Raw genomic sequence first — 71,331 nt, 5'->3', positions numbered from 1 at the left:
TTATAGAGGTAATTAAACTAAAATGAAGTCATTAGAATGGGCCTTACACCACCCCCTCCCCAGTTGGACTGGAACTCCTATAAAAGAGGAAATGTTCATATAGGCCACATCGATGTGGTCATCTGCCAGCCAAGGAATGTCAAGAGTGGCCATTACTGCCAGGCAGAGGGAAGGGCAGCTCTCCACCTCACACAGAAAGAACTGACCAGTGGATGATCGTATGTCAGATTCTGCCTTTGGTGGAGGCAGGAGGATAAATTCTTCTCACTGAAACCACTCAGCCACATCTGCCTCATTCCATACAGCCCTGAAGGACAGATAGAGGCTGGGGAGGGCACTCGGTATAGGTGATCACCAGCAGAGATGAGAGTTTGGGGTGGTGGTTCATTCCAAATCGACTCTACCTAGCACAGGGAAGGGCTGAGGGAGTCAAGTCTGCTCCCTTTTGGAAGAGCAGCCCATGCTCTTAACCAGGAAGCCATTGACTGTTTTTGATGGTTATGATACCCTTAGCGATTCAAGATAAGGCCTGAAGTTTTGCAATGGGAAGTTCAGACTCCTTTCCCAACTTGGGATAATGAGGGCTGGATTCAGCTCAAGACTTTCTATCAGCTATGTTTGATATAGTAGTGCCTCGTAACAAATGGCCACCGTCCGAGGCTTAGTGTTGCTTGTGAGACTGTCTGTGGGTCTGATTGGATGGGCCTGATCACTGGCACTCACCCAGGTGTGTAGGGTGAGCTGCGGGGGAGGGGCAACCGACCAGGTGGCTTTGCTGATGTTAGCTGGGTTTTAACATGATGTGGAGGATGGGGAGGGTCATCCTGTCCACTCATAGGCCACGTGGTTTCCTTTATGTCTCCCGATGGGAAGTAATCAGGAAGTGAGAGGCAAAAAAGGAATAGAAGAAGCTGGCCCTCTGCAGGGCAGACACGGATACCTCAGTAACGCTGGATCCTAGGACTGAAGGCCTGAGGGCCATCTTGCTTGTTTGCTTGTGTTTTGTCTATTGGTTTTTGAGATAGGTCTCAGACCTTAGCCCAGGCTGGCTAAGAATTCACTATGTTGCCTGAGCTAGACTCAAACTCATGATAATCCTCCTGCCTCAGCCTTGTCACTGGCTCTCATGCTATCTTCTACCTTCTTTTCTTCTCCATCCCTCCATCCTTCGCCTCCAGCATGCTAGGCAAGCACTCTACATTGAGCATGCACACACTCGAGAGTCTGCCATGAGCATTTGATAGTCTGGGATTTGGGAGACAAACCCATAGTTCCTGCTTCCCAAGGGCTGTTCCCATAGGATGAGGGCCTGAGAGCCAGTGGTTAGTTTAGGCTGCTAAGTGCTGATTGGAGATATGGGCAAAGGCTGCAGCGGCCTAGGGCAGCTGGGCCCCAGATAATGAAGTAGCAAAGGACCAGCCACCTCCCTGCCCCCACTTTGGAACTGGGGCCAGGGTGTCTGGGCCTGTGAGCATCTCTGGCCTCCTCCTTCTACCCTCCTTCATTAGAAGCCTGTGTCGAAGAACCCTCAACCTCTCCTTGCAGATTTCAGTAAGTGTAACTCACTTCTTCCCCAGGGGACCAGCGACACACTGGCCTGCAGAGTCCCCCCTCTGCCTCTACTTGTCTCTGAGGTTCTGAGGTCTCTGACAACACATTTCTCAAGCCCTGCTGATGCACAGGTCACGTGTCTTACGCACATATGGCCACTCCACCTTTTTTTTTCTTGTTTCACAACCACCTGTTGGGGAGTGAGACCCATTGCACAGAGTGAGAAACCGAGGCCAAAGAGAAATGAAAAAACATTTGCTGGGCATGCACAATGAAAGAAGTGGGGCAGGGTGGAAATTTGAACCCACAGCCGAGTCCAAGAGCTTCGCTCAGCGGCCTGGGTCCCTCTTTACGAATTTCCCACATGCCAGTCATTTCTCTCCAGTTCCTGGGTCCAGTGTTGTTTAAGGAGAAATAGGCTGAAGTTAGAGCGGCGCACAGCAAAGCCCCCTTGGCTCTCTGGCTTTTAAAGCTCCGTGCTCAGCAGGGGCTGCGGCTTGCCTTCCTTACTCCTTCAAGCCCCCACCCAATGAGACTGAAAGGTCAGAGCATGGGTGAGCAGCCGGCAAAAGAAACAAGAGAAGTAATCTTTTCTGCCCGCCACGGGCAACACCCTGGATGTATAAATGCTTGATTTTATTTTATTGTTATTATGGCTCAGGGTCCAGTATGGGCTGTAAATGGATTTAAGAGACTTGGGAGTACAGAATTTAATATAGCTGTGTCATTAAAGAAAAAATGGTCCAGAGAACTCGTGGGGACATGCAGACCCTCCCTCGCCCCTGTCTCTCTTCCCATCTCCTGTCACCTGCCACCTCTCTGAAGCAAAGGCTTGGGGGCGGCGTAGTCCTCCATGGGAGTGGGGGGGGGTGCAGCAAGAGGGGACTGACTGAGCCCAAGTGAGCTGAGGACTCCCGGGGGAAGGGGTGGCCAGGGTCACCCTTCCTGGGATGCCGGCAGGTCTGGTGAATAAACAGTTGAGTAGGGACACTTAGGGGATGGGCATGAGACAGAACATTCTAGATAAGGAGGGGTTTATCAGCCTATAAAAATACCACTTTCTCCTATCAGCTGCCCTGGGAAGAGACAGAGCGTAGAAGAAAGGGGCCAGGGATGAAGGATGGAAAGGGGACCGATGAGGGGGATGGAGAGACACAGGGCTAGAGAGAGGGGTCTTCGGACATCTTCCCCTTCTCTCGATATGTGTAGCAAGGACCTTTGTTTTCCCTCCAAACCTCTCACCATTCCGACTGCTGTTCTTTTGATTGCAAGGAACAGGGAGAGTGCTACAACCCTGCACATTTTTACTGATTACATGTGATCTGCGCCTGTCTCACATCCCCAGGTCCTAGCACCTCCGCCATAGACAACATGGTATATTTGATTGCACACATATTTACCTAGTGCCCATTCTGTGAAAAGTGTGATAAATAAACACAAATGGAGGAAACAGCAACAAACCATAGGACAATCATCAGGGGTGCAGGGGGGAGAGAGAGAGAGAGAGAGAGAGAGAGAGAGAGAGAGAACAGAGGAGCCACGTGTGCAAAGGTCCTGGGGTAGGAACAAAAGGTGGCTCAGCTGAGGGCAGGCTCAGGGGTGTGGAGGCAGAAAGGGAGCTGGAGGGCAAGTGGGACCCACAGACAAGAGCCAGAACAGCTTTCTGGATGTGTGGAGGCGGGGTTTTTGTCGAAGACCTTCAGATGCCCTTGGAAGGCTAGGCTTGGGGGCAGGGGTATCACATGGCGTCTCTTGTTGTTCCAACACAGTCAGCTCAGGTGTCCCTGGGGGTGGGGGCGGATGGGTGACTGATTCAAAGGTGGTGATGGGTAGTGGAGAAGGGTCAGGTTGTCTGTCCGTCAGGAGTCACTTTGGTGTGGTTTGTGCAGTGGGGAGAAGATGCTGGTCCCAGCCTCAGCTGTGCTCTGAAACCCTGACCCTCTAGACACCTACTCCTCCTTGAGCAGAATTAAGGAGTCTGATCAGTGGGTGCTGAGCCCTCATGCTTCCCAGATTCCAGGATGGGTTGATTTGCCTCAAGGCCCTGGGGCCTCTGTGAGGATGTTGGGGGGTGGGGTGGGGAAAGGTGGGCTGAGGGTCAAGGCGCAGATAGAGATGGGCTAGTTCTGTCTGCTGCCAGTATGTGTCCCTTCTTCCTCCCCGTGGGTGGCTCCTAGGCTGGATAGGACCTACAGAGTCAAGAGATTCTCTTAAGATAAGACCTACCAGGCCTGGCTGTGCCCGTAAAGGAAGGGTGTGTGAGAATGAGAGAGGGAAGCGGTTAGGCCCATGCATGGCAGACCATAGATGTGGTATAAATCATGAATGGATGGGTATGAATGGGACTCTGGGTGTGTGCATGGACTTCCGTGTGGGGTGAGCTAATTAATGTGCATTATGGTGTTTGTGGACATTCAGTGTGGCTGATGGCTGATTTGTGACTCTCTCAGTGTGTGTGTGTGTGTGTGAGAGAGAGAGAGAGAGAGGGGGGGGGAGAGGGAGAGAGAGGGAGAAGGGCGGACCATACACATAGGGCTTGTGTACTGTGAACTTCGGGTTGTAGAGTGTGGTGGCAAATACCAGTTAGGTGAGGGAAACAACATCTCAAGTGTAAAAGCCAGTTTCATCATCTGCAGAGTAGTCTGAGGCTAGCCTGAACTACCCAAGACTCTCTTTCAAAAAAAAAAAAAAAAAATCAACCATACAAGCAAAATGCCACTGGGGCTGTGAGTGGCAGAGAGTGAGCATGTGTCCTGTTTGTGCTGTGTGCTGACCTGGTGTGAGAAGACCTGCTGTGTGTGCCTGTGTCTGAATCATTTCTGACCACAAACCTGCAGGTCTGAGTCTGTGAGTGGCTGGGAGCGGATCATGGCTGTGTCTACATTGGCATGCGTTCCGTGTTACGTTCTCACGACAACTGCCACACCACACGCCTGTGCCGTGGCTGCTCTAAGTGACCAGGACATGACCAGGTCCTGGGCATTCTATTGTTTGACTCTTTCCCTAAAGAAATGCCAACTGGTGGCAGAGGGGGTCCTGGGAGCAGGTAACTCAGCTTCCTTTTAACGCTGTGGGAGCAGAGGAGGGCCTGGCCAAGGACACCTTGAGGCAGTCAGTAGTTTGCCCCAAGCAACTACTGGCTCCTGGCAGCCTGCTCTTTGGGGACAAGGCAAAAGGCTGCGGGCAGCCGAGCACTGGGGATAGCCAGGAGGAAATGGTCAGGGTAGGGGTTAGAGGAAACAAAAACACACTGGTCCTGGGAGGACTGTGAAGGATTGGGGTGCTGGGTGTCCATCTGGAGAGGCAACCATGGCACCTCCCATGGCAGCCACCGTGTGCTCTGGAGTGTGCACACCACACTCCCCTGTGCACCTTACACTTGGTCCTGCCAGCTGTTAGGAGTTGTGTATGGGGGGCTTCCCCCACATGTTGGGTAACAGTAAGAGGCATGCTCAGCTGCACTTGCCCCTTCCTTCTCAGGCACCTTTTGCCCAGTTCCCAGGAAGTGGCTGTGGAATTTGTTTCCAAATATAGACGGGGTGGCCCCTGGCTGTCTGTAGACAGACAGCCCTTCTGGCCTCTAGAATGCTGTACCTTAAGAGATCCGGCTGCTAAGAGGCCAGTTTCGGGCTCACACCTGAAAACAATAATCATAAAAGCAGATGATAAAAATGGAGAGATGGGGGTGAGACTCAGGGGCTAAAGGCGCTTGCTGCCAAGTCAGACGACCCGAGTTCAATCCCCGGGACCCACACGGTGGAAGAAAAGAACTGACTCCCATGAGTGGTCCTCTGATGCCCACATGTATATGCAGGCATGCACAGTCACACACCCACACCCACATCCCATCCTACTTACACACACACACACACACACACACACACACACACATACATGGCCCTTCCACAATAACAGACACATGCATGATCATCTCACACAGCCTCTGTCCCATCCCCCCGCCGCACACTATAGCGCATGGGTGTTTTCACGCAAGGAGGTACATAGAAAATCAGTATATATGTTTGAACGTATATATGCCTATTGTAGATGGATGCATGTTTTAATACTCCAAGGAAACTCACAAAATGATATGCCCACACAACTCCAAATTGATGCACATTGAAATGTGTATATTTAAATAGCTCGAGAAAGTCTGCACAATGACACAAAATCTCTTGCCAAATGACACACGATCATACAAAATATTCAATGATAGGCTGGGTGGTGGCGGTGGCGCACACCTTTAATCCCAGCACTTGTGAGGCAGAGGCAAGCGGAACTCTGTGCGTTCGAGGCCAGCCTAGCCTACATAGTGAGGCCCTGTCTCAAAAACAAGCAAACACACAAACAAACAAAAAGTCAACCACAGCAGCAGAGGCTGGGGATATGACTCCGCAGTAGAAAGCTTACCTAGCAAGCGTGAGGCCCTGGGGTTTCATCCCCAGCACAGCACAAATGGGACATGCCGCAATGTCTATAATTCTAGCACTCGGGAGTAGAGGTGGGAAGATTTGAAAGCCCCAGTCCTGGAGATCTAGAAGCATTCCCAGTGGGGTGGGAAGACAGCCAGGTGCAGGGAGCCTAGAGAAAGGACTTGAGAGTGGAGACTCCACAGTCTCCACTTCTGTTGCACTAAGCTCTCAGTCCCCCTTCTAAGGAAGTTCTCTCCTCAACTCAGGGAACAAACTTGAGCACAGGTCTAAGACCCTTCCATGATCCCCACTTGAGCCCCACAAAGCCACCACAGCAGGGAGACCCATAGTGACCTGCCTCTCTCCACCCTGGAAATAATTGAGTGTCTGGAAGAGGAAGATAAGAACAGCAGGGCCTAGCCGGGCAGTGGTGGCACACGCCTTTAATTCCAGCACTCAGGACGCAGAGGCAGGCGGATCTCCAAGGCCAGCTTGGTCTACAGAGTTCCAGGACAGCCAGGGCTACACAGAGAAACCCTGTCTCAAAAAATCAAAATAAGAAGAAGGGAAGGAGAAAAGAGGAAGAGGAGGAGGAGGAGGAGGAGGAGGAGGAGGAGGAGAAGGAGGAGGTGAAGGAGGAGAAGGAGAAGGAGGAGGTGAAGGAGGAGAAGGAGAAGGAGGAGGAGGAGGTGAAGGGCCTTGTGGTCTTCACAGCTCTGTCCCAGAGGCTCCCTCAGTAAGCTAGGCCACAACTAGCTAGCATTCTGCTGGGAGCTTCCCCTGCACTGGGGGCTCCCTTTCAGGTCCTACCTGGGGTGCCAGAGACTGGGGTAAGGATGTGTAGCTTTACTGCTGCGGACGTCTTCACATTCCCTCTACCTAAATATGGCCTCCACCCTGCTTCTAGGGCAGTGTGCACTGGCCTTAAGGCTTTGATGAGTAGAGGCCAGGATATGAGAACACAATCCTGAGGTGTGGAGGTTTCCAGCATCTACCATCCTGGATCCCAGTTGCCAAAGGCCAGCAAACCAGGGTCCTCTACTGGTTTTCTGGGTGTCAATGGGACTGGTAGAGAGAAATCAGGTACCTGAAGAGGGCTGAACTTCTCTCACTGCATAAAGGAGCATGGAAGGCCAACAAGGTGACCTTTGAACTTACTCAGCCCAATAGATCTCTTTGGGTACCGTCCCCAGATTCCTTAGAGAAGCCCCAGAAGCTAATGATGAAGATCTGGGGGAACTCTGTAGTCAAAGTGGAATCAAATTTTGCCAGACTGTGACCCAGGTCAGTGCCCCCAAAAACTGTGACCCAGGTCAGTGCCCCCAGAAACCTCTTCCGCAATGTTGGGGACACATGTGAATGTCTCTTCCTGGCAGGACTGTATGGAGCCGAATGAGCCAGGGGGGGGCTCATGACAAGGCAGCTCTTGACTGCTGAAAAAATTCATTAGTCTTGAACCTCAAGTGCTGGCAGATTCATGAGCCTAAAATATCTGCATTTGTGTGTGTGTGTGTGTGTGTGTGTGTGTGTGTGTGTGTGTGTGTGTGTGTGTAGACACCAGCGGGACTCTTGAGAAAACAAGAATACAAAAATACTGGGAATGGGAGTTGAGGGATGCAGAGTGCTTACTTAGGGTTCAGTCCTCAGCCTCCCTCATCCCCCCAAAAATATGTCTGTCATCCCAGCACTGGAGAAGTAGAGACAGGAGGAACAGAGGCTCAAGGTCATCCTGGACAAACAGGGAATTGGAGCCAGCCTGGGCTACATGTACCCCATCTCCAAAAAAGAACTAAAAGAAAATAGGTAAGACCTGAATAAGTGGAGGACGATATAGTTGCCCCTACCTGCCTCACCAGGCTGAGGCCAGAAAGGTTGGGTAAGACACCACCAAGTGGCTAGGTGTTTTCCTGACATTAGTTGCGCCCTCAGGAAACTGGATAAAAGACAATAACAATTATTCATCTTTCCTGGCCAGTTCTGAGAGCCATGGGGTTGAGCCAGCAGTGTAAACAAACTACCATCCCTCTGTTCCAAGGAAGGCCTTAATGGGCACCTCGGCTCCTAGACCTCTCTCTCTCTATGATCCCAGATCTTTTGTTTCTCTGAGATGGTTGTTGCTGATCCAGGCAGTCAGTCGTGGCAGGGGCAGCTCCACACACACACACACACATTCTTTTTCAAAGCCTCTCATATAGACACAAAGCATCGCCCACTCCCATTCCCAGAGAAGATCATTTTCCCTCCTCGAACCAAAGATTTAAGGAACAATTCAACCAGAATATTCCTTTATTTCCTCTGTCACAACCATAATCAAACTTTCTTTTTGTTGTTGTTGTTCCTAAAAGAAAGTGGGGGCATCATTTACCATTAATGTCAGAAATTTCTAGTTTCTGACTTCTTCCTTCCAGGGTTGCCCCAGGAATGGCTGGGGTGCCTGCCCATGGTGTTCCCAACACTGAAGGGACCAAGGGGTGTAGAATGTGGGACACTAAAACCACAGACCTGTGGTACCACCAAGGATCATCACTCAAAAAGAGTCCCCGGTCAGGCTGTTATTATCAATTTTCTCGGGAGCAGTGGAAACATCTTCGGGCCTCAGGACACCGAGGGGCACAGGGCTGGACTGTTCCTCGATTCCCGATTCCCGTTATTGAGAGTGCTGTGGGTGACTCCTGGTTGCCATAGTGATCAGAAACCCAGAGTCGCCGCTGCCGCTGTGATGAAACCCAGCTCTCCACTCCTGACCAGTTCTGCCTCCTTCTGCTTCCAGAGCCTTCTGTCAGGGCTGTGTGAGACTGGAAGGGATTGCCTGGGGAGGAGGGGAGTGGAAGCCCAGGGTGATGGAGAAGAAAAATTAGAGGTCTCGACCAAGCAATGGTCTTGGTGACGGATCCTTCCACTTTGGGGTTTGGCTGCCCTCCTCTCACCCTTGCCCGCACCCCCACCTCCCTTCACTTCTCTGAAAGTCATTACCAAAGTTTTCACTCACAGCCCCAGGCAGGAGTGTCCCTTCTCTTCACCTTCTTCCTCCTCAGGGGGCCCCAGCTGAAGGCCGCGGACTCCCAGACTGGGGTCTTGCAAATGTCCCTCAACAGAGGGGAAAAAAGCATTTGAGGACCATAAGAATTATCCTTGGACATTGAGGTGGCCGCATCAATGTAGCTAAGATGATTTTTTTTTTCTTTTAGGTCTTCTTGACCATGTAGTTCAAATCTGATCTGGCAAGTGAGGAAGGAGACAGACAGGTTTCCCAAACCACAGGCCTGGCCCACTTAGGCCTCTGGGTGGATGTGAACTGAGTTTGGAGGTGTCACACTGAGCTGGTATATGGAAGTAACCATTTCCAATCACTCCTTTGTTTCCCTGGCCCAGGGTGAGGCATTGCTTCCCCTCCCCCTTATGAAACCCTTTATGAAACTGGGGTCGGATTCTCTCCGGTGAGACTCCTCGCTTCTTGGGACAGGCTGGCTGGAAAGGGCCCCTCGGAGGCCGCCAGCTTCGGAGGTATAGCTTCATCTCTGCCTTTGAGTCTGGCCCTTTGAGCAAGCTCAACACGTGTGGATTTAATTTTCCATTCTTTCTAGCTTTGTGTGTCCCCCCCCCCCAAAGGGAACAAGAAAAATAGTCTTTCGTGTCGACAGCGCGACACCATTCCTTCTGCCAAAGAAAATTTGTCTTTTCCAGAGCCCCAGAGAACAGGACACTCTTAAGTTTCCATAGCACCCTTCAGTTAGGGGTGGGTGGGGGATCCAGACAGGTTTCTCTCCCCTCACAGGGGACCCCAGACCTAGAATTATTAGCTTAAGTCTCTGGCAACAAGGTCACCACACACACACACACACACACACACACACACACACACACACACACACACACTATGGAGCTGCTGATGGTGTAGACGCGGGTATCTACACCCGCAGGCGTTTCATGGACTTCTGGGTTACAGAGGATTCGAATTCCCCAGGCTCAGCAATGTCTTCAGGTCACCTCAGCTCGGACCCCTCACCCTTAGGGACTGGTGACCACCCAGATCGGAGGGGACTAGGACAGCAGCTCCTTGGCCAACCAGCTCTACTGTCCTCTTCCTGTGGCTTTGAGAGAATGACCCCCCCTAACAGCTGGTTGTCTAGAAACACAATTCCATTTCTTATCTCCTAATCCTTAATTTGAAAAGCAAAACAATCCATCCCCGCACAGGAATCAAGAGCCATAATCATGGCTGGGGGAATATTAGAAGGGCCTATCGAATACTGAATAATAATAACCGCGGCCAAGGCTCTTTCCCGAAGGCCCAAAGCTGGGAAGCTGGGAAGCTGGGAAGCTGGGAGCTGAATAAAACACTGGAAAGACCACACCACCGCTCCCGAAGTCCTGGAAAAAATTATAATAAAGTCAGATTTCACTAGGCAAGAGGGGAAGTGACCCCCTGAGGGGTAAAAAAAAAAATACCCTTCCCACCCTCCCTAGAAGTCTTCCTTTGGCGATCTAAGTTGGCCAAAGTTGAGTGTCCTCATCACATCTAGCGTCGGTAGAATTCAGATTAACTTTCCCAGGCCTGGGTGCACTCCTCTCCACTTCTGACCCCAGCGGGGACCCAGATGAGGCAGGGACCCGGGCCGGTGGGAAAGGGACAGAACCGAGTGTATCCCTGCGTGGTCTCTTCTGAGGTTTGGGTGTGACTGACTTTAAAACGGCAGGGGAAATGTGAGTGGTCGTAATAACAAGGACCACCACGGCTCCCTTTGTTTTTATTTTGTTTTGGTTTGTTTTTTTTTTCATAGGATCCTGGGTCTTCCTATCTTCCAAGGTATTAAAAATCAAGGCGGAAATTTTGCAAAGAGAAGGAAGTCCAGGCGGGGAGAGAAGCCCCCCGGGGGAGCAGGGTTAGAGAGGCTCAGCTCCGGTAAAGAAGGGAGGGAGAGAGGCGCGCTGCGGCCCGGCCCTCTCGAGGCTCTCTCCGGCCGAGGGCGAGGGGAACCCGTGCACTTTCAGGCTGCAGCGTTTTTCTGTGGCGGTTGCTTTCTCCGGAGCACCGGGCGAGTCTCTGAGGCTGGGCTGGTGGTACCCTTGGAGGTTGGTCCAGGGAGTTGTAGCCGCAATTGTCCAGCCAAGGGAAAAGTGAAGGGAACGCGGCCCCCTCGCTGGGCGCCCTCGGTCGGGGTTTCTCACCCGCCTGGGTCTTACAGGTCACTCTACTCGGATGGGGGTGGGTGGGGGGCGCGGGAGGGACAACGATTCCAGATTGCATTCTTGGCGTCTGGGAGAAAAACTCAGATTGGGGGTCAGAATCATTCGCTTGGGAAATGAAAGCGAAGCTGGAGTAGCAGGCCGGGCGGCCTGGACTCCTGGGAAGGAGGGTAGGGATGAGCTGGTGTCCTGCGTCTTACAGCCGCTGTCCCCTGGGGCCTGACCTTGGCTCAGCAGCTGCTGGGCCGCCCGTGTCACTGCGGCTTCTGTCCCCAGTGGACCACGACTGGAACCCGGTCATGCTTCTGGGAATCCTAAGGTTTCGGGGAGCTCAAAACCCCAGGATAGACCGGCGAAGCGTCGGGGCGGGATGGGGGGAGCAGGGCAGTACAGATTAAAAGTCTGGCTCCCCTGGGGCCGCTAGCTGGCGGGGTGGGGTGGGGAACTTACCCTCGGGAAGGCCTAGGGCTCGCGGGCTCCTCGTAGGGCTGGCCTAACTTATTGCTGGGCGCCGCCGCCGGGTTGAGGGAAAGTCTACGCGGTTCGTTTCGCAACTCACAATGGAATGGGTTTCCAAACGCACGCAGACGCTTACGCAGAGGCACCCAACCACTTAGAAATTATACCCATTGATCCAACTAGAAATAATTGCCGATTTCCACAAAACAAAGTAGAGCGCTTCGCCCCTCTGCAGGACCCGGCGCAGATTTTTTTTTCTCCTCACAATGCACCCCTCTCCACCCCTGCTCCCACCCCGCCCCACCACACACTCGCACCCCGCCCCCGTCTGGCCACTCTGGGACCGATTGCATCCCAGGACCTCACTGAAGGAGCGGCATACCGAATGGCCTTTCTCTCCACAAGGAACTTTAGCAGATACCTGATATCCGTTAAGATAGCTCTTACTGATTATTTCAGTGCAGGAATGGACCTGGGCATGAGCTATGGCGCCCCAAATGTAACCAGCTAAAACGGCCTCCACATCAGAAAAATAAAATTGTGTAAGTAGGAAATCTTTGCCTTTTGCAATGAATCCTGGGAAATTCTGATTTTCCCCACAAATGGGGGCTGAAGTGGGCCCCCACCTCACTTCTCTTACCCTCTCTAAGAGAATCGACCTTGATTCTGTTTGTGTCTCCCGTTGATCACCCCACACACACTTCCCCAGAGGGTTCTGGGTCTGTTTATTTATTTCTTTATTTCCCCCAGGGTTCAGGCGTCCTGGACTTGTGTCTTACAGCCAGATCTCGATAGACGAAGATGGAAAGAACTCAGCCTCCTGCCACTGCCCCCCAGTCAAGCGTGACAAGGCGCGGGCTGGTTGCGTGACGTGTGACGTCTCCAAGCCCTATAGGAGCAGCGGCTGGTGAGACGGTCGCTATCGCCCGGTTGCCTCTTTATTTTATTGGGGTATGCCTGGCAATAAACAGTAATATTTAATTTGTCGGAGACCACAAACCAACGACAAGCTGGGAGGTACTTGCTTCTCTTGACCCTGGAAGAAGTCTTCGCTTTAAAAGGGGGTCTTTTTTGGGGGGAAATGTCCTCTCAAAACTCCCTGTGAACTGCTTTACCTCAGTGAGCATTTCTTGGCTTCTGGGCTGAAAGAAGAAGTGAGATTACAGGAGGTGAGTTTTGTTGGGGAGAGTTGTGGGTGCGGTTGTAGATATTTACAGACCAGACTTTATTTTCCCTGGAACCCCTAGCTTCCCACCCTACCTAGCCTTGGCTGAACCCCCACTTAACTGCTATTGAAAGCCATCTACATCCTTGCATTTTATCTTCGATCACTTGCAAGAATGGGTCTCTTCCGCCAGGTTTTAAGAAAAACACTCAAAACAACACTGTGTGGCGGCTGGCGCTGTGCACCATCTAAGCTCAGTGAAGGAAGTGTATCTGGCTGGATTGTTGCTTGGGGAAGCCCAGATTTTCCCTCTCGGGAAGGGCCTGCTGATTATTTATGGGGATTAATTTTATCCTCAAATCTCTGTGAATGTAAAGGGATTGGAGAGGTCTGTCTGGATTTCCCCTTCCTTCAACCAGAGACACAGACTCCCATCCCGAGGTCAGATTGGCTTTCTGTCCTCTGCCTGAGGTTGAGGTTACCTCCGCTCTAACCCAAAGGTCTCCTAGCAGACTTTTTGAACAGCGAAGGTGCTTGCACAAATAAATAGCTGGCCTGGGCCAAGGTCTGCTTGAAAACAGATCTGGAAGGCAGAGGGTGGGGTTTCTCCCTAGTCACCCCACATTTGAAACTGAAAAGTCCACTGGAGAAATTTTGCAAGGGTAGCCTGCAGTTTTGCAGCCACAGAGGCTATGTTGTTGCTGGAGTCCAGTCCAGGGCATCCCCCGCACCCCCCTTCCAGCCCTTGGCTCTAAGGATGTAGTCTCTAATTAGAGTCCCAGAAAAGAAGCGCACTGAGAGGGTAGAAGGAGGCTGGAGCGGGAATCCGAATGGGCTCATGGGCATTTGTTTCAAGCACCACTCTATGCTGTCCTAAGCCTGATTCTGTTTCCACTACTGTCAGTGTCTCTGCTGTGGACTGCTTTGATTCACCCTGTGAACTGCTTGCTGTTCAGAGAGACGAAGGGCAGGCCAAGGAGCACTCAGAGCTGAAACCCCCAGCCAGCCCTCAGTGACTGATTATTTTAATAAAACTGGGCACTGCCCTGTGTACACCCCAGTGTGTGTGTGGGGGGGGGGGCGGGTACACACACAATGATTTCTTGGCATCTTTGATCATCTTGGTCCTCCCTAATTTCAAGGCACCTTCTCTCCCAAGTCCTAGAGAGTTTGGGGTGGCGTGTGTGTGTGTGTGTGTGTGTGTGTGTGTGTGTGTGTGTGTGTTGGGGGGGGATGATGAGTCTGGGGTGGAGGAGAACTGTCAAGGCAGCTAGTCCTGGCTCTGCATGGGGCCAGGCAGGGTCACACCACTCTCTGTCTGAGGTCAGCCCTGGAGACAGAAATCGGAGGAGGCTACAGAGGCTCCTGGGTGTGTGCACACGCCTAATGCATCCAGACTTGGTTCTCTGCATGGCCAGGCCATTGAAATTGTAGGCTTCCCCCAGAGAAGCTGGTTAGCCCTGGCCAGACTCCTGTAGCTTTCCTTCCTTCCTTCCTTCCTTCCTTCCTTCCTTCCTTCCTTCCTCCCTCCCTCCCTCCCTCCCTTTCTTCCTTCCTTTCTCTTTTTCTTTCTTTCCTCCTTGCAGCTACTGGCTCAACACAGCCAACGGAGATGGTGGAAGGAGCATGGGAAGGGAGTGGGGGCGGGGAATCACCAAGTCTAGAGCTGACAGTCCTGTAGTGATTCAAGTGTTTGGATGGATGGGGGGGGGGGTAATCCAGTGGAAAAGTGGAAAAGGTGGTAGAGTGGAGAGAGGAAGGGAGAGAAGGAGGGAGAAAGGGAGGGAGGAAGGAAGGAAGAAGGGAGAGAGAGAGAGAGAGTTGGAGAAGCAATTTCTATACTTTGTAAGCATCTCGGCATCCCAGCTGAGTTAGATTGTCTAGGGGAGGGAGGAAGGGAGGGAGGGAAGGAGGGAGGGAGGGAGGGAGAGAGAGAGAGAGAGAGAGAGAGAGAGAGAGACACTCATACCTCAAATTCTGGAACTTTAACCCCGAAAGCGTCTCTCTGAGAGCAGCTGGCCGATTCCCAAGACTCTCTCAGGTCCCCCAACTCCCCAACTTTTATTCTCTGGGGGTGAAGGGCAGAGCAGGGCACTGCGATTGTATGGTATGGGTTTTGGGGTACTCCGGGACCTGCGGCTTAGTTTCGTGTTCTGAGCCCTTCTGGAGCCTGACAACGTAAAAGTATTTAGGGCTAGAGAACAGCCAGCGAGCTGTGGAGGAGGTGTGCGCTGGAGGTGGGCAGTCGCTGGGAGGCTCCAGCTGTGGGTACTTCTTCGTAGCAACAGTAGCAGCTAGCTTGGGCAAGCAAGCAAGCAGTCCTTAGCACAAACTCCAGAGTCACCATGCCTGCACCCCCACCTGGTCTCCGGCTTTCCTGCTAAGAGGAAGAGGGGTGGTGGTGAATGCATCCCGCGCACAGAGCGAGGTAACGGTACAAACAGATGGCCGGGCGGGAGCAGGCTGCAACAGTCGGCTGGGGAAGCGGAGAATGGCGGACTCCAGCCCTGTCTCACATTCTGCAGAGTCTGGCTTGCAGAGATTTTCTCCGGGCCTGGACCTTTCAAGGCGAGAGGGTGCCGGGAGGCTGCCGAGGCTTGGGGGAGCCTCTGAGCTTGCAACACACACGGCCTGGTTCTGTCAAACCACATCTTGCTCGCCTCCGCCAGCCTCCCAGCTTCCCGGGATCCTGGCAATGGTTAGGGTGGGTTTCTCCCGATGGCTGGCGGTGAATGGGAGAGCGTGCTGGGCGCCAGCCCTGTTTTCCTTTGTTATGAGAAGACTATGGGGCTCCCATGGCAGTCTCCCCCAACTCCTGAGGCCAGAGGAAGAAAGATGTCAGAGAATTGGGCCTCGGAAGCTGTCTGTGGCCTCATTTATGTCTCAGGCCGCTACAACCCAGGTTGGGATCCAGTCTTTTTGCCTAAGAAGCTACTAAAATTGTGTGTGTGTGTGTGTGTGTGTGTGTGTGTGTGTGTGTGTGTGTGTGTGTTGGGCATCCCTTTTATGAAGTCTTCTGGTGTTTTGAGGTGGAGGCGTTGGTAGAAATCCTTCCTTGAGAAAGGAGGCTGATAGAAGAACTTGGACCGGCTTCTTCTTCCTCCATTGAACTCCCGGGCTGCCCTAATAACGGCCTCGGTGCCTGGCAGCCCATTCAATGCTCGCAGTCCAGGATTTATCTGGGACCGATTTTAGACTATCCAACGGGGAGCCAGGCCTTCAGTTTGAGTGAGCCAGCCCTGATTGAAACCCAAAGAAGTTCCCTTTAGCCTGGCTACTCTGGGAAACGCCTGCCCGCCTCAGCTAGCTAGCTAGCTAGCGATCTGAAAGAGCCCGGGAGGATACAGCCCACCGGCTTGCGGGCGGAGAGCGTGCAGCAGAGTCGCTGCCCCTCTCCGATCTACCTCCTGTCTTCAGTGTGGCTACTTTCAGATTTTTAAAACTGGTCTTGTGCTTAAAGTCGGGAGAGGGGAAGACTTAGTTTTAAAGGTTGTTTCATCTTAAGGCCTGTATGAGAAGGTGAGAGGTCCACTATTCTCTTTCCTCCGAGTGTATTTCTTCAAATCTTTTCTCCCCTGTGTTTTTTATTTTTGCAAGACGCGGGTCATTTTGGGCCTTTTGTCTATTGTGGGAAAGTAATGTCTCTTAGGAGGTTTCATTAAAAAAAAAAAAAAAAAAAGCTGCCATGGCTTCCCAAATTTGACAAAGACCATTTCTCAAAGGGGCGCTGGGTTTTTGTTTTCTGTTTTGTTTTGGGTTCCTACCCGATGGCTTCCAAAAATACCGTCGCCTTATCTTTATTGGCTCTTCCAGGAGTTCAGACAAATTTGACGGACAGCTCTCTTATCGCCCAGAGCTTGAGCAGGGGAGATGCGGGGGGCCTTGCTGCCTCCTCCCTGTCTGAAGCGGGTATTTCGCAAGCAAGTGAAATAATAAAAAGACTTTCCACAGCCTCCTTCAGCCCGGAGTGGAGGGTCAAACTGATGTCCGCGATGTCTCTAGACACTCTACAACTCTGTCTCTTGTCCTCAGAATAGAACCTCGCGCGGGCACAGGACCCCGGGCACACCATGGCCGATGCAGATGAAGGCTTTGGCCTTGCGCACACGCCTCTGGAGCCTGACTCCAAAGACAGGTCCTGCGATTCAAAACCCGAGAGCGCTCTGGGGGCTCCCAGCAAATCACCCTCATCCCCACAGGCCGCTTTCACCCAGCAGGTAAGAAAAGCCGGCCCAGGGCTCAGACCAAGGCCTGAGAGCCTAGCTCCCAGCTAGCGGTTGTTCCCCCACCCTCCTTTCCTGGGTAGTCTCATCCGATCTCCCCCAGCACCCCTCTATTCCAATCCACTTTATCGAGGCGTTTATCTTTATGGCCTGCGTATTTTAGAAACCTATTTACATTATTGGAGAGCTCTCAATTACCCGACTATTTGGGGTCAGCTAACAATGGCCCAGATAATTCTCTCCCAGCTGCCCCGGGTATGCCTTATTAAGGGTCGGGTCAGCGGCCGCTTCAGGCCGGCTTGAGCGATGGCTTGACCCCCCTTAGATCTTTCTTAGCCTTCGCCTCTGCCCGCCTGCTCTGCGCTGCTCGCCTTGCCCCTCACGCAACACCATTTATCTTGCTCCGGGGCCTGGAGGAGCGCCCTGACCCGCCGAGGAGAGCACCACCGGCACCTCGAGCCCTGAGCTCCGCCCGGTTGGAAGCTGGTTCCGAGTGGAGGGCGGGTGTCTTGTGAGCTGCACCCTGAAACGCCCAGCGCGCTGTAGGTGCTCCGGATAGATTTAAAATCTAGGTGTCACCAGGCACTGAGCAGGGAGACTTGACCGGGGAGATAGGTTTGATGCAGAAATCCGTCCTGGGGAGTTCTAGTCCCAGGTTCTCTCCTTAGCTTCACGTTTCCAAGAGGTGTGTGTGTGTGTGTGTGTGTGTGTGTGTGAAATAAAAGCAGAGAGGCATAAGAATGGTTGGGGGGGTTACAGATTTCTTTTAAAAAGGAAAAACAAATCTACTTTTTAGTCAATTGATATTTGTCTCAAAATGAAGATTTGTGTCTGTCTGCTTTGGTATCTGTTTTTAAAAACAACTCCCAGTTGAAAGGGGAAATGTTAAAAGGCTCTGGGCTGCCCTAAGTCAAAGGTTGGGCAGTGGTATGGGGAGGGCCTGGAAGAATTGGTAATATAGACACTGAGAATTAATTTTTGGTTTTGGTCCTTGGTGCGGGACGGGGTGGGGGTATTTTAAAATTGAAAATTTCCACAGAGTGGTTCACATGTACTGGAATCTCAGCACTTGGGAGGGTGAGGCAGGAGGATTGCCAAGAGTTTGATACCAGTACATGTGCTGCATCGTGAATTCCAGGCCTTCCTGGGCTGCAGAGTAAGACTTTGTCTCAAGTAATAATAATACTGAATAAGATCGAAAAATTCTTGTATGTTTACAGTCACACCCAGTGATGATTGACAGTAATGTATTTGCATAGCTGTGTGTTCTGCATCTGGGTGACTATACAAGAATATCCTAATGGGGTTTTCTAGATTGACAACCCCCCCAAACCATATCTCAGATAAAAACGGATCAAAATTAGCTGGCCTGGTCCTCTATGGAGGAGCACAGTGGTGGGAGATGATTCCCAGGCCTCAAGCTGGTGGAGGAGACAACAGGTACCTTGAGTGAGAGGTTGCTGGAAGCAGGTTCAAGCCTGCCTAGGGAATCCCAGGCAGATGCTTTGGGTTGTCCCAGAGTTCCTACCACTCCTCAGAAGTCAGAACCCCCTTTCTTTGAACTCATAGACTTCTGGGGGTAATAGAGAAGCGGCCTCTGCATACAGGGGGAGTTTGGGAAAAGATTGCCCTGTAAGGTTTCTCACCCAAAAAAATTTCTCTCTGTCTCTCAGGGCATGGAAGGAATCAAGGTGTTTCTTCATGAAAGAGAATTGTGGCTGAAGTTCCATGAAGTGGGCACAGAGATGATCATCACAAAGGCGGGGAGGTAAGCTGGCTCCTGGCATAGGAGGGCAGCCATTGAAGGCGAGAAAAGAGGAAGAGTAGGCAAGGAGAAAATAAAAATAGAACAGAGACAATATTCGATCAGAGTCCATTCTGGCTAAAGAGTCCTCGGCAAGACGGGGACCTACTCCAAAGGCTTACCTCTGGGTGGGATATTTCTTCCCTGTCTTATAGTAAGATTAAAGTGCACAGGGGCCTGAGTGAGCTATCTGAACAGGTAGGTTGAGAGAGAGAGAGAGAGAGAGAGAGAGAGAGAGAGAGAGAGAGAGAGAAGAAAGGCATAGAGAATGGAGAGCGTGGAGAGAAGGATTGTGAGTGGTTAGATTTGGACTTGATCCCTTGCCCCAACCCCTATTCCTACCTTCTCTGACCTTGGAATAATTCCAGGGTCCCACCCGCTGCCAATAGTCAAACCCTGAAACCGTTGAATGCATTTGCTACCTCTTCCATTGTTTATAGAGCCGGGGCGAAGCCTTTGAAACCAAGCGGAGGGCTCCCCGGAGCTCTGTACACAGACACGGATAAACACAGCCGATCAGCCATTGCGCAGGGCCCAGAATTGCTCTACAAGGCCGGCAGGAGTTTCAGCTAGAAAGGCTTGGCTTGGGCTGGGAGAAGGGTGGGGGGCGGCAGAGAAGTGCAAGGGCTGGGTCTCCGTTTGTGTGTCCCAGCCTGAGGAACCTACTCTTTGCTCCCCTGCCGGCTGATGCTACGTAGGTCCCTGAGCATCTAAGGGGTCCGGAGTCTGGCTAGAGCCAGCGTGTGAAGAGACAGAGGCCAGTCCAGTAGGCCCAAGCTGCCGGGTGTGTAAAGGCAAAGGGTGGAGTTGATTTTTCCAGATTCCGCGAGTTCTCCAGCCCAAGCCGCCCTCAATAAACTGACAACGGTGACGTTTATTATTTCTTGAAATTAAACAATGTCGACTCCCCCGCTCAGCCCAAGGCCCTGGTGAACTAGAAGGCGGTGGGTCTGTTTATATCAGACATCTGAGGTCCCCTTTCCCATCCTGCCCAGGAAGGAAAGTCCCAGCCGGCTGCCTTTTTCCCCCTCGCTGGAGCCGAGAGGATTTAACTATAAAAGGCTTGCAAAGTCAGTCTAGTGCCTCTCTCTGCCTGCCGGGCTAGGGCAGATAAACACGGGGAGGTCCAGGCTCTGGGCCTGCGACCGACCCACCGAGAGGCCCTCCTCACCGCTCTTCTCACGCTGCCACAACCTAGGTCCAACGACTTGGTCCGCACGAGCAAATCCAGTCGGATCCCCTGCTTTCTGAGGCGCTGTCCTCACCAAACCTTAAGGAAAAATTTCTAGTGGGGCCGTGGAATGGGGGAGCCCTAGCCATCCGAGTTCTGCACCAGTTGTGTGCCGTCAGTTTTCTAGTACAGCCTTCGGCTCTCTCTCAAACCGAATCTGGAAGGGTTTGGAATTTCTTTCCTGCGTGCCTGGGAGTTTGAGCTCCCCAGGGAAACCTGCCAAGCTCCGTGGAGAAATTGCAGATCATTTATGAGTAACCGCACGCTGGCGTTGCGGGGGTTGGTCACTAATCCAGCGAACTTGGGAACTACTTTGGCAGTCACAGTTAACCTGCACCTCTAAGGCCAGAGGACTAAAGTTAGTCTCCCAGGCGGTGTGTCCCCAGGGTGCTACCTTGGTTGGCGGGGCCGAGGGACCAGAGTGAGAAGATCTCTAGCTTCGTACTGAATGAGCGTCCTCCTCCTCACTCTGTTACCAGGCTCCCCAGAAAGCGACTCTCTAAACATAGCCGCCTATAAGCAGCGGTCTCCGGGTCCTATTTTTTTCCCCGAGGTGCCTGCTGCCGCTGCAGCTGCCTCCTTTTCCTTCTGGTTCTATTCTCCTCCCAGTAATTTCAGGAGAAACCCGGGGTGGATCTCACCGGGGATGGAGTGGGGCCAGTGCTCTTCAAGTCTCCAGGAATGGCTAAAAGATCAGGATCGGCTCTTCTGAGTATTGGCTTTAACCGCCGCCCTTCTTTCTCTGTGTGTGTTCCTCCTCTGTCTCCTTCTCCCTCTCTTTCGCAGGCGGATGTTTCCTAGTTACAAAGTGAAGGTGACTGGCCTTAATCCCAAAACGAAGTACATTCTTCTCATGGATATTGTTCCCGCGGACGACCACAGATATAAATTTGCAGATAATAAATGGTAGGTTCCAGAGTTCCAGAGGGCAGGAGAGGTGGGAGGGAAGAGCAATGTATATTCCACTCCCCAGCAACTGAAACAGTAAATGCATTATTATTATTATTATTATTGTTGTTGTTGTTGTTGTTGTCATTTTAGCTCCTACTAAGGCTTGACTTATGTGCCTACTCTATTACAGAGAAAAGGTCTGCAGCAACTAGCTCCCATTTCACAGCGATGAAAACTGAGGCTGCCAGGAAGTGAGGGGACCCTGTGTAGTACTTCTACACCCACATGGGCTCCACATTTTTATTTTACTTTATTTTTTGTAAAAAGCATATTGTTACCAAGTACTGGATATATTTCTGGGGGGCACAAAACCATTTACAGTTATTTTTTATGAGATACCTGCTTTGAACATGACTTTTTTTATGAAACTGCAAAACTGGCCCATGGCTTTACTGGTGAAGCGGTCGGGGAGAGGAGAGGCCATTCCTGGGCTCCCCTGCACTGCTCGGAGGCTGGAAGAGGATGGCTCCTTTGAAAACACTTAAGGAGTTCTCGAGAAGTTTGCACGTGCAGACTTTCAGCTTTCACCAATAACTTGTGGGCGGCAGAGGCCTCGAGGCCCCACACACTCCTAGAGCTGGGCTGGGGAGGAGATTGAAGGTAGGGGAAGAAGAACAGAGTTAGACCAGGGCTTTGGCTGGATACAGTGCGGGGTGCTTTGGAGCAACGGAGACTGTAAACATCTGGAGGAGACTAGCCTGTACCCTGAACAGCCCAGCTCCTTCATGGCAGCCCTCTTGGGGCCAGCTACCTCTGGGCCACGGAGGGCCCTTCAGCTCTGGTCTCCTTCACCCAGGTCTGTAACAGGCAAAGCTGAACCTGCCATGCCTGGCCGCCTGTATGTGCACCCGGACTCCCCGGCGACTGGAGCACACTGGATGCGACAACTTGTCTCCTTCCAGAAACTGAAGCTCACTAACAACCACCTGGACCCATTTGGGCATGTAAGTACCCTGCCTCCCATCAATGTGTGGACACCCCCAGCCCCATATCCTTACTTCTTCTCTCTGGGACTCTATCTTTTGGCTTCCAAACGTCTGTCTCCCTTTCCTTTTCTTCCTTCTCTTCTCTTCTCTTCTCTTCTCTTCTCTTCTCTTCTTCCTTCCTTCTTTTCTTTTTCCTTCCTTCCTTCCTTCCTTCCTTTCTTTCTTTCTTTCTTTCTTTCTTTCTTTCTTTCTTTCTTTCTTTCTTTCGGGTTCTGCTTCCCGAATTCCTTACTTCTCTCTCCAGGATTCCAGTTACAAAGCCCCAAGCTGTCCCCCAACTAGTTGGGACCCTCCCCCTCCCGAAGGCTGGAAGAGCCCCCAGCCCTTCCTCCATTTCTCTGTTCTGAAAACTCCCGTCTGACTTCCCGCCTTCATTCTCAGGTCCCCTCTTTGTCACGTTCTCAGTTCCACTTGTACCCAGCTCCTTCTTTTTCCTGTGTCTCCAGCACTCTCCAACTGAGGGGGACACTCTTTCCTCTGCCCTCCCCGTGGTCTATCCTAGGATCTGTCTTTCCTCTTCCCTGGGTGGCTGGAGAGCGGGTTTCAGGCCACCCTATTTCCAAGCCCTGATTTATAATTGAACTTTCCCAAGGGAAGGAGAGTGCGGGTCTCCTGCAATGCCCCTCTCTTACAGGTGGCAAGTGAACCCTGGTACTAGCCCCTCCTTTAAGCTTGGCGCTTTGGGGCATATAGATTTTATTTTCTCCTACTTTCCAGTCCCCTTTCCCCTGTCCATGCTTAGAGGAGACAAACAGAGACCAGAATCCTAAACCCGAAGTCTCTTTAGTTCTCAGAGAGAGGCCTGGTGAATCCCCCAAACTACATGGGGGTCTAGTGAATGAGTATAGTGTATGTATATCAAGTGTGTATAGTGAGTGAGTGTGTGTGTGTGTATAGTGAGTGCATACATCTCTCCCTGGTGATTAACTTCTTTCAGTGGGTTCACAGCCCAGCCTCACCCTTCTTTACCCAAAGAACAACAAACCACCAGCTTTTGGGAGAAATAGTCCAAAATCTCTTGATTGCTTTGGCTTTGAGTTCTGCATTTAGAGTCTTTTGATAGATGGTTCGACCTTTGGAAAGAAGATACTCAAGGTTGCTTTTGCAAAGGGAAGTCGGGAGGGGCAGAGTGTGCCCAAATTCATAGTTTGTTTGGGGACAGGGGAGTCATGGGGGTGGGGGGGATATAGTCTCCAGTTTAGAGAAATGAGGACCTGGGTAGAATGGACTTGGGGATAAGTTCCAATGTTGAATCTCCTCTTTCTAGGTGACAGTGGCTGAGGCCAACTGGGTCCTGGGGAGGGTACAGGCTCAGTGGCAGGCTGGTCCACTGAAGGGTTCTACATATGGGAGGAGAGAAGGCTGGATTGTGACTCCAGTGCATAAATGGCCCAGGGGCTCTCCTGGAGCATGGTTAGGAGGTTTGGGGGTATGTGCCCGTGGTTACTAACCAGGTACATTAAGTTAAGGTCCTGGGAGATCTGTCCATTTCCTTCCTCTGGCTGCCTCCTCATGAGTGCTGGGACTCTTCAGTGGTGGCTTCCATGGAGCCTTCAGCTGGCAACCGAGTCTGTCCCCCAATATTATTTCAGCTCTAAATTGCGCCTCTGTTTTTCTGACAGTGCTTTTTGGGGTCACTTTGGAGTAGACATCCAGGAAAGGTCCTTGGCCCTATCAACAAATACAGGCCACTTCGCAGGTTTTTTGTTTGTTTTTGTTTTTGTTTTGTTTTTAGTTCCTTCTCCACAGCCTAAGGAAAAAGAAAGAAGTACTCTACCCCAACTTTGAATCTAGAGTCACTCTGATGGAATTAGGGGCCATTAGATCACCCTCTTTCTGAAGTCTCTACAATGTCCCCAGCTGTCAAAGCAATTTGGTTAAGCCGGGTAGACGACAGCGCTGGCCCAGGGGCTGTGGCAGTCAATCTGGGGGCCCCAGTGCGTCTCTCTGTCGCCACACCACCAGGCTCACTATAAGCCATGGGAGGTGGCGTGTGTGTGTGTGTGTGTGTGTGTGTGTGTGTGTGTGTGTGTGTGTGTGTGATTAGAGATAGACGTACCCAGGCAGGAACAGAGGGCTTGTATCTCAAGGGCCTTGCTCAAGGGTTGGGCCAGGGGTTCTGCAAGCCAGGGTCAGCAATGAAAATAATCAGAGACACCAAGTGGAATCCCACCACTGGGAATTCTACCCCCCCACCCCCCGCTGTGGGAAAAGCAGGCCAGGTTGGGGGGGGGGAATGGGTAAATGCGGCATTAGAAAAGTTTTGGTGACTATTAAATGCAGTCACTCTCCCCACCCCACCCCCAGCATCAAAATATGCGCGTCATCTGGATGGCAAACCTGGTTTTATTACTACGAATGCTTATGCAGTTGTCCTGACTGCAGCCAGAATGTGCAACCAGAGATCCTCCTCCATCTCCTTCTCCTAATCATAGTAATGCGGTTGTAGCAATAACCACATCAGGAGGAGAAAGCCCCACTCGGAGCACCCTAGGAATGGAGAACACAACCCCCTTCCTAGCAGAGGTAGAGATCTGTCTTTGCGTCCCAAATGTAAAAGCCTCCAGGTCAACCAGTCGCTGCCTCAGTGGGGTTGACTGCAGGGGCACTTACTGTTTAGCAAGCCAGACTCCAGACTCAGCTCTCACCTATAAACAGCCCTCTCTCTCTCTCTCTCTCTCTCTCTCTCTCTCTCTTGTTGACTCCTCCTTTTCATGTTTCAAAACAAAGGACCTAGGTTTGAGGTTGATCTGGCTGGAGTTTCATCAGCACTTGGCCTTCCTCAGGAGTTCGAGGAGCCGGTGTGTGTGCCATGACTTTGTATGTATGCACATACGTTGTTCTTCCTGTCCTTCGAGGCCCCATTGATGTCCGGCTTTCCCAACCCCCACTGGTTCCCGCCTCCAGACTTGCCAGGCTCCCGTTGGGGGCGGGAAGTGCCCTTATACACAGAGTTAATTTATTAAGCAAACTTTATTAAGAATTCTGATTTACTGCCTTGTGTGCTTTGGGTAGGTTCCTGGAATATTACCTTGACTTTCTTATGTGGAAATTGTCATTTTTGAAATGTTTCTTTTAAATGAAGTCACTGGCCCCTTTTCAAAACAGAAGAGAAAAAAAAAGACTATTTTTTTTCTTTCTGAGAGCCTATATAATAAAGCTAATTGGCAGCGAAGATGGGGGAGGAGTAACGATCTAGCTGGAAACAAAGGGAGTTTTGATTTTTTTTTCTTCTTCTGACAATCTCATTTTCTCTGTTATTTTTTAGATTATCCTGAACTCCATGCACAAATACCAGCCCCGATTACACATCGTGAAAGCAGACGAAAATAATGGATTTGGTTCAAAGAATACTGCGTTCTGCACCCACGTCTTTCCGGAGACCGCGTTTATCGCTGTGACTTCGTACCAGAATCACAAGGTAAGCCCCAGTCTCTGGGAGCTGGGAGCCGGCAGCCTGGGGCCGCTGGACGCATGCGCTAGGTCTTCACCGGAATGCAGTCTTTAAAGACTGAGGGTGGGTCCACAGACCTGTAGCCTCAGCTTCTATTCTCCTCCAGGGACCTGGGCAGGGGTCAAGTTGAAGCAGTTCGAATTATATTCATGGTGGGGGAGGATCTCTCTCACGCACCCTTTCCTAGTTAGAACCAAACTTGTTATGCACTTAATTGGTGCGGGCCAACGCGAGCCTACAGAAAGGGTGGGCATAAAGGTGCCTGGCTTAATGCTACCCTTGGAGAGGATTGTCTTTTCTGTTCAGAGACCAGTGCCCTGGTTTTTAGAGGCCCTTCAAGTGGCAATGGGGCAGGTGGCATAGCCAAGGCTAACATGTGTGTGTGTGTGTGTGTGTGTCTCCCTTCATGTGAGCTCAGTGAGGGCCGACTCCCCTTTATGGACTCTGCCCCCTACCCCCCCTCAATCTGGGTAAAGTTCGCTATAGATTGTGAGGCTGGTAGCACAGGCCATAGAAGGGTCATAAGCAGGCTTAATTCCGGGTCATCCAATGGAGGTCATTCTGGTGCTGGCTGGCGTGGTAGATAATGCCTCAACCAATCCTGAGGGCAGTCTCTGAATCCAGACTGTAAGGCCCGGGACTGTGATGGATGGTCCCTTCCAGATCGAGGGAGAGCTTCCTTCCCTTGCCCCTGAGGAAACCCCTGCCCCCTCCCCAACACAATTACCTCTTAAAAGGAAAAGAACAGAGCTGACCTCACCAAGGGCAAAATGGTGAGGTCAGCTGCCCCATGACTTAGGGAAACTAAGTCTACCCTGAGTCGCACTTCCAGAGATTGGCTCCCTCCTTTGGTGACTCTGGCAAACCCAACCCCTCTGTGGCCAAGTCACTGCTTGAAGGTTCCCAGACCATCCACAATGGACACAAATACCTCACCCACCTCCCACTCAGGGGAGCCTAGGTTCCTAGAGCAAGGGTAGGATGTCTGTGTGTGTGTACACATAAAATGACCTTTAAAAAAGTGGGTCTCTGGATCCGTGGCATGGTCTGAGTCCCGTCATGATGATGTTATGACATCTGCACTGTGTGCGAGCTGTGAATATTCACTGTCCCTTCCCTTCCCTCCCATGGCTGTTGTTAACTTCATACAGTATACACTTTTTGTTTTTGAGCATGCTGATGTTTGAACTCACAGCTTCAAGCATTGCTAAGTGTACATCCTGCCACTGAGCTGCATTTCTGGCCTCTTGAAGTTTGCTATGTCACCACGTGTGACGACATGTGGATATACCCCCAACACTGTCATATTTCTCTCGCTGTGTGTATGTGTGTGTGTCGGGGTGGGGGGCGGTGGTTACCCATGTGCTATGGTTAGTTTGTCCAGGTCACAGGACAACGTGTGGGAGTTTGTTCTTTTTTTTTTTTCCTGTCTTTTTCTGAGTCCCGGGATTTGAACTCAGGTCTTCATGCTTGGAGGCAGGCACCCTTACTTACTGAGCCATTTTGCTGCCCATGTATGAGTTTTGAGCACAGTCTAAAGATCTGCCAGTGTGGGTCTGCAGCCACGCTTTTGGGTGTGTGTTTGATGACTGCACAGGGACTCCCCCACCTACAGGAATTGTTTCCTGTATTAGTTGGGTGTGGGACTCCAGTTGAACCGCACATGGAGGCCTTTTTAGCCAGGTGAAGAGGTTTTGGACACACCAAAGAGGGGGGTTCACAGGAGGCAGGTTTTTGCCCCCCATCTTCCTCAGGATTTTTCCTACTTCTTACCTGTGGAGTCCCAAAGTCGTTCATTTATTTTGTGAAGAGCCCAAAAGTGATACACTTCCCAGTCAAGTTCAAGACCCTAGAAAACATTCCTCGGGTGGATATACGATGTGTGACTGAAATAACTGGGCCATGGTTTCTTATGATTTGTGGACAGCGTCTCCTGCTTTATTGTCCCAGCTGGAAGGGGTGTTGAGAAGGCTGAGGGCATGGGTAAACCAGCTGAGATGTTAACACCATGTGGATTAAGGGGTGGACCCGGAGAGGGGGGAGGGGCAGAGTGCTCAGGCCCAAAGGCAGAATCTAACTCAGTGTCCCATCTATAAAATGGGAATCTCAACAGCATCCACTTCATGAGGTCCTTGGGAGTATTATGTAAGATAATCACAAAAAAATCCCTGAGGATGGCCTAAGCGTCATGATGAGGTAATTGTGTGGCTCTAGCCACTGGTCAGTTTGTTTGCCGGTCAGCTCTGTTCAAAATTTTCAATTTTTTTTGGGGGGGGGAGGAGAACTCTTTGCCTGCTCACCATCACTCCTTGGTTATATTAAAATCTGAATGACTGTCATTTTAAAATTAGGTCTGTTATTGTGGTTGAAAAAAATAACTGGTCCTTGTGATCATTGTCAGTCAAGAACTTACTTGTTTTGTTTTGGATGACAGAATTTGGGAGGGGATATCCTGGGTGAGTGTCCAGCCAGGAATACCTGAGGAATGCAAGCTGCTGTTTGGGAAGGGGTTCAAAGATCTCAGTGTCCCTGGGACACTTTTTCCAGGCCAGCCAGGTGCCAGATAGGGACTAGTATGTGGCAGGGCTCCTTTCTTAGGCAGTAAGGCACCTACACACCCTTTCAGCACAGGACTCGAGCTGTTTCCTCAGCCCAGCTGTGATCCTAGGCTGGATTTGGGAGTTATTTCCCCAGATGTTTGAAAGCCTGAAAAAGAGGGGGAAAAAAAAGATATTTAAAAAAGACTCTTCTCCAGCCACGACATTCACTCCGGGAAACACATTTTTGTTTGGGTTCTTTTGGAGGTTGTCAGCAGCCCCCAGCACACTGCCTAGAAATATGTAGGTGTTAAACACAAGTCACTCGGGCATTTCATTTCCCGGCTCTTACTACAATGGCTGTGTATGCGAGCATGCGTACCCCCCAACATTAACTGACTTTTCCATTCCAAGGCACTTTCTTCCAGCTTAAGTCCTTGTGTATGGAGTCCATATTTATGAGGTACGAGCTTTCTGGTCTGGACCAGGAAATGAAGCCCCTAATAGAGAGACATAATTAAGATTTTTTTTGGCTCTTGTGAGCTGGTTCCTCCCCCCCCCCCGAAAGCAAGAATTTGCAACAATTATTTTCATTAATTTTTACAACTGCTGTCTCACCAGTTGGAACCCACATTTATATTTGTTCCCCCACCCCCTTCTCCACTCTCTCCTTCGCCGGATATCCGGTTTTAGGCTGATTTTGGAAGGGAGTGCATTTGTATGTTCAATAGAAGTAGCTTTCCCTGGAGCATTTGGGTAGGTGCAAGGCTTCCAGGTGTGCGGATTTGGGGCCTCATAAGCTGACGTGCAGCCTACAGTTTATAGACTGGTTTAGAGTGTAGGAGGCTGTGTGCAAAATTAGGTGTGTTTCACCACAGAGTCTGTCGAGAAGGATTCTCAAAAGGATGATTCTGTGTGTGCGCACGCATGGGTGTGTGTGTGTGTGTGTGTGTGTGCCTGTGTGTGTTGTTTATGCCTGTGGTGTGTGGGTGTGTGTACGTATGTGTGGTGTGTGTACACATATGTTTATACACACACACACACACACACACATATATATATACATATGTGGATGTTTGTCTGTGGTGGGTATGTATATGTGTGCGCATGCGCGCATGCACGCATGTGCATGTGTGTGTGTGTGTGTGTGTGTGTGTGTGTGTGTGAGCATGTGTGTGCTATGCACACAAGTGGAGATGAGAACTTGAGGGGGTCGATTCTTTCCTTCCCTCCTATTGGTCCTAGGGATAGAGCTCAGGTTGCCAGGCTTGGAGACAAGCACCTTTACCAGCTAAACCACCTCACTGGCCCTGCCTTCTCTTTGAGACAGGGTCTCTCACTGAATCCAAAGCTTAGCAATTGGCTAGACTGGCTAGCCAGTGAGTTCCTGGGGATCCTGCTGTCTCTGTACCCCTAGATCCTGTGCTAGAGGCAATTTACCACTGACCCATCACCCAATCCTCCCTAGCAATGCATATAACCTGGAGATGTCTATGCAGTCCCTACAAGAAGAGCAGCTGGGGTGTGGCCCAGCACTGAGCAAAGGACCAGTGTGTGCAAGGCCCTGGGTTCTGTTCCCAGCACTGCCTTAAAGGACATATTCAAAATCAATACATTTAAGTGTATCTATAACTATTTTTTATCCTATGCAAAGGTTTTTTTTGTTTGTTTTTTGTTTTGTTTTGTTTTGTTTGTTTGTTTGTTTGTTTGTTTGAGACAGGGTTTCTCTGTGTAGCTTTGGAGCCTGTCTTAGATCTCACTCTGTAGACCAGGCTGGCCTGGAACTCACAGAGATCCACCTGCCTCTGCCTCCCAAGTGCTGGGATTAAAGGAATGTGCCACCAACGCCCAGCCTTGTTTTGTTTTTAAACAGAGTGTCAGGGGCCTCGAACTCATGCCCCCCTTGCTTCAGTCTAGTGTGTGGTGGGATTACAAGTGTGAGCCACCATGCCTGGCTGCTTTCATAGTTTTGTACAAATTAAGGAACAGTGAAATTGTGAGTGACCTGAAGTGACATAGAAAGAATCAATGTGAGCAATAAAGTATTTTGTGTGTGTGTGTGTTTTAGCTGTTTTTGACTTTTTGAAAAATGAGTGTTTGAGTATTATGTCTGCATGTACGTTGGTGCATATATGTATGCCTGGTGCCCATAGGAGCCAGAATAAGGCATCAGATACCGGGGAACTGGAGTTACAGGCACTTGTGAGCCACTATATGGGTGCTGGGAATCAAACATGGGTCTTCTGGAAGATCAGCCAATGCTCTTAATTGCTGAGCCATTTCTCCAGCCCAGCAAAAAGCTTTTAAAAATTAATTTTTTTTAGCTAAAATAAAGCCCACATTTTTCATTTTTTCCTTTGACCAATTTTTGGGTCCCAAGTTCTTAGTGGGACAGTGGTGTTCTGGGCTCTGATGTAGCCCTGGATTCACAGCCTTATTTATCCTCAGTGTTACAGTGATTGGCAGGGCTCTACTTCAGGGGCTGGGGCTGGGGTGGGGGGGGGGGGTGGGAATGCGGGACTGAGAATCATTCCATCCTGTTAAAATGACCTAGTTATTGTTATTTTGTTTCTTTATAATAGAGTCTCATGTAGCACAGGCTGGCTTTGAACTCAGTTCAAGTCAATGACCTTGAACTTTTAATCCTCCTGCCTCCACTGCCCGAGTGATGCAATCACAGTTGTGTGCCATGTGCTTTATTCATGCTTCTGCAATCGGACCCAGGACTTTCTATATGCTAGGCATATGTTAACTAAGCTGCATACCAATTCAAATTATTATTATTATTATTATTATTATTATTATTATTATTATTATTACAGGGTCTTGCTCTGTTGCCCAGACTAGCCCCAAACTCTTGATCTTCCTGCCTCAGCCTTCAAAATGCTCAGATTACAGGTATGTGCCAGCATACATGGCTTTATGTGATCAAGTTTTCAGTTAATCTTTGCAAATTCATTTAAAAAAGTTTGTCCTTCATTGGATTGTGGATTGTGCTTTTTGACAAAGTCTTAGAAGAACAGGCAGACCTCTGAATTCAAAAACACACATTTCAAAGACCCATTTTCTGAAATGATTTTTAGACTCTGGCTCACACTGAAGGGTCAAGACAAAAATCAGAAAGGGACAGGCATGGTCATGCAGGCCCGTGGCGGCCATATCAAGGAGGCTGAGGCAGGAGGATCAAAAATTAGAGGCTAGAATCCAGGAGAATCCAGGCATGCCAGAGTTACTTGGTAGTCATTAAGAAGATGACAAACTCTGTTGACATCCACAGGAAGTTCTGAAACCAAAGCCTGCCTTCTGGATTTAAGGAGAAAATCGATGCCATTAGAGAAGGTTCTAGAACGAAATAGTCCTGAACTAAAACTCTCTCACAGAGAACTAGAGAGTTCATGGATGGGATTGAGTCTCTTTCTGTGTCCATCTAATTCAAACACTGAGAACTGTCTCATCCACTCAGCTGTGCACACACTTCAGAAAATGAACCTTGCCTTCCCAAGCCTAATGAGCCGAGTTGAATCCCTGGGACCCACAGGGGTGGAAGGCTAACACTGACTCCCACAAATTGTCCTTTGTCCTCCACACCAATACATCACCCCCACCCCCACTTAAATAATTTTATGATAAATTTAATAACTTCTCTTAGGGCCAGTGAGATGATTTAGCTTGCAATGTATCCACTGAGCAAGCTTGGGGACCTGAGTTCAATTCCTAGAACCTGTGCAAAGGCAGAAAGAGAGAATCACCTCCATGAGACCCTCCTCTGACCTCCATATGTGCTGTGGCATGCACACAGACACAAATACACACACAGTAACAATAATAATAAATAGGGGCTGAGAAGATGGCCCAGTTGGTAAGAGCACACATACCGCTCTTGCAGAGGACTTGAGTTTGGTTCCCAGCACCCGCATCAGGTGGTTCACAACTACCTATAACTTTAGCTCCAGGGGATCCAGTGCCCTCTTCTGGCCTCTGCAGGAACCTGCACCCATGTGCACAAACACACAACACACAGAGATACACATAATTTAAAATAAGATAAATCTTTTTTAAAAATAATGGTTGATTTTAAAATATTTCATAAATACACATGTTCCCTCCCTCGGTTTTGGTTTTGTTATTTTGTTTGTTTGTTTTGGTGTGTGTGTGTGTGTGTGTGTGTGTGTGTGTGTGTATGTTTATGATTTTTCAAGGCAGGGTTTCTCTGTGAAACATCCTTGGCTGTCTTGGAACTTGATTTGTAGACCAGGCTGGCCTAGAACTCACAGAGATCTACCTGCCTCTGCCTCCTGAGTGCTGGGTGCTATGCCCAGCCGCCCCCCTCATTTTTTATTAACTAGGTCTGTTTCTGCAGCTTGTTTATTCTCCACCCCACCCCTGATCGATCCCATCCGTGAACTCTCTAGTTCTCTGTGAGCGAGTTTTAGTTCAGGACTAGTTCGTTCTAGAACCTTCTCTAATGGCATCGATTTTCTCCTTAAAACAAGAAGGCAGGCTTTGGTTTCAGAACTTCCTGTGGATGCCAAAAGAGAGTTTGTTCCCCCCCTTTTAAAAAAATTTTTTTTTGTTTTTCGAGACAGGGTTTCTCTGTGTAGCTTTGCGCCTTTCCTGGAACTCACTTTGTGGCCCAGGCTGGCCTCGAACTCACAGAGATCCACCTGCCTCTGCCTCCCGAGTGCTGGGATTAAAGGCATGTGCCACCACTGCCCAGCAAGTTTGTTATTTTTTTATCGAACACCAAGTAACTCTGGCACACTTGGCTTCTCCTTTGTCATACGGAGTTGTGAGGACAATATTTCTGAGTAAAATAATTTTGAATAAAAAGGGAGTTGATTTTAACAAAAACTGTAGCTAGGTATGGGGGCTCATACTTGTAATCCTGTAATCCTAGCACTTAGAATTACCTTAGGCTGGAGGCCAGCCTGAGCTACATAGTGAGACCTTGTTTCAGAAAAACAAAAGTAAGAATTAAAAAAAAAATCTTAAATGGGATCTGGCTTGGCAGACAAAGTCCTTGTGGCATACACCTGAGGTCTGGAGTTTGGATCACTAGCAACCACACAAATGCTGAGATGTCATGGCTGGGGCACCTATAATCACATTACTTTGGAGGTGGAGACAGGAGGAACCTCAGGGCATCTGGATAGCTAGGCCAGTTGAATCTGCAAGCACTGGGCTTATGGGAAAGACCCTGCCACACCAGATAAGGTGAAGAAAGACCCAGGAAGAAGCCTAGTGTCAACTTTGGCTCCTCAGTTGCATGCTCCTAAACATGTGAACATGCATGCATGCACACAGGCATGTATACACACACATACATGTAAAGAAAACAAAACAGACCCCAATTTAAGCGAAGCAGTGTATGGACACTCAGATGTGGCTGTGGCCCCCAAGGGGAACCCTGAGCCACCTATGGTAGTCATAATGCTCTGGTGCCTGTCATGTGATTCTGCGTGACAGTTAAACTCATACACAACTTTTAGGAAACACTTGTAGCAAATTCCATATGGAGGAGATCTGCCACCTGGATCCACTATTCCATTGATGCTAATATAATATGTGTTGATGGCTTAAATTAAAGTGTTGGGCCTTGAACCAAAACATGAAAAAACACACAGTTCTGCTTCAGGGTTGTGACACAGATTTTAAAGACAGAGTTCCCACTTCCTTGCACACAGAGGGCCGGAGCCATGGGACGGCTACCATCTGCAGGAGGTTCAGATGTTGGTGTTTATCGTACTGGACAGTGTTTGACACCTGGGCTAGTCAGTGCTGTCTGCAAAATGGTGAAATGGGGCATGACCGGCCCTTTGAAAGCAATGATCAAGATGTGTTTTCTGCGATCGGGAGATTACCACATTGTGCGGGATATGCAGTCACCACGTCAACACTCACGGCTTCCTAAGGAAGAAGAGCCAAATGTTGAGGCTTCCTTTTCCTTTGAAGTGCAAAATGCTCAACACACACATGTGCATGTATGTGCACACACACACACACACACACACACACACACACACACACACACGCGATGCAGAATATGACTCCAATTAATGAGTAAACCAAATGCAGGTTTTCCACTTCCTTTTCACAACCGTCTGACCTAGGGCATTTTTCAAAGCCTCCATTCTGATGGGGAGTCCCTGACTATGACAGGCTGTATTGTGTCCAGAGCCTCTTTTCCACAATGTTTGTTATGTGCACTTGTCCCAAGGTCCTCCTGTGTGGTAATCAAATGTGAACTAACTTGCTCTCCTTCCTCCTCCTCCTCTCAGATTACACAGCTGAAAATCGAGAACAACCCCTTCGCCAAAGGCTTTCGGGGCAGCGATGACATGGAACTGCACAGGATGTCTCGGATGCAAAGGTAAGAAATCGGGTCAAGATGCGCCCCACAAGCACCCCCCCCCCCCAGCATTGCTGCCATCCAACCGAGAAAGAGATCTCTCATTCCCTTCTCTCTGTCTCTGTCTGTCTGTCTGTCTCTCTCTGTAAGTTAAAGGTCAACACAGGTACCTTCCTCAATCCCTCCTCTACCTTATTTTTTGAGACAGAATCTCTCACCAAACCTGGACTCCCTGATTCAGCCAAGCTGGCTGGCCATGGAGCTCCAGGGATCCTCCTGTGTCTATTTCCCCACAACCGGGATTGCAGACCAGCCTCACCACGCCTGGATATTGCCATGGGAACTCAGGTCCTCAAGCTTATGAGGCAGGCACATTACAAAAGAGCCATGTCCCCGGCCCCCAGCCCCCTTTTCTGATAACCTTTATGATCTGGATGGATGCTTTCAGGCAGTCTGCAGTGTGAAAGTCTGTGTGGGAGACGAGAATCCAGCTGGCCAGGGACCCAAAACTGTATGCTTCCTCTTCCTTATGTCCTTCCCCCTCGTGAAACCCTCCCACTTCTCCTCTCATCCATCTCAGCTGATGAAGGCTGTTCTTTCGGCAACAGCTTTCCATAAACGAGAGAGAAGTGAACAACTCCATTTCCTGGAGGTTGAAACACAGACCAACTTGACACCAGGTGGTGTCCAGGGCACCTCAGGGGGTGGGGTGCGAGTTGGGAGCCAGTGCTAAAAATCAATTGCTAGTTTTACATATCCTGTGGTCGCAGTCGCTGATATGACAAATAGAAAGGGAACCAACAGAGAGAGGGAATCGGGTCTGATTGAAGTGTCTGAATGAGCAGTGTGTCGATTATTCTCTCAACTTCCAGCTCGACCTGCCGCAGGGCAAGAGAATGAGAAATCACATCTCTATCCCCTTGATCAAATGTGTGTGTGTTCATGTATATGCATGCATGTGTATCTGTGTGCTTGTGTGTGTGTTCATACACACACACACACACACACACACACACACACACACACACACACAGATATACATCCTCTCTTTCTCTCTGTCTCTCTTCCCCTCTCAGTGTGTTGTTTAGTGATTCAGAATAAAATGAAATCATTGATGACACCCTGGAAGAGAAGGAAAGGGGAAAGTCAGTTAGTATCGAGACATGGTCATTCAAAGAAGGGTGAAGGATCAACCACAGAGAGAAGGGTGGAGACCCCATGGTCTTGGAGTCTAAACACTGGGCTAATAACCGTGTGCTCTGAAATTAATTTAATTAAAAGTATTATTTTATTTGTCTGGATATTTTCCCTGCATATATGTTTATGTACTATGTACATTCAGTGCCCAGGGAGGCCAGAAGAGGGTATCAGACCACTTGGGGTTACAGATGGTTGTGAGCTGCCAGGTGGGTGCTGGCAATCAAATCCAGGTCCTCTGGAAGAGCAGCAGGTGCTCTTAACTGCTGAGCCCTCTCTCCAGCTCCAGGAATATTTAATTCAACATTCTCAAAAATGCAGTTTTAAAATCTGCACTTGGTGTAGTTCTAGGGTCAGAGGAGCCTGTGCCAACAAAAATCTCATCTAAGCAGAGATGGATACAACTACCTGAGGCCCCCAGACAGCCAAGTTCAGAGCCACATCCCACGCTGGTGGTGGCTTTGCTATAGAGGGGGCAATGGCCACCCTGAAGCCCTGTCTGAGAGCTACAGGTGAAGTTCAACCTGGACCACCTTGTAGAAGCCCAGGCCACCAAAGGGTCTTAGCATCACCCACCTCCCCCATCCTTCCTACAAGGGAATATGGTGAACTGAAGAGTTCAGGAGGCAACCTCCTTCTCCAGCCTCACTGGTCCTGAGGAGTGGGTCTCTTTCTGTGCTGAGGATCGAATCCAGGGTCTTACACACGATAATAACCCCATGCTCTGCTGCTGAGCTCCTCTCTCAGCCTGATTCTTCTTGGTGCATCTTAGTATTCAGTACCCATCTCCTGCCAGACTGAACTCCAACCATCACCCTCCTTAATGGTGGCAGCCTCTTGACTTACACTGACGGCGGCCCCTTTCTCCTCCGGAGTCTTCTCCAGGCAGTCCCACAGAGAGCCTTGGAAAACAACCAGACGAGATCACTGTACACACGAGAACTTCTCAGGTTCCCATCACTGTGGAAGGAGGTCCGGCAGACCTCTTACCACTGACCGACCACACCCTTCCCATCAGGCCCTGCTACCCACTGGCTCTGTTCCCTTGGCTCATGGTTAAGCAGGCACTCTGGAAGTGTTTGATTTTTCTTGTTTGTAGCCCTGGGACCTGTGTTCAGTTTGTCCCTGATCCTTCCTTTCCCTTCCCTTGACTCTCTTCCTTCCTTCACTAGTTTTCAATTGCTGCACCCTGCTCTTTGGAAGGTCATAGGAACAGGTGTCACACACAAAGGGAGAGGCAGGTGGAGAAAGGACAGCTAGGGCGCATGGATGGTCTAACCTGTCCTCCCCACCACCCCTATTCTGGTTTGAGTGTGTCTCTTTCTGTTCAGGCGTCCGATGGGAAAGAGGAAAAAGGAAGGGGCGAGGGGACTAGTCATGGCTGCTTGTCATGTGGGAGCCCGTCTCTCAGCCTAAGAACCATAGGTCTTTGTGGTCATCTGAGGAGCTGGGAAACTGAGAGAAGGCTGGACCTTCTGAGGGATTAGACAGGGTGTGCCATCATCCAGCTCTTTGCAGGTGGCCTTAGGGGCAGTGACAGAGGGAAAAAAAGTGGCTGAAGTAGCAGAGTTTCCAGGTCAATCAAAACTGGGGTTACCCTTTGCTCTGGGTCTGTCGCTGGGCGACTCTGGGAAAGTGAGTTAACCTTCCAGAGACTCGATATTCCCACTTGTGAAATGGGCACAAATAAGTGTAGTCTATACATTTTAAGGGTCTTATAAGTGCATGCCTTTAGTCCCAGCACTTGTTAGGCAGAGGCAGATGGATCTGTGTGAGTTCGAGGCCAGCCTGGTCTACAAAGCCAGTTCCAGGACAGCCAGAGATGTTACAGAGAGAAATCCTATCTCAAAAAACCCAAAACAAACAAAGATTACTTAAGAAATGCCCCCAGGGAACCTGGATCCTAGTCCATTCTCAGGACACTTTCCCTGACTTGGGGGAAATCTCCCTTGGACTCTCAGTTCTAACTTTGTTCAGAATTTATTTTGGGCTGTTGTCCCAGCCCCCAGGTTGCAGCAGGTAGTGACAAGCGAGGCCTGTGGCTCTTCCAGTCAGCTGTGATAAAGGCCGGCTCACTGTTAATCTTGTAATTCTGTTTCCTGTCCTCCACACACTCAGTGACAGCTGACTGGAAGAGGAGGAGGAGGAGGAGGAGGAGGAGGAGGAGGAGGAGGAGGAGGAGGAGGGATGAGAGAGAGGCAGGCTTTGCTCTGGAGACCTGTGCAGCTCTTCCACTGAGCTAGGTGGGTTCTGGACCAGCTTGGCCAAGACCCGGACACACTAACCCTGCTCTAATCTCTCTTTCTTCTGATTCTGTGTTTGGACAAACACAGCAGTGACTTTGCTATTCTCCAGTATTCATTTATGGTGTCCAGTTACAGGAGCCATCGCTGCTTATAATAAACACAGGAGAGCTGGGGAAAAAAAAAAACCATGTAAATGGCCCATTTCCAGCTTCCTGTGATAGTGTGCATGCACCCACGTTGTTTAGAAAGGTGGCGACTGCCCACCCCTGTCAGTGTTCCTCTAAGTCCCAAGAGGTGAGTGACGGGGGAGCTGACTTAAGAGGGTGCACGGACTCACCTGTGTATTGGTGTCACAGAGAGTTTTTTTTTAAACAGCCCCTCAAAATAGGTAAGTGTAGATCTGGCTCCAGTCACACAAAGCCACAGGTAACCTCGTTCCCCAGGTGACACCAGCAGGCAGCTCAGAATCCTCCCTGTGAAGTGTGGGTTGTGCCCACCTAACAGCACACACATTTAGTTTTAGCTAGACAGTTTGCAGCACATCTGGGAACCATAGGGTGCCCAAACATTGGTACCAAAAAAAAAAAAAAAAAAAAATCAAAACACGCCCCCTCCAAGAAAACTGCGGTCACCCTTGCAGGTGTCCTGTGTACACAATGCCAACCGTGCAGATGTTTGAAGACATCCAGATGTTTTGCAGTGTTTCCTTTTTGTTTTTTCAACCTTTCAGCAAGCTAGGGCTTTTGGACTCTTGACATTGCCACCCTCGGCTCACTTCCATGCCTGCCACCTCCTCTCTCGATTCCTTCCTTCCAATCTTCCTTCAGCCCACCAGACCTTAAGCCCGAAGATCTCACTGTTGCCAGGCTCACGGCTTTGGATTTTTTATTATTATTATTAACTAGGGCGTTCCCCTTTTCAATAACAGTAAGTACAGCTGCAGGGTACCCTTGGCAAGAGAAAAAAAAAGGCAAAAAGAAGCCATGTTTTAGTTTTTGATCCCTTCCAGATTCATTACAAATTTCAAAAAAAAAGGGGGGTGGGTGGGTGGGAGGGGGAGGAGGAATAATAAGAAAAAGGTCGGAACACAGTTTGGAAAATCGTAAAATTATACATTCCAGTCTTTAATACCCAGAGAGATCTGGTGCAGAATGCTCAGAAAAACCCCAAGCTGGGTTCCTGATGAACACTGGACCTGCGGATTCTCAAATTCCTCCCAGGCTTCATCACACTGTAAAGGGATTTTACCACAGGGTCCAGGCTTCAGGTCAGGCATGACCAATGCACTGTGCGCAATCTCAGTGTTTGTCTGGGGGGAAGATCTGGTTTCATTCTTTTTATTGTCTGGGTCAAGGTTAGCTCCCTTGGTTGTGGAAAGAGCCATAACCTGCGGTCAAGTGTTCTAATGGGACTAGCTGAAGACCCGCGGATTCTGCTTCAGAGTATATGTAGGAAGAATGCCCAAGGACACTTGCAACCATGAGAACCCATCTAATTCTTTTGAATAACAGGGCAGTTCTTCCTGAGTCTGACCACCCAATCACAGTATTGTACTGTAGGAAATCCTGATCCCTTCGTGTTTGCTAGAAGCATGGTTTGTTTTTTTGTTTGTTTGTTTTGTTTTGTTTTTAATTTGGGATAAATGGTTTCAGTAATGAATTCAGAATATTGGCTTTAAGGCAGAGCCGTGACTCCAACGCTTATGCTCCAAGTAGCCATGGATGAAAGCCTGAACTGCTCCAAGCCCAGTCCCTGACTGTACATGGGGACAATCCCCAAACTCCTCCTTAGGTTTTAATTAAGGAAATACCAAGTGTGGTCTCCTGTCTGTCTGCCCTGCACAGTGAGTCAGCTCAGCCCTTGAAGTAAGAAATCTCTCACTTCAAATCTTATCTCTCTGCATAACCCGTGTCTACTCCCTTTTCTAATTTTCTCTCTTAGCAGACTAGGCAGATGGCTCTCTGAAGGTCATCCAATGCTCAGAGGTATTTGGGTGGATTCCAGAGCTGGAAGCTTCCCAGGGCCACTTTTCAAGTCACTGATCCCATTGAGCAAATATGGTCACAGTTCCCAAGTGGGTCATATCCCTTACTGGATGAGTTCATGCAGGGAAACGTCTGTGGCATCTCTGCAGACAGAGACCCTGGAAGCCAGTGTATAGGACTCTCAGCTAAGGGATCTGCAGGGAGTCAGAAGATGGCTGTAATTCAGACCTTCTGGGCCACACAACAGTGAGGACAGGTGGCTCTGGACTTTCTGCTGTTAATGTAACTCAACAGGCTCAGCCAACACAGAAAGTTGTAATACCTTACACAGAAGGATGGATGGATGGATGGATGGATGGATGGATGGATGGATGGATGGATGGATGGAATAAAGGGTGAATGGGTAGAATAAGGGATAGACAGATAGATAAATAGATGAAGACGTTGATGGATGGATAGTTAAATGGGTGAATGGATGGATAGATGAGTAGATGGGGTGGGTGGGTGGATGAATGAAAAAATAAATGGGTGGGTGGATGGATGGATGGATAGAGGGATAAATGAATGGATGATGGATTTGGAACATATGTCATCCAAACTCTCAGTACTCAGGTTAAAGTGGAGATATTGAAACAGCATCATGGGTAGATCTCAAGTAAAAATGAAAACACCCTGGCTCAGAACCCAAGGCACTGCTATGAGTTTACCCACTGGCTTCATACCTGTCTCCCCCACCAGAACACTTGTTCTTGAGAGCAGATCTGCCCCCAGCTTGCTCTCTATTTACAGGGCCTGATGTATACGAAGTCCTCAATAAGCATGCCTTTGATGACTTCACCCCAGCTCTGTCGTTCATCACTCACCGTTGGTCATATAACCTTAGAATTTGATCTTAGTGTACAGCATACCATTTGCCCCCAGAAGAATGAGGATTGGGCATTTCTCCAGCTCAGGCCGTCCTGAACAATTCAGTCAAGGGGAAACCCTGCAGTTGCTTTTAAAAACACACAGCATCAGGTTGGCGTGATGGTCCACCTATAGTAAAGCACCTGCGGAAAAGCCTGGCGACCCGAGTTCGATCCCTGATGCCCACACGAGGGAAGGCTAGGACCAACTCCCACAACTTGTCCTCTGAACTCTACCCGCTTACCACGGCAAATATTCGCCTACACACCTATCCATACACGTGCACACAAAATAAACACATGTAAAATACTTAAAACCAACCTCATAGCATGGGGAGTAAGAATCCAGCATCCCTTCCCCCTTGATAGCCAGTGCTGTAAATGCCTTTGCTACATCTTTGTTTGGGTCAGTTTGGTTGCTAGTGAGAGGCGGGTGAGAACTCAGAGGAAAGAAAGATAGACAAGTGCTCTCTCGGATCCTTGGATCCTGGATTTGATGGAGTGGCATTGATAAAAGACCGTCCCAGCTTTTTTTGACTCCATCCATTGGGAGAGATAGGCTGGAGACAGCTGGTCCAAACACAAGGATAGGTTGCTGGCCTGCAGGGCCCTTTTGACATTGCATGGGGCCTGGCTCCTGGGCTGACTGGAAGGCAGCCTGACAATGAAGGGAAGTCAGATAGCGGGGCCCAGGCCGGGGCCAGGGGGGAAACCACCCACGGAGTTATCACTCCTAGGAGTCCCAAACTGGAAGGAAGCCTCCCTGATTCCTTATCTTCTCACACCGTGGGGAACTGATGACGAATTGCCTTCTGACCCCACTGTCTTCCCTGTCACCCACTTTGGGGGGTGGGAGTGTGGAAGGTGGCAAGGAGGGCAGAGGTTTCTGGGAAGACCAGAGGCTTTCTGCAGAGTATATACTGCACTCCCCTGCACCCCAAGTCCACTGGCTTCACTGGGGGATGTTGGGTCAGGCCTCTCATTAACTAGGAGACTTTGGGAACAATTTCTCCATCCGCCTGAGCTCTAGTGCCCCATCTGAAGGCATAGAGGGGACACATTTTCACATTCTTATCTCCAGCCAGTCCCAAAGTCCTGGTGCCACTCACTTCTCTAGCTCTGAGCCACCACGGCAGGCCTCACAGCCTACAGCCACCTCTCAACAGGTGTCTGATGTCATCCCTGTCCCCTCCTATCGCAGCAAAGTGACTCTGCTAAACACAACATCTAGCCGGTGACACTTGCGGGCTGCTGACCCCCTGATGGCCTTCCCACTGGCTTTCAGATAACGTTTGGGTCAGTAATGGAAATGGCTGAGGAGGCATCCAGCTGGCCCTGCCTTTCTCTCCAGTCTTCTATCTCTGCTCTTTGCCCTTTGCTTTGGGCACCTATATCCTAACCTTCTCCAGAAAGGGTAGACACCCCCCCCCCCGTCCCTTACCCTTCTCCTAGCTGCCCCCCCCCCCAATTTTCCCTGATCCTACACCCAGTCTGTACTCCCAGCCTCACATCCACTAGCAATCTGCAGCTGTTGTGTGCATGTGGTGTTCATGTTTGCAGGTACGCGTGTGTTCCCTTCCTTGTACACGGAGGTCAGGGGACAGCCTGGGCTGTCACTCCAGGTACTCAGCCATCCCAGTAGCAGACCAGGCACTTCCCATGTATTGTCTCATCTCATCCCCTCATCCACCTAACTGGTTGGACTCGCTGTCATCCTCAACCTGTATTAGAGCTACTCAAAGCCCAGAGAGGTGGAGCGATTTGCCCACAGTCACCCAGCAGCAAACCGACAGTGGATGCCACCTTCCCTGCCACAGCCTACTTCCCTACTTCAGCCCTGCTACGTTGATTCTAAGTACATCTAACTGAAGAGGTTGGCTCTGGCTTCTGTGGCCTTCCCACCACATCCGCGCAGAAGGCGTGGCTAGGGGCTCCGCTGGGACTATTGACCCTAAACGGGCTTTGATTCACTTCAAACTTCTTCCTACCCTCTCTTTTCTTTAGGTCTGGCATTAATTTAATCAGCAGAGCTCCCTAATGCAAACCTGCTGAGCTCTTTATGGTCATGTATGACCACGTCTCCACTGCAGACTCCCTCAGGAGATGACATTTTGAGAGTGTGGTTGATGGTAACGCCGATAAGAGAGAGAGAGTGGGGCTAAGAGATACTGGGTATTGAGGGTGCAAACCAGGATTCGCTCCCAGTTCCGCCCTCATGAACCACTGGCCAGCCAGGTGCAGTAGGGTTGGCCTGCAATCTCACTACTTGAGAGGCAGAGTTAGACAATTGGGAGTTCAGAGCCAACCTGGGCTATGCCGTGAGTCTGAGGCCAGCCTGAGATACACAGTGAGTTTCAGACCAGCTTGAACTATATAGAAAGTTTGAGGCTGGCCTGAGATAGATGGTAAGACCATGTCTTAGAAGGAAAAAACCCACCATCCCTCTTCTGTGCCTCAGTGTACCACCTGTAAGGAGAGTTCCCCATACCTACATTGGGAGAAGACTTACTCAGAGACCAAGACAAGAGAGGAGGACCCTTTTAGCCATCACACCAGGCAGGAGATGTCTGAACAGGAACTCCTCCTTGGATTCTCTTTCCCTCTCTGAGAGCTGTGGAGCAGGCATGCTTGCCGCATCTGGTATCCAGCCCACCCGGCAGTGGATGTGTGGGGAGTCAGGCTGGGGGCTGTTGGGGTGACATTGTTCAGGCCTCAGAAATCCAAGGAGTTTGAGGATTTGGGTCCATCTGGAAGTCAGGCATCCTCCCCAGGCAAGGACCAACGCCAGCACATCTTTCCAAGCACAAGGATGGGGCAGCCTGGGCTAGTTTTCCTTCCTTTGGGAAGCCTAGCACCTGAGAATTCCTACTACTGCAGCAGCTGTGCTGTGCCCAAAGTGCCTGGGGACCGCTGGCTTAACTAGAGGTCCAGAAACAGGTCACTAGGCATCTGCTGGTGTTGAGCAGGCACTGGTGGAGTGAGGGGCAACAGTCCAAACAATTGCCCCTGACTGAGCCCACCCCAGACAAGCACACAACATATGCACAAGCCTATGTCTTCATGCCACATCCCCAAAGACACATCCCACCAGGAGCCTGAAGTACAGTTTCGTTTGAGTCAGAGAGAGGACACAGAGGTTAAGTTAGCCCATGTTCACAAAAACACTTCCAACTCCCAAAGGTGGGCCGCACCCCTGGTGTCTGACCCTGAAGAACACGGCTTGAAGGCCACCCTGTCCCCTCTGTGTGACTCACAGCAACTCTCTCTTCACATCTACCAGGGACTCAGTATCCACAGTGACTCCATGTGTCCTGCTTGGGGTAGCCGCAGCCTGCTGGGTGCTGACCAGGCATCCAGTGCTCTGGGACACCTGTCCCCATTTACAAAATGAGTAAACTCAGAGAAGATAAGCACTCTGGAGGCTGAGGCAGGATGATGGCAAGTTCTAGGCCAGCCTAGGCTACAGAGTGAAATCTTGTATCAAAACACATAGAATCAAGCAAATAAATGTTCAGATAAACTAAACTCAGCCCTGCTGTACAGGTTAACCACAGTGGTTCTGGCTCCCAGAAGGGGCTGACAGAGCCTCCTTTCTTGACACAGACCCTTTGACTCCTCACTTTTCTTTCCCTTCCCTCTTCATTTCTTATACACACACACACACACACACACACACACACACACACACACACACACACACGAGACCAAATATGAAGCAAGAACTCTGTCATTGGGCTGCATCCCCAGCTCCATGTGTAATTTGTCAGCATATGTTGATTAGAAAAAGATCAGAAGATGAGAAACAATAATCTCCAATTGGGAGGGTTAAATCCCCCCCCCCAGGAATGGGTGTGTTTGAGATGACAGTTTGGCAGACACCTCCAGGTTTGGCCACCTTGAAGGAAGCATCTGGCACAGTTAGGTCTTCCATGAGAATGATGTGCCATGTTGTCCCTGCTATAAGAGATATTCTTTAGGTTATCAAGGGATTTGGGACATATTTCTTTCTTTTTCTTCTTCTTCTTCTTCTTCTTCTTCTTCTTCTTCTTCTTCTTCTTCTTCTTCTTCTTCTTCTTCTTCTTCTTCTTCTTCTGCTGCTTCTGCTTCTTCTTCTTCTTCTTCTTCTTCTTCTTCTTCTTCTTCTGCTGCTGCTTCTGCTTCTTCTTCTGCTTCTTCTTCTTCTTCTTCTTCTTCTTCTTCTTCTTCTTCTTCTTCTTCTTCTTCTTCTTCTCCTTCTTCTTCGTCTCCTTCTCCTCCTCCTCCTCCTCCCCTCTTTTTTTGTTGAGAGTTTTGGAATGCATACATGTGATACGTTTTGACCAAATCCACTCTCCCATTTTCTCTTCAATTTAATTTTGTCATCCAGTGAGGTTTGAATCACTAATCTGCATTAGAAGTGGTGAGATGGTGTTTGGAGGACGGACTCCCCACCCCCACCCCCTGGCAACACACTAACAGAAGAGTCAGATGATTCCTGCTCTTAGCCTGAGGACTGGGTGTTAGTAAGTTTTTGGCCTCCCTGAAAGTTGTAGAAAACTATGTGGCTGAAAAATTTAAAACATGCTATTTGCAGGAATTTTTCTAGGAAATGACCCACCCCAGTATACTGGTTAGCTGCCAAGAGGGCCAACAGTCCCAAAGTGACTAATGGAGACTCTTCTGAAGTTGAGTTATCCATTACCAAGACTAACTAGTGCACAGAGGAGGGACATGATCCAATTCATAAGACACAGAGACACAGAGATTGGTATTGACTCAACAGCTAGTAAAGGAGATTTGTTCCAAATTACATCCATCCACCCATTCATCCATCTATCCATCCATTATCCAGCCACCTGTCCATCCATCATTCATCCAGTCAACCACCATTCATCCATCTAGCTGTCCATCCATCCATCTCTCATCTATCCATCCATTCATTACCAGAATAGAGGGAGGGAGGGGGAGGGAGAAAGAAAGAAAGGGAGGAAGGAAGGGAGGGAGGGAGAAAAGAAGGAAGGGAGGGAGGGAGGGAGAAAAGAAGGAAGGAAGGGAGGGAGGGAGGGAGGGAGGGAGGGAGGGAGGGAGGGAGGGAGGAAGGAAGGAAGGAAGGGAGGGAGGAAACAAGCAAGCAGGAAGGCTAACTCCCAGATGAATAAAAGCAGCGATTGGCACTTGCGGTGGGGTTGACATCCAGAATAGATGCTGCTGCCGAGATAACTCTAAGACAGCAGACATCATGCCCCTGCGCATGCATGCCAGCTCAGCCCCTAGGTAGGATTGGGACTCCACTGTGGCCAGAGACAACCCCACACCCTGCTCTTCACTGACATTCCTGCCTTGAACTTGGCTTCCGTGTCTATGGAATATTTAGACAGCTTGAGAACACCTGGGTATTGAAGTGTTGGGAGCTGGGGCTCAGTTCAAGGGAGGTTTTATGGAGGGGTCACAGTCAACACTATCCAGCTACCCGTCTATCATCAATCTACCCATCCATCTGTCTACTATCCATCCACCCATTGACCCACCTATCAAACTACCATCCATCTACCTATCCATTGCATGAGATATTGTTCCCTTCATGTATCATGACACTGATGAGCAGACACTTTATAGTGAGACAGCCGGATAGATCAGTAGTCACAGACCTACCATTATCAGGCACTGTATAAGGCTGTGGGCAAGCTTCTTAACCTCTGTGTTCCTTCTCTCTCATGTATAAATCAGGACTAACCCACCTCAAAAGGTTGCTCTGAGGATTGAGTGGGTCACCTTGTGGGAAGTGGTTAGAACACAGCCAGGCATCATCAGCACTGTGTGCATTTTTTCTTTATTGTTGTTGCTGGTACCATTGTTATTTTTATTATTGCTACATATATGTCAGGTTTGGGATGATAGAGGATGGATGAGATAATGTACAAGAGGGGTGAAACAATGGCACTACTGTTAATTATTATCATTGATAATAAGGCTGGTCATGGTGGTGATAATGGTAATGATGGTGGTGATGATGGTAACAATGATGATGGTGATGATGATGGTGATGATGATGGTAGTGATGATGGTGATGATGGTGGTGACGCTGATGTCACATGATGGTGATGCCGGTGATGATGGTAATGTGTTTTGTGACACTTTTCTTTGTGCCAGCCTCTGAATTAATTGCTGAGTAGATACATTTTCCTATTTAATTCTCAATGTTCCTCTCTGTAAGAAGTGCTACAGAGGACTTCACTACATTTTGCAGATGGAGACATTGAGTTAGTTCAAGGTCAAGATTTTGGCTTAAAAGTCATAGTCCTGACCTGTGGTCATGATGCTCCACATTTTTTTTTTTTTCCGGTCAGAATGGAGGTTGGGGCTGACAGCCTCTAGTCTTGGGCCCAGTGGCTGTCTCTCGTCCTGGCTGCGGTGTGGGGTGACTAATTTCTTTCCTGTCTTTGCAGATGAAGAATGCTCCAGCACCGAGCACCCCTACAAGAAGCCATACATGGAGACATCCCCTAGCGAGGAGGAGGCCTTTTACCGCCCAGGCTACCCCCAGCAGCAGGGCCTGAGTGCCTCTTACAGGACAGAGTCAGCCCAGCGGCAGGCTTGCATGTATGCCAGCTCCGCACCACCCAGCGAGCCCGTGCCCAGCCTGGAGGACATCAGCTGTAACACATGGCCTAGCATGCCCTCCTACAGCAGCTGCACGGTCACCACAGTGCAGCCCATGGACCGCCTACCCTACCAGCACTTCTCGGCTCACTTTACTTCGGGGCCCCTGGTCCCTCGGCTAGCCGGCATGGCCAACCATGGGTCTCCTCAGCTCGGCGAGGGGATGTTTCAGCACCAGACCTCGGTGGCCCATCAGCCTGTGGTCAGGCAATGCGGGCCTCAGACTGGCCTTCAGTCTCCAGGTGGCCTCCAGCCCCCCGAGTTCCTCTACTCTCACGGCGTGCCCAGGACCCTGTCCCCACACCAGTATCACTCAGTACACGGCGTTGGCATGGTGCCAGAGTGGAGTGAGAACAGTTAAAAGGCAGAGCTTTGCCAGAGAGAGAGAGAGAGAGAGAGAGAGAGGAGAGAGAGAAAGGAGACAGATGAGGGACAGTAGCAATGAGGACCCCCACAGATGAGAAATTCATGTCACCTGTCGTCACCTCTGTCCCTGAGGTTCCCACAGCCACTGATCTGATCAGTGCGGTTACCCTTCTGAAACTGTGACACTGTCATCTGGTTTCAAAGCCTACAAAACAGAAAAAAGAGACGAGTTCCACCCCACACAACCTCCACTGCCCTCAACCAGACGCACTCACAGCACCCCACACATGTTCCCCGATTGTTTCTTTTGGGTTCTAAGAACATACTGCCTCATTGAGTGTTTGATCCCGGCACACGGTGAGAGACATTCTTGTGTCTTGGTGTTAATGTTGACTTTGTTATATAATAAATAATAATATATTTTTTTTTCTTTGAATTTTCTTACTGGGACCCAGTCCCTTAATGGAGGGAGAGCAGAGACAAATATGTCTCAAAACAAGGACTTCTGGGGCTTCCCTCCAATAAATGAGCTAAAATGTACATCTGACACCTTCCTCTAACAAAAATACCTACCTCCGTCACGTGAGATGTCTACGAAGGTCCCAGCGGTACCTGCTAGTTTTTGGATTGGGTTTTGCTTTTTTCCTTTCGGTTTTGACCTGCCTTCCCCAGCTTCACGGCATTCAAAGCTGCCTTCTACTGGGTGGATGGAGTTAGGATGTCAGACTCCATCTGCCATTCTGCCTTCTCAGCTCCCTTTCTCCTCAGCTCCAGCTCTCTCCAGTCATCTGTGGCTAGAACGGGGGCCTGTCACTTCTCAGCCGGAAATCTTGCTTGGACAAACTGAAAGAGCCCCGCTGACATTAGGGGAAGAGAACTGTGATTCCGAGCAGGGGAACAAGCTCCCCGCTTCCAAGTTGTAGGGGAGAAGAAGAAGAAAAAAAAAAAGCGAGGATCAATATACTTTATGATTACAAAGCAAAGAACAAGACAACCAGGAAGTCAGCCCTGGCCTGGCTCAAACCTCCTCTGTGACCCCCAATGGGATGCACCGTCAAACAGCTCCAGGTGCTGAAGGAGAGGAAGCCATATTACCGGTGCCTCCACCTGCATGAAACGCCCCAGCGACAATCACCTGGGACACAAAACCACCCGCATCAAAAGCAGAAAAACAGTATTAAAAAAAAAAAGTGTGTAAGTACTACATTACTGTAGGGTTTCTCAGATGTAATATTTTACTGGTACTATTTATTTATAAATAGGAATTCTAATTAAGTAGTAACATGAAACCCAGCCTGGGGGCTGACCAAGACCTTTTAATTTTATTGGTACTCAAAACTGCGTTTGTGTCCCCAACTCCCCCTTGCTTTTGAATGTGTTTTCCTTTCTTGGTCTTTTTTTTTTTTTTTCCACAAAAAGGTTTTGTGTCTCTTTTCTTTCCTTGTTTCTTTGTTTCTTTGTTTCTTTTTTTTTTTTTTAAACTGACCCTAATAAACAGAACAGGGTAATCTGTATGGCTGAGAATGTGGAAATCTGTGAGCGAATGAGTGTGTTTGCACAAGAGTGTTCTATGCGATTTTTGTCTTTTTGTGTCTCTAAGGGGGAGGGGGTGGGTGAGAATCAAGTATTCGTTTCTTACATTTGTGTGCCCATTAATGCCTAATAAAATACCATGTGCTTAAAAAAGAGTACACGAGACTGGACACCTGTTTGTTTGTTTCTCTGTTTTCTGCTGACTGAATAGAGGGGATGGCTATTGGGCAGAAGGAACAAGGAGGCTTGCAGCTAACTTTCGCCTGCCAGCAGTTCTGTCCTGCTGACCCTCAGAGGTATTTCAGACCCACTGCCCCCGAACAGGGTGGAGTAGAATACATTATTCATGGGATTAGAACCTTGGGATGTGATGTGTTTAAAATTGAATTTACTTGGGTATTACAACCAAGGACCTTCAGGAGTCTTGCCTGGTTATTTGACAGACACAAATTAAGGGAGAAAGGGGTTGATTTCTGTTCGGGTTCTGGAAGGTTCTGTCCATGCTTGTCTGGCTCCATTGGCTGGAGCAGACTGTTGCAGCAGTGGAAGCCTGGGACAGGGAGGTTTCTTCAGTTCATGGTGGGCAGGAAGGAGGGAGAAGGGTGAGGCCTGGGGACCCTGTATAGTCTTCCAAGCCTCCCCTCCTCCCCCCACCCCTGTGACCCACTTCCTCCATCTAGCCCGCCCCATCTCATCCCAAAGCTTCTCAGGATAGCAAGCCCACCAGGAGCAAATGCTCAAAACAGAAGCCCGTGGGTGATGTTTCATAATCAAACCACAACACAAGCTGGTCTAAAAGTGGGTTCGATCCTACAATAGCTACCACCTTGGCTTGGGTTTTCTGAGGTGTCTTTTCCTGAACTATTTTTAGGTCAGCTGTGTTGAGAGATTCTCCACACAGACAACTTATGGATGAGTATTTTTGTCGTTTTGTCTGAGCCAGGGTCTCTCTATTATATGGTTCAGACTGTCCTGAAACTCACTATGTAGATCAGGCTGGTGTTGAACTCACAGAGATCCTCCTATCTCTGCCTCACGAGTGCTGGGATTAAAGACTTGCACTACCACCGCCTGGTATTTCTTTCTTTCTTTCTTTCTTTTTTTTTTTTCTTTAAACCCAGGAATTTCAGATTTGGGTGTCTACCTCTCACTCACGACAGGTGGAGCAGCAGACTGGCTAAGAAGTAGTGCTGGCAGGGGATGGGGAGCTCTCTAGGCAGGGAAAGTGACTGCTACACAAATGTGACAGCCTGGCTTCCATCCCCAGCCAGGCCCATGTCAAAAGCCAACTATGGGTGCACACCTGTAATCCCACCGGTGGAAAGTGGAGACAGGAGAATCCTGGGAGCTCATTGGCCAGGCCCCGCTAAATCGGTGAGCTCCAGGTTCAGTGAGAGACCCTGCCTCAAGAAAGTGTGGTGGAGGGTGGCTGAGGAAGATAGCTGATGCTGACCTCTGGCCTCCACAGGCGCATGCACACATGCACACTCACAAGCATAGGAGCACACAGGAACATGAACACACACAATGATTTAAAACAGTGTTGCATGTTTTGTTTGTTTGTTTTTGTTTTTCGAGACAGAGTTTCTCTGTGTAGTTTTGGTGCCTGTCCTGGATCTCACTCTGTAGACCAGGCTGGTCTTGAACTCACAGAGATCTGCCCGGCTCTGCCTCCCGAGTGCTGGGATTAAAGGCGTGCCCCACCACTTGTTTTGTTTCGATAATTTGTTTTTGATGCTGAGTCTGGAACCCAGGACCTCATGAATATTAGGACCGTGTTCACTGTGGCACACCCTTCAGATGACCAAAACATCCACGTATGTCTCATCCACCCAGGAAAAGGAGCAACTGGCTTGTTGATTACACATTATTCGTTTAATCAGACCTGTCATGTGCCTGTCGTGGGCACAGAGTTCTTGAGAAGTGTGAATTAATCATGAAGAAACAGCACACAAAATCTGACTTCTTTCATGTACGATAGAGAAACTAGGTCAATGGCTTTTCTGTCCCTGAGGGTGTGAATTAGGAGGGTCACACAAAATAAATTCTGGCTGGCACTATGTATTTGCTCTTATGCATTGATTTGAGAAAAAGTTTGCCTTTGAGGAGATGACCCCCAAACTCATTTAATCAACTGAACTCCAAACACAGTCCCAAACACTTTTGAGGTTTTGAAAGCTCAAGCTGGGCCCAAAGGCTCTCCAAACACAGGCAGAGCATCCTTTATTGGAAATGCTTGGGACTAAATTCCGGAAATCTGGTTTTGGGGGACAGTTGCCGTTACATAATGAGATGTCTTGGAGGGGTGGGACCCAGGTACAAACATGAAGTTTATCCATATTTTATGTATACTTTATAGGCACAGTCCAGGTAATTTTGTGTACTGTTTCCAGCACACTTGAACTTTGACACTAACCATTGCCCAAGTGCGTGAAGTCAGGTGTGGAATTTTCTACTCAGGCTCGAAGGTTGGTGTTCATGAAGTTTTAGATTTGGGAATATTTTGGGTGTCAGCTCTTTGGGTCATGGAGTGATCTGATTCCCCTCCCCACCCCTCAAACACTTGCTGCAACCCCAAAATCATTAAGAATTTTAACTAAGAGCACGTTGGAAAGCTTCATTAGTCTGAAGAAGGAGATTCTCCAACTGTCTTTGTATTTCAGTCTTGGCTACCATGGAGTTTTTCATTGATTCAGCAGGGCTGGAGGGTAATACCCAGATGCTCACATCTTCTCACTGTGTAGCTACGTTCTTAACCTGTCTAGGGTGAGCTTGCTCTGACCTGGACTCACTTGTAAGTACTGGAGATGTGGAGCAAACAAGGTGATAGGAACTCAGTACTCCTGGATGCTTGTCATTTCATGAAATAAAAGGCCTTTAGTCTTGTGGTGGTTTGGATGAAAATGGCCCCCATAGGCTCTTAGGGAGTGGCACTGTTAGGAGGTGTGGCCTTGTTGCAGTAAGTGTGTCACTAAGGGTGGGTTTTGGGGTTTCAGAAACCCAAGCCAGGCCCAGTGTCTCTCTTTCCCAGCTGCTTTCAGATCTGGATGGAGAACTCTCAGCTCCTTTTCCAGCACCATGTCTGCCTGCGTGCCACCATGCTTCCCACCTTGATGAGAATGGACTAAACCTCTGAGCTGTAAGCCAGCTCCAGTTAGATGTTTTCCTTTGTAGGAGTTTCCATGGTCATGCTGTCTCTTCACAACAACAGAATCCTAAGGCTCCATGGATGAACTGCAGTTTTGGGGAATTACGAAGACAGAGTTCACAATGTTGTTGAGAGATAGGACAAGGAACCTAAACTGGTCTGTGGTAGTGTGTGTGAATGTGTGAGTATATGTGTGTGAAAAAGTGTATGTTCATGTGTGAATGTATGTGGTGTGTGTGTGTGTGTGTGTGTGTGTAAAGGTGTATGTGAATTTGTATGTGTATGTGTGTGGATTTGAGCAGGTATATGCGTGTGAAGGTAAACATGTGTGTGTATGTGTGTGAGAGAGTGGTATGTGGGGGGGGCATTTGAGCTGTGTCTAGTGATAAATGGGAAGTAAGCAGGTGAGCGATTGGCAGAATCAGCATTTCAGGCAGAAAGTTAGACAGCAGCAGAGGCCGAGAGACAGGTGGATAATGGCGGTCATCCACTCCACACTCATCTATTCTACCAACACACACACACACACACACACACACACACACACACACACACACACATTAAGACTGTACTGCCTGTGGTAGAGAGCCTCACTTGTGGCAACGCTGGCCTGATCAGTGACAGAGCTGGAATCGGCGCCAGCTGGCCGGTTGTTAATCACAGAATGTTCTGTTTCAGAGACAAGGAGATGCCTGGATATTTATGTCTCCACTTCCTGGTGCGGCTGTCTGGTCCTGTTGGTGCAGGGAGGCTGTTGTCCTGGGCTGAGCTCTGTTTTCCCTGTTAGCCAACGTAATACTCACACTGTCACACACAGACACACAGTGACACACACTCATACACATTCATATCTCCCCACACCCCCACACACTTACACCTCTTCACACACTCTCTCACACAGATACCTCCTCACACTCTCAAACACACTCACACACACACACACACACACACACTCACACAAACTCATATCCCTTCACACTCCCTCGCACACACCCTCACATACTCACACACACACACACACTCTCTCACTCACATACACTCTTATACACACTCACTCACATAAACTCTTACATACACTCACATACACCCTCACATACTCACACACACTCACACACCCTTACATACTCACACACATTCTCACATACTCACACATACACCCTCACATACACTCTCTCTCTCACACACACACCCTTATATATACACACTCTCACACACACTCACATACACACACAGACACTCACTCACACACTCTGTACTGGGCACTTATCTCTGTTTTGTGACCTGGATTATTACATTCACTACACCCCTTGCTGTCTCCGTGACCTTGGGTAAGCCACTTAACCTCTGTGACCTTCTATTAAATCATTCTTGGGATGGAATATTCCATCATTCATCGGAGGGACTGTTGGTTGTAGTGAGGAGTCAGTGGGGCCGCGGGGACGGACCGCAGAAGCCTGGCATAGAGGAAACACCTGGGACCTCTCAGCTGATAGGAAGAGCAATTGGTATCTGTTACTATTGCTTCTTATGCTCTTCTTTTCTCTTCCTTGTCTTTTTCTTCAGAAATTTGCCCCACAGTCCTCCATTAGTTTCACAGTAGATTTAAGCTGAGTGGGGGGGGGGGGGGGTGGGGAAAATGCCACACTCACTACTGATACTGCTGCCACTGTCACCGTCATTACCACCGGGGCTATCGGCATTATCATCACCACTACAATCACCCTGACCATCACCACCATCATTATCCCCACCGTCGCTATCACTATAATCACCATCGCCACCTCCACCACCATCACCCCCGTCACTGTCATCATTATCACCATCTCTGCTGCCATCACCAACATCACCACCACCATCACTATCACCACCAACACCCCTATCACCATCATCTCCACCACTACCATCACCATCACCACCATCATCACCAGGATCATTACAGCCACCACCTTGCTTCCCCAAGGCAGTTAGGAGAACCTTCTTTCCTTGTTGGCCCTTTTCATTTCTAGGGTTGCAGGTGTCTAGGGCCAGGAGGGCTCTGCAGGGGCAGGAACATCCCAACTGTTTGTTCCCACATCAGATGTGCTCCTCAGAAGACCTGGAAAGGATTCTGTCTGCCACAGGATATATTAATTGTCATATGACCTGTGTGTGTGTGTGTGTGTGTGTGTGTGTGTGTGTGTGTGTGTGTGTGTAGAGACATATCCACTCACTCCAGAAAGGCACCACCAGTAAGAATGATCCCACCCAAGTGAACCACTGAGTCTGCTGGAACTACCTACAGAAACACGGGTGACTCTAAGGCATTATCTACACACTATGATGAGCTGCAAACCCAAAGCCTGCCACTCATGTGTGGGGGACCTGAGTTCAGATCCCTAGCACCCACACAGCAGGCTAGCATGGTGGTGTATCCCTGGTGCTGGAGACAGACACAGGTAGATCCTGGAGACTCATAGGATAATCATTGTTTTTCCAGCGTTATTGTTGTTTGATTTGAAATAAACATGCTAGAAGTCCAGCTATAAATATTGTTCTCCAACTTTCTCTGCTACCTACCTCTTTTCCACGAATAAAAGCACAGTTGAAGGAAGAGGATGGAGCAGATGGGGGTGGGGACAGTGCCTGAGGCAAAGGAGCAGCCCTTACCTTGTCCTAACTTCTGGCACATAGAAGCTGTTTTGGCAAGTAATCTCCCCCCCCCCCCAGCCCCGTGGTATTAAGGTTACAGAGAAACTCCTAGGAAAATTATTTTTCAAGTCCTGTCTGATCAAAGATCCATATAAAAGCTCCCTCTCTTTTTTGTGTGTCTTCCAAAGGGGGAAAAAACCAGCCCCCACTGGAGTTCTAAATGAACCAGTGATACATTTTCGGACTGTCCGCTAAACTAGGGCCATCCCATCATATCCTTCTCTGGGACAGAACCAGAAGGAAGCAATTCTGTGCCCACTGAGCGTCCAAGCTGGGGGTATGTTAGTGATTAAGGGGATCTTGGCCTGGGGGAGGCAGAGAGATATGGCTCAGATTCACAAAAGCACCATAAATCTCCCGTTTTATTCAAAATGTGTGTTTTATAGTCATTTCCTGGCCAATGGCTGCCTTGGATAAATATATGACATATTTGGATTTAGCTTTTGGGCTCCGAGCTGGGGCTTGACTGGAGGGCTGGGCATTCTGAGTATTTCCAAGAGCAGCAAGAGATCGGATAACGGAGCAGTTTGTGTTCTGGAGTCGCCCACATCCTACATCAAAAATAGAAACAAAAGTCGGCACCAACTGGACCAAGAGAGATAGAGGTCCACCTGCTCTTCTATCAGGCCTCCATTCCTTGATGTCACCCTCACCCCGCACCCATTCATGAGGGGTACCCCCCACCAAGGTTTCAGCTGCTGAGCTCTGTGGACTGCATTTGGTTAGATCTGCCAGCTCCAACATTTGGCCGAAAGACCTTGGCTTGGTGGATCAAAGGTTGGCAAAAATAGCTTTATTAAAGGGAAGTGTGTGTGTGTGTGTGTGTGTGTGTGTGTGTGTGTGTGTGTGTGTGTGTGTGTGTGTGTACACATGCACTGGGAATTGAACCCAAGGGCCTTGTGCATGCTAGGCAAATGCTCTACATTGTGCTACACCCCCAACTCTCTTTTGACTTTCTATTTTGTGACAGAGTTTTCCTATGTAGCCCAGGCTAGCCTCAAACTTGTGATTTTCTTGCCTCAGCCTCCTGAGTAGCTGGACTTACAGGAGTCTGCCACCAGGCCTGGTTTATGCAGCAGGGCTGGGACTCAAACCCAGGGCTTCATACATGTTAGGCAGGTGGTCGACTAACTGAGTCACATTCCCAGTCCCCATTTCTTCATCCTTGATGTGGAGGACTCCAGAGTGATGAGATATGGAGCCAAAGCCCACAGTCCTGCCCCAATGAACAGATCTCAGCCCAGCATGGCATTGGGTGCCATGGGCTTGGATGCCTCAGGAATCTGAGGATGCTCACAAAAACCCATACAACTATACCAAGAGTGTTGGCTCAATCCTTTAACCCTTGCACTGGGGAGGCAAAGATAGAAGGATCTTGAGCCCAAAGTCAACTGGAGTCACAAAGGGGTACCCAGTCTACAAAAAACAAACAACAGAAAGGAAAAAAAAAAGACAGTAATCTGAAACATGGGAAAGCCAGTAGTAATGGACACCTGCCAATGCATTTCATTTGTTCTCTGATGACCGTGAATTTCTCCCAAAGGCTCCAATCCTCTTTCAGTCTCTCACACTTTTCCAGAGTTTCTCTGGTGTGGGCTTCCATCGTTGCCTTGACGGTGGCATTGGGTGCAGAGACTTCAAAGTGTGGCTGAGCATCCTGCTCCAGCACTGTGGGCTCAACCAAAAGCAAGTCCTGCAGAGGTCGAAATCTGGAGGTTAGCGAGGCACTGAGTGTGGAACACACACTCTCAACTTTTTAAAAATGGAGGCTTCATTATTATTATTATTATTATTATTATTATTATTATTATTCTCTAGGATGAACTAATTTCTTCAAGCCATAATCTGTTTTATTTAAGATTTATTTTTATTATCTATGTATGTGTATCTGTATGTGGGTATGTACATATGGAGACAGTTACCTGTAGAAGTCAGAAGAGAGTACCAGATACCCCAGAGCTGATGTTACAGGTATTTGTGAGCCACTATGGGGATACTGGGAACTGAACCAGGGTCCTCTGCAAGAGCATCAAACATTTTTAACCACTGAGCTATCTCTCCAGCCTGGTCCCCAAACACTTCTTGACACTCAGCCCCCATGCTGTGAGGAAGCATAGGCTAGCCCAGTGAGGCACACAGGATTAAGAGTTGAGACCCCAATAGGTCAAGCACCCTCTACTCATCACTGGAGCCAGGAGCTTCCACACTTCTGCAGACCTTCTCTCAATATCATGGCACTAAGTCAAGCTACCCTTGTCCTGCTCTGTCCCCATCCAGACGCTAGAATCATAAGTGGCGGTTTTACGACTCTGTGTTTTAGGAACACTGGCTTCTTGGGCTTCCATCTGGAACACCCTGTGTAGGTGAGAGAAATCCATCTGTTCCTGAGCCTGATGTCTAAATAATAAGCATTAGAGTTAGCTGCGGGAGCCTGCGATTTGACCAGGGACAGACAAATGGAGGGGTTTGCTGAAGGTCAGGGGTGGGTATCACTTGGGGTCTTGGAAAGACCATGTAGAATCTTGTAGCTGTTGGAGCTGGAAAGATGGCTCGGGGGTTAAGAGCATTTAGTGCTCTTGTAGAGGACCTGAGTTTGATTCCCAGCACCCACATCAGACAGCTCACAACTGCTTCTAACTCCAGCTCCAGGGGACCCTGCACTGTCTTCTAGTCTCCACAGGCACCTGCACTCATAGGCATATCCTCCCACTCAGATACACACAAGTACACTTAAGAGTTAAAAACAAACAAATAGGAGATGGAGGCAGGAGGATCTCTGTGAGTTCGAGGCCAGCCTGGTCTACAAAGTGAGTTCCAGGACAGCCAGAGCCAAAAAGGACCATGCAGCTGCTTTATTGATTCTTTCTCAGTCTAACTCTGCAGCTGGGCCTGGTCTCCAAACTTGCCATCCTCCTGCCTTAGCCTTCTAGGTACAGGGACAGCAGTCATGAGCCTCCATACTTAGCCTGGTCGTTCAGTTGATGGCATCAGTGTGATGAGCCCAACAGCAAACACTGTAGGAAACTTTTAGGATCCCTCACTATAGGTCAGGATCTCTTTGGGCCCCTCACTATAGATCGGGGTCTCCTTGGGCCCCTCACTATAGGTCAGGGTCTCCTTGGTCCCCTCACTATAGGACGGGGTCTCCTTGGGCCCCTCACCTTAGGTCAGGGTCTCCTTGGGCCCCTCACAGTACTAAAATACCCAAGTGAAGACTTAGAGATTTCAAATATTCGGTAGCCCACATGGTGACTCTTAGCCACTGTGGTCTTCACAGGTTTGGCTTGGATCTAGAGAGACATTTCCCAGAAGCTACAGAAAGCAGTATGGTGAGGTTCCAATCTCCACTGCCCAGGGCAGAGTCAGGTGCAAGGTCCAGAACTCTTCAGGGTATGAATATGGACAGACAGCTGTATGTTGTTAAAAGTGATCCATGAGCAAGATGGTTCATTTGTTGGGTGCTTGCCTTGCCTTGCAAGAGTAAAGATCTAGTCCCCAGGACATAGTTTTTAAAAAAGGCTAGATGTGGTAGTATGTGCTGGAGAGGCAGAAACAGGTGGGTTCTTGGAGTTCTCTGGCAGGCTAGTCTAGCTGAATTGGTGAGTGCTGGGTTCCAGCGACTGATCCTGTCTCAAATAAAACAAAAGCAAAAATAAACAAGAGGGTCGGCTTCTGAACAATGACAGCCAAGGATGCCCCCCCCCCCCTTTCTTAGTTAGGGTTTCTATTGCTGTGCCAAGACACCATGACTACAGCAACTCTTATAAAGAAAACATTTAATTGGGGTGGCTCACTTTTTCAGAGATTCAGTCTATTATCATCGTGGACAGGGAGCATGACAGCATGCAGGCAGACATGGTGCTGGAGGAGTGGCTAAGAGTCCTACATCTTGCAAGCAACAGGAAGTCGACTGAGACACTGAGTAGTATCCTGAGCATAGGAAACCTCAAAGCCCACCCCACAGTGACTCACTTACTCCAACAAGGCCACACCCACTCCAACCAAGCCACACCTCTTAACAGTGCCACTCCCTATGAGATTATGGGGCCCAATTACATTCAAACCAACACACACACACACACACACACACACACACACACACACACACACACACACACAGACAGAGAGAGAGAGAGAGAGAGAGAGAGAGAGAGAGAGAGAGAAATAATCATGACACTTTACAAGTCTGGCCTTGCAGGCTTTATTCAAGATAAGAGCAACAGTGCCCGACTAGGAGGCTCCCAATTGGATCAGGCAGTGGGGAGTGAGAGATCAAACTCACCTTTGCCAGGCTCAGTGTGGGCAGGGGTGGGGCAATCAGCCAAGGGGTGGCGGCATCTATGGACCGACCTGGCCAAGATGGAACCTCACCAGTCACTGGCCACACCCACCACCAGGACTCCTGCTGTTGAAAAGGGAGGACCACAAAGGGAAGGTGGGGAGATAAGGAGAGTGAGTGTCACTCAGCTGACTCAGCAGGGAGAAGCTTCTGGAAGCCAACTCAGAGTTGGTGTAGGGGCTTGATTAACCCAGCCGTTCCCCAGAAGGATTTCTCCTAAGTGAGGCATTAGGGTCATCAGAGGTTACTCCTGACCTGTGAAGACCTCAGATCGTCTGTGTGACCCCAGGCAAGTGACCTAACTTCTCTGGGTCTCTACTCTGTTATCTCCGAGACAGGGAGACTCGCCTACCCACTTCAAGGCAGTTAGAACGGCCGCAGTACATCCCGGAAGATCTGGAGATCACTCAAGTGGCTTCACTATGCCTTCCTTCCCCCTCACTTTCTCTTTCTGGGTCTCTCCCCTCCCCTACCACTTGAGAGAGACAAGCTGCAGTTTCAAGTGGTCCCAGTCCCCTGGGAGGAGGTACAGAGAAAGGACTAGACAAGGCTGCATCTCCAGTACCCAACACTCAGCACCCAGCACCCAGCGCCCAGCGCCCAGCGCCCAGCACCTGGGTCAGGCCAAGGAAGGCTGAGCAAAGGGCATGACCTTCTCAGCTTGAAAATCCCTTTCTTGGAGGGAAGCTGGCCAGCCAGGGCATCCTGTCTCTAAAGCCCTGCTTCTCCCCTCCCCCAGGAGGAGACAGTCAGTCCTGCAGATAGTGTCAGGAAAGATGGATGGGGTGGGCTTATCTTGCTGAGAGAGACACAGCTTCTCCCTCTTCCTTCCCAGCCTGGGAATTGGGACCCGAGGCTCACAGTGGCGTGTGTTCCTCATGCGCACGCTCTAGGAAGTTTCTTCCTGTCTACCAGAGTGGCTCACCTGGCTTCCTCGCCACTGCTCACAAAATAGGACTATCCCTGACCTCAAAGAAGCTGAGAGTAGATTCTGGAAACTTGGACAAAGAGGGAAGTGAGAGAGAAGAGAAGAGAAGGGGCGAGGTGGGGAGGGGAGTGAAGAGCAGGAGGATAGAGAAGAGGAAGAGATAAGGGGAGAGAAGAGGGGAGAGAGGAAGAAAAAGAAAAGAGAGATATATAAGGCAGAGGAGGGTGGGGAAGCAGAGAAATAGAGAAGCTCAGCCTCCCTCCTGGCTGGCCAGCCCCACCCCTCCACCCCTGAATGTTGACTCTAGAGCAGGGGTGACCTTTTAATACAGGTCTCATGTCGTGGTGACCCCCAACCATGACATTTTTTCATTGCTTCTTCATAACTGTCATTTTGCTATTGTTATGAATCGCAATGTAAATATGTGATATGCAACCCCGAAGGGGTCATGACCTCACAGGTTGAGAACTGTTGTCTAGACTCTGGGACTGTATCCCAGGGCCGGGCACTCTTCCTGGACTTGAGGCAGGAAGCAATGAGGAAGTGGAGAAACAGAGTTTCAGACTGAATCCTAAATCCGGACCCACAGGGACAAAGAGGCAGAGCAGTCCCCAACAGGACAGACACTCTTATGAAATCCTTAGGGCTTTGGTCTAACTTGGTGGTATAGTGTTAACTATGGTAACTTCTTTGCAGGGGCTGAGGGGACCAAGAGGGGCCTGAGGCTTTATCTAGAAATTCAATTTTGCTCTCTCTCTCTCTCTCCTCTCTTTCCCTTCTCCTTTGCTTCTATCCTTCCTTCCTCTTCCTTCTTCCTCCTCCCTCCATGCCTGTCTTTCTCTCTTTCATGAGTGTAATACTGAAGATGGAGACCCAGAGATGAACTCATTCATTGTCTGTATTTGACAGGATGACACTAAGGCTCAGAGAAGGGAAGGAGCTGACTCAATGTCACATAGCAGATCTCTTAGCCTGATACGTTCATCTGTGCTCCCAGGGGAGGGTGGCAGCAGGTGACAGGCAAATACAGGAGCTGTATACACTGTCCCTCTGTTCCCATTCAATAGGGACATCTGGAACATTGCAGAGAGAGCCAGAGCAATCTCATGTCTCATGCTGCCTCTGACTTAAGGTTTATAAAATGTCCTAGATATCAAGGGTGTGAGCTAAGGTCTGCAGGCTAGGTTTGGAGGGTCACCTGATGGGTGTGAGGCTCCATCCAGCCACCCACTCACCCACCATAACACCCATTCACCCTTCCGCTCGTCTACTCATTTCCTATCTTTTCATACACCCATCCATCATTCATTCTCCTATTTGTCCATCCACTCTAACCGCTCATCCATTCACCTATCTACCATCAATCCACACATTCTCATTCACCTGTCTTCCCATCCACTCATCCATTCTATAATCCATCCATCCATCATCCCTCCATTCATCCATCCTCTACTCTCTTGTCTACCCATCAGCCATCCATCTACCCACCCATCCATTCACTCTTCCACCCAACTACACATCCAGGCACTCATCCAAACATCCACTCACTTACTTACATAACCAACCATCCATGCATCCATCCATCCATCCTCCACCCATACCCACATCCATTCCAGCTACTCATCCATTTGCCCATTCATTCACTCACCCACCTCACCCATTGGCCTGAAGCCTAGGACCTGTCTCTCTGGAATAATAAGGTCAAAGAGTCAAAACCAGTGGTTTGTCCTCAACACAGAAAAGGGAATATGTAAGTATTGGATATATCTCAATCTGGCTTCTCCAGGAAGTAGACCCTGAGATAATATGGTTTTGAGAGGTTTATTAGGGGGTGTTCTTGGGACCAACACACAGGGTTCAAAGGAGAGAACAAAGGAGTAGATAGGAGGAGGGGCAGGCTGTGGTAAGTTGTCTATTTCTGTACCTAGTATAAATTTGGCATGTGTTCAGCATTTTGCAGCTTATAAGGGTCAGTGTCCAGACATGCCTCCTGTGATGTATGGTCTCATAATTCAGGGTCTTGCAATCCTGAGACCTGAGTGTGGGTCCAACATTAATGATGGGCTGTGGAAAGTGCCACTTCTAAAACCCCAGGGCTGTTGGGAGAATTCAGTTTTCTTCAGGCTACAGGACTGTGGACTTCTTGTTGGCTGTTGCTGGAAGCCATACTCCATTTCCTGCCAGTGGGTGTCCCCAGCATGAGGATTGGCTTCATCAAAGCTAATAAGGCACCCCAGAAAAAGCTGGATGTCCCAGTCTTATAAGACAGGTTTGCCGGGCAGTGGTGGCGCACACCTTTAATCCTAGCACTCGGGAGGCAGAGGCAGGCGGATCTCTGTGAGTTTGAGGCGAGCCTGGGCTACCAAGTGAGTTCCAGGAAAGGCGCAAATCTACACAGAGAAACCCTGTCTCGAAAAACCAATAAAAAAAAAAAAAAAGACAGGTTGCCCGAGTGACAGTATTATTCTCTTCTGTATTTTATGTTTTAATGTTTGTGTGTGTGCATTCCCACAAACAAGTGAGTGTGTGTGTTCCCATGTGCAAGTGCATGTGTGCATTCCCACACACAAGTGCATATGTGCATGCATGTGGGGGCCAGAGTTGGCCTCAATTTTCATTTCTCAGGCACTCTCCAGCTTGGTTTTTTGAGACAGGGTCTTTGGCTGGCCTGGAGCTCCAAATACGTTCGGCTGACTGGCCGATGAGCCCAGGGATCTGTAAGTCTTGGTCTTCCTAGTTCTGGGATCAGAAGTACATGTCACCTGGCTATAGATAGATAGATAGATACATACATACATATATACATACTAGATAGATAGATAGATAGATAGATAGATAGATAGATAGATAGATAGAGATAGATGATAGACAAATAGATAGATAGATAGATGATAGATAGATAGATAGATAGATAGATAGATAGATAGATAGAGATAGATGATAGACAGATAGATAGATAGATAGATAGATAGATAGATAGATAGATAGATAGATAGATAATAGATGGATGGATGGATAGATAGACAGACAGATAGATAGACACACAGAAGGCTAGGTGGAAGGATGGGTGGATAGGTGAGTGGACAGATGGTAGATAAATGAGATGCTGGATGGGTGGGCAGTTTCAGTGCATGGATGGGGAGAGAAGTTCTTGCTGGCAGACATACTGCTCCCCATGATGCCATGACTTTACAAACAAAGATGAGTCCTGCACATGCATAAAGAAACAGGTGAAAGACTGTAGTCTCTTAGGGGAGGGGAGGTGGCCCTGCATTGCCGTAGTGGCTTAAACCTCTAGCTTTTGTCATAGACCGGCAGAAGTCTTGCCTGGCACCTCCACACCAGGAGTAGAACAACTCAGACTTCCTATCCAGAAGGCACAGTTCCCAAGGTGACCAAAGAAAGGTCACAGCTGGTTATGGGTGAAGAAGGAACTTTGGGGTTCAGCTGTTAGAACTGGCTTGTTTTAGCAGTGACATGTTGCTGCCTGCCTCCCAACGAATTCCAGATTTATCTCTGCCACCAAAATGCCAACCAATCCTGGGGATAGCTATCCCTGAAACGACTCTCTGAAATGAATCTATTAATAGTTGGGTTAGAACCAATCATTTCATTCCCTACCTCTGTGGGGGTTAGATTGCCTATGGGAAGTATGTGCTGTGGAAGCCAGGGTGTATCAAATGATGGCTGTGTGAATCAAGCCTTGGAGTGGGCTAGCCTGGTCATCTACCATTCCAGAATCTGTTCAGTCACATCAGGAGATTTTTCTAAGGCTCTCTGTGGTTTGTAAAGGCTTGGGGGAGGGGGTGTTGGGTTTGAACCAAGAGATTCAGAGAGAGAAGAGACACAATCTGGCTTTAAACCGCTCCCAGACAGCCTGCTCTTAGCGCCTAAGCCTCAAGGGGTGAGACACTCTCCATGAGAGACATCGGAGCCAACACCTGGAAGAGATTGATTGGGAGACAGCTAATGCATCTGCGTGATTTATGAACTAGAGCTATTGTGACCAAGGTGTGCGGGCTGTTGGGGAGGAGCGGATAAAGCTAGGGACTTACTCAGGGTTCCACCCTGGAAGGAGGGGGAGAAGCCCACAGAGGAGAGTGGGAGCTGGCTCCAAGGCCAAGTGGAGACGGGCTGTGGGAGCTCGTTTGTAGGGATTCAGGAGCCCACGCCTCACATTCATCATGCAGATGAACGGTCTCTTGTGGGATATCACATCTGTCAGGAGGCCTCTGAGCTTGCCCCCGTCCATCCCTTTGGCCTCAGCAAATGTCTATCCAGCTTCAGATCTGTGCCAAGGGCTTAATTCACACATGCATTGCTGAGAGATCAAGGCTTTGGCTTGGGGCTCCATGCACCCCACTCTCCTTTCCAAGTACGTATTTTTTTATTTTGCTTTTTGTTTGTTTTTGTCTTTTTTCAGACAAGGTCTCACTATGTAACTCAGGCTGGCTTTGAACCCAGGATACTTAGCCTTCCAACCTCCCCAATTCTTAGTATTTTTTTTCCCTTAGACAGGGTTTTTTGGTGTATAGACCTGGCTGTCCTGGAACTCACTTTATAGATCAGGCTGGCCTCAAACTCATGGAGATCTGCCTGCCTCCCCAACCCGAGTGCTGGGATTAAAGGCGTGCACCGCCGCCACCACCACCCAGCCTGAATTTTTTTTCAATGAAAGAAAAGGGGGGGAAAAAAAGATCCACCTCACCCCAGTGAGCAAGGCTGTCATCAAGAACGTGGACAAAGATGGCACAGAAGGAAGAAGCTTTCACTGTTGGTGAGGATGCAAATTAATACAGTCACTGTGGAAATAACCTAAAATAAATCATCTAAAAGAAACCACCGTGGGATCCAGCTGTCTGCCTCCAGAGTATACACCCACAGGGGTCTACACTGCCATTCCAGAGACACCTGCACATCCACGTACCGTGTAACACTGTCCACAATAGCTGAGACATAGAACCAGTCCCGGTGCCCGTCAGTGGATGCATGGACAAAGAAAACCCAGCACAGACACAACCGAGTATCCTTCATCCCGAAAGAAGAACAAAGCTATGCAGTTTGATGGAAAGAGAGGGGACTGCAGACCATGTTAAGTGAAATGAGCCAGACTCAGAAGGACAAACGTGCGTGTTCACTCAAGAGCAGAATCTAGATTTAAAAAAATCCTCACAAGAGTAGAAGTGGGGAATTTGGGGGAGAGGAATCCTAGCAGGAGGGGAGAAAGTGGACAAGGGAGGATCATGGAGGAATAATAGGCTAACATAGAAAAAGATCAAGGATCTTTGAACTGAAGAGATAGTCTGTGTCCTGGCTGTGAAGCCTTGAGCAAGTCCCTTAACCTCTCTGAGAGTCTCTTACTCATCCCTGATATATCACAGCTCTTAACAAATATGATGATAAGATGATGGTACTTACCTCAAGGGGAAATACATCGCATGAACTCAATACAGAAGACACAAAATAAGAAGAAAAAGATAAACCTACCCATCTCAAGCTGTTGATACTACTGACCACATCCTCATGGATCATGGATATTCCTAGCAAAGAGAGAACTTCTATAATCTACTAGATTTTTTAAAAATTGTATGTGTGCATGCACAAGCGGGTGTGCAATGCATGAACTCACACATGTGCGGGGGGCCAGAGGAGGACATTGAGTGTCCTTCTCTATCCATCTCTTCCTTATTCCCTTAAGACAGTCTCTCACTGAACCTGGAGCTTGCCAGCATGCCCCAACTTCATTGTGGGTACTGCCCTCTAGTTCCCAGAATACATAGCACCTCCAGTGTGGCCAATGAGGAAATTCTATTCCCCTCTGCCACAGCAATTGGTGGGTTTAGGGACATTCCTGTGACGTCAAACCTGTCCAGTGAAACTCAGCATGGTGGCTTTTGTTGGTGCTGCTGGGAAAGGAAGCTCTGATTGTGTGCAGGGAGAGGGTCTCACATGGCGAGTTCGCTGGTAGCCTGTGTCCTTGAAAATGGCATACAGAGACCATCCTTAGAGTTCTCTCTACAAAAGCAAGTACACAAGATAATGCGGATGCTATTTGCTCAAGGTAGCCATTCTACTGTCTGTGTGTGTGTGTGTGAACACATGGGAGCCAGAGGGGCCCATCAGCATCACTTCCCTCAAGCTTTCTCTACTTTATTCTCTCCCTCTCTCTTTCGAGACAGGGTCTCACCAGGTAGCTCTGGCTGGCCTGGAACTCTCCTCCATGTAGACCAAGCTGGCCTGGAACTCCCAGAGACCCACTTGCCTCTGCCTCCTGGGTTCTGGAATGGAGAGCCACTAAGTCCCATTCCACTTTACTTTAGCCTGAAACCTGCCTTTCAGTCTAGTTTGGCTGGCCACCAAGTCCCATTCTGGGGTTATTGGTGTGCGTTGCCATACCCAGCTTTTATAAGGGTATTGAGGATGAGAACTCAGGTCTTGAGAGTCTTGGTGTGGTTTTGATTTGCATTTCCCTGATGGACATTCCTCATTTAAAAATTGTATTTATTCATCAAACATTAAAAGAAGAACACTTAAAGCCTTAAGCATTTCCTTCTGAGATTTTCATAATATTTTTAAGACATAAAAATATTTAATAAAAATGAGCAACAGCAAATGATACATTTAAACACTGAGCCATCTGGAAACACATTTAAAACGTTAACATCACAAGACTACATATTAAACTACTCAGAAATCATGCATTCACGGCATTAAAGCATTGAGTGGGAGCTTTTCCCATGATTTTTTTTTCCCAAGACAGGATCTTACTATGTAGTTCTAGAACTCACTAAGTAGACCAGGCTGGCCTTGAAACTATAGTGATCCACTTGCCTCTGCCTCCCAAGTGTTGGGATGAATGTCATGGGCCACTATGCCCAGGTTTTACCCATGGTTGTAATGACCCATCTGGACATAAACTGCATACTACTGTCACACTTAATCTGCACCTGACTCTAGGAGGGAAGGTCTAACCTGATCTCTATTTATCAATGAAGAAGCTGCATTTTAGAAAGTGCAGTCACATGGCACTATCACACTCAAGTGAGTGGGGCTTAGACTCAGAGTCTCATGCCCCTAGTCTGCCCATGCTTGGCTCTGTACTTGACTTAGGGATTTACAAAGAGCATACAGGGCTGAAGAGATGGCTCAGTGGGTAAAGCGCTTGACATACAAGCTTGAGGACCTGAGTTCAAATCCCTAAAGCACCTGTAATGACCGTGCTGGGGAGGCAGAGTCAAAAGGTCCCTGGAGCTCACTGGCCAGTCAGGCTTACCGACCAGTGAGCTCTGCTGGCCCATCCATTGCTCTATCTTCATCATCACCGTCTTGCTCCGAGAGAAACAGGTGTTCCTTACCCATCTTTCACCTCCTCAGTTATTCATTTGTTGAATCAGTTCATTCAACAGATCTAGTCCATAAGTCTAGTTTTAGATGAAGGAAGGAGACAAGGACTCTCCTCTTTCTGTGATTGACGTTAAGTGAGGTGGACCCTGGGCGTGAGCCATCAACCATGCAGAAGAATGGAGCCATTTTTGTGGTGCAGAGGAAATAAACAGGGACAGGTGGTGGAGTATCCCCACGTTGAATGCTGGTCGGGTTCCTGGGTCAGGTGACTCCAAGGAACACCTGAAGGAGATGATAGCTGAGTAGAGGTTGGTGATTTTGAAGGAACCATGTGTGGGAGTCTTCCGGCTTGGGCTTGCTCACTTGCCATGTCTTCCATATAGAGGGGAAAGGAGAAGGAGCCAGGCCCATGAAGGCTGGAGACTCAGGATAACAAGAACAAAGGAACTGTGCTGGCTGGTTTTATGTCAACTTGAAACAGGCTAGAATTATCTCAAAGGAGGGAACCTCAATTGAGAAAATGCCTCCATAAGATCCGTCTGTAGGCCATTTTCTTAATTAGTGATTGATGGGGGAGGGCCCAGCCTATCCCTGGGCTAGTGGGCCTGGGTTCTACAAGAAAGGAGGCTGAACAAGCAATGAGGAGCAAGCCAGTGAGCAGCTCCCCTCATGGACTCTGCATCAGTTCCTGCCTCCAGGTTCCTGCCCTGTTTGAGTTCCTGTCCTCACTGCTTTTGATGATGAACTATGATATGGAACTGTGAGTGAAATAAACCCTTTCCTTCCCAAGTTGCCTTTGGTCATGGTGTTTCATCACAGAAATAGTAACCCTAATTAAGAAAAGAATCATCTTCACAAGTCAGCTGCTGTGGGGGGGGGGGGGTGGGTGGGAGCCTCTTATTAGTTGGGACAGTTGGGGACCTTCCGGCTGGGCGCTTGAGACTTCCTACTGCATCTTTCTGAGGTCTGCCTGTAGCTTTCCAGGAGACAGTGGGGACAGATCCTCTCTGGATAAAAGCTCAGGAGGTGGCTGTATCCTTTCCCCCTGGAATTAGAGAATTAAGTCCTCTGTTAACCAAGTCAGGCTGGGCATCCCAGCAAGTCACCAATGCTTATCACCACCACAAGGACAGTGGTTTCCTGCCCAGTTTGGCTTCTGAGTCTCTCCTTCCTCTCTCTCTCTCTCTCTCTCTCTCTCTCTCTCTCTCTCTCTCTCTCTCTCTCCTAAGCGAATATGTCCAGGTCTCTCCTAGCCTGCATCCCAGGTGAGCAGGCTTGAGGTGTGACAGGCTCTTTTTCTTTCTTTCTTTCTTTCTTTCTTTCTTTCTTTCTTTCTTTCTTTCTTTCTTTCTTTCTTTCTTCCTTTCTTTCTTTCTTTCTTTCTTTCTTTCTCTCTCTCTCTTCTTTCTTTCTTTCTTTCTTTCTTTCTTTCTTTCTTTCTCTCTCTTTCTTTCTCTTTCTTTCTTTCTTTCTTTCTTTCTTTCTTTCTTTCTTTCTTTCTTTCTTTCTTTCTTTCTAAATCTAACCCACCCTGACTGGAATTTTTTTCCATTCACCATCCTCTCCCACAACCCCACCCCCGTTCATGTCCATAGCTGGAAACATGATTGCCGAGCAGTTTTGCATTCAGAATAAGGAACCAGTTCCACCGCTTCCTTCACAGCATGAAGGAGGTTCGAGTGTGCTGTGGACCAGGTTGAGGCATTTTGCTTTGGTACCCGATTTCTGAGGTGGGATTCGCACAGTCCACCTCTGAGAGTGAAATGAGGGAGCCAAGGCGTGTCCTGCTCCCAGCATTCCCTTATCCCATCAAAGCATTGGCTCCCTCGTCTGTGAGGATAACGATGGCGACCCTCTTGAGATACGGAAGTCTGAATCCAAGTTGGGCATGGTGGTGCATGGCTGTCTGTCACGAGGGTACTCAGGAGACAGGAGGATTATGACTCTGAGGAACAGCCTGGGTAACTCAGTGAGACTTGGTTTCAAGATAAAAAGTTAAAAGGGGGACACTTACCTAGGATGCTTGAGGGCCTAAGTTCCAATTTTTTCGGTAAAAGAAGGCGGAGGAGGAGGAAGAAGGTGACGATGGGGAGCAGAAAGGTGATGCTGATGAGGAGGGTCTGGCCTTATGTGGGGATTTCAACTCACGTTCTCATCCTTTCACATCAAGTTCTCTACCCAGGGAGCCATCTCCCTGGCTGGAACCCTCCACAGCAGATCTCCTTAACCATCCCCTGCCTTCTCCTTGCTCACACGTGGTTTTTTTTTTCCCCCTCCTGGTGTTAAATGCATCTAGCACACTGGGAGTTAGCTGGATCCATCTGGGCAGCACCAGACTCTGTAAAGCCTGCCCTGGCATGGCCCACCCCACGCAGGACTCAATGAATATTTCCATTCAGCCTTCCCACAACCGTGCCAGCAAGCTGGTAGATGTTGTCACTGAAAAGGTTCCCAGCCCCTGTGATTAGAAACACAACTGCCCAGAAGTCCCATCAAACTGCCTCAGAAAGACTCCACCATTTCGTTTTTCTTTTCATTTCTCTCCTTTTCTTTTCTTCTCCTTTTTTTTCTTTTAAACTTAAAAAAAAAAAAAAAAGCTAACAAAACCAATCCATGGCTGTTCTTGAAGTGGACTCATTTGGAAATAAAATCTTTCCACAAAGTGAGTTTTGGCCACACTTCTTCCTTTTGGGTCCAAAAATGACTTTCTGAGAGCATGTTAGCAAAACTCTGGCAGACCTGAAGCTGGAGGCGGAGGTGGCTCCATCACGGGGGGGGGGGGGGCACACAAACACTTGCTTTTAATCCTGAGAGCCCAGGCATCTCATTAGACAATTCATCAAAGTCTGCACTTGGTTTTGGCGGTCCTGGCACTGCCTGAAGCTCAGCCCCGACTTGTAGCCTCCAGTGATTTGGGTCAGAGCCAAGCTAGGCCTTTCAGTTAGCAATAGGCCTGGAGGACTTAGGGATTGGGCAGGAGGCTGGGCAGGGGGTTGTTGGCCTGGCCACTGGCTGAGGCTGGATACTGTAAATGAGTCATGTGGGGGCCCAGGCAGCTATGCAAGTAGGAAAATCCAAGTTTGATTTCCCAGCTCTCACGGGAAGTGCCAGACACAGTGGGGGTATGCTTGAAATCCCAGTACTGGAGAGGAAGAGACAGGTGGATTCCTTGCGATTGCTGGCCAGCCATCTAGCCAATCGGCAAGCCCTGGGCCCTAACAAGTAAGAGACTCTATTAAAAAAAAAAAATGGCCCATGCCTGAACAATCACATCTAGTGTCAACCTCTAATCTCCACGGACATGCACACATGCACACGCTAGGCTGTGACATAGACTTCTAGCCTGTGGTGGGTGGTGCCATCCCCAGGCTGGTGGTCCTGGGTTCTGTAAGAAAGGAGGCTGAGCAAGCCATGGGGAGCAAGTCAGTAAGCAGCACCCCTCCATGGCCTCTGCATCAGCGCCTGCCTCCAGGTTCCTGCCCTGCTTGAGTTCCTGTCCTGACTTCCTTCAGTGATGGACTAAGATGTGGAAGTGTGAGCCAAGTAAACCCTTTCCTCACCAAGTTCCTTTGGTCATGGTGTCTCATCACAGCAGTAGTGACCCCAACTAGGACAGAGAGTGACAAGGACAGTCAAGTCCAAGGACTGCCTCTCTAGGATGGCATTGGAGCTAAGACTTGAATGAGTGACGTGAGCAAGCCATG

General features: G+C 49.2%; 1 protein-coding gene across 1 annotated transcript; it reads left to right on the top strand.

Annotated features, from left to right (window-relative positions):
- Positions 1-16,844: 16,844 nt before the first annotated feature.
- Positions 16,845-47,642, top strand: Tbx5 (T-box transcription factor 5). The gene is made up of 9 exons (XM_036171659.1): positions 16,845-16,991; positions 18,671-18,765; positions 20,819-20,938; positions 21,780-21,927; positions 25,238-25,390; positions 34,239-34,330; positions 41,760-41,876; positions 42,203-42,264; positions 47,068-47,642. The coding sequence occupies exons 1-9, from the start codon at positions 16,845-16,847 to the stop codon at positions 47,640-47,642; spliced, it is 1,509 nt and encodes a 502-aa protein (XP_036027552.1).
- Positions 47,643-71,331: the final 23,689 nt, after the last annotated feature.

This window comes from Onychomys torridus, chromosome 22, assembly GCF_903995425.1.
Source record: "Onychomys torridus chromosome 22, mOncTor1.1, whole genome shotgun sequence".
In the NCBI taxonomy this organism is placed as follows: Eukaryota; Metazoa; Chordata; class Mammalia; order Rodentia; family Cricetidae; genus Onychomys; species Onychomys torridus.
Note: the sequence above shows the minus strand (reverse complement) of the source record. Positions and strands in the feature narration are given on the sequence as shown.

Bases quoted from the DNA above. Each gene is read 5' to 3' on its own strand.
- Tbx5 (XM_036171659.1), top strand. From the start codon at position 16,845: ATGGCCGATGCAGATGAAGGCTTTGGCCTTGCGCACACGCCTCTGGAG. The intron at 18,766-20,818 runs GTAAGCTGGCTC...TCTCTTTCGCAG, and splicing joins ATCATCACAAAGGCGGGGAG to GCGGATGTTTCCTAGTTACA. The intron at 20,939-21,779 runs GTAGGTTCCAGA...TCCTTCACCCAG, and splicing joins AAATTTGCAGATAATAAATG to GTCTGTAACAGGCAAAGCTG.